This window comes from Polyodon spathula, chromosome 10 (assembly GCF_017654505.1).
Source record: "Polyodon spathula isolate WHYD16114869_AA chromosome 10, ASM1765450v1, whole genome shotgun sequence".
Taxonomy (NCBI): domain Eukaryota; kingdom Metazoa; phylum Chordata; class Actinopteri; order Acipenseriformes; family Polyodontidae; genus Polyodon; species Polyodon spathula.
Window position 1 is genome coordinate 39,142,598 of NC_054543.1, and position 72,089 is coordinate 39,214,686.

General features: G+C 34.7%; 2 protein-coding genes across 7 annotated transcripts; one reads left to right on the forward strand and one right to left on the reverse strand.

The window, feature by feature from the left end:
* Positions 1-625: 625 nt before the first annotated feature.
* On the reverse strand, positions 626-37,186 carry LOC121322287 (glycerol-3-phosphate dehydrogenase, mitochondrial-like). Of its 6 annotated transcripts, XM_041262053.1 has the most exons (20): positions 35,990-36,156; positions 35,776-35,827; positions 34,124-34,257; positions 31,653-31,759; positions 26,855-26,860; positions 24,430-24,601; positions 22,996-23,120; positions 21,363-21,460; positions 20,388-20,551; positions 14,446-14,610; positions 12,660-12,804; positions 12,034-12,227; positions 10,103-10,237; positions 9,605-9,780; positions 8,420-8,551; positions 6,985-7,143; positions 6,427-6,536; positions 6,267-6,345; positions 4,185-4,283; positions 626-2,120 (listed from the first exon to the last, which is right to left on the reverse strand). In XM_041262053.1, the coding sequence occupies exons 4-20, from the start codon at positions 31,749-31,751 to the stop codon at positions 1,995-1,997; spliced, it is 2,184 nt and encodes a 727-aa protein (XP_041117987.1). In that variant the 5' UTR covers positions 31,752-31,759; positions 34,124-34,257; positions 35,776-35,827; positions 35,990-36,156; the 3' UTR covers positions 626-1,994. The 6 variants fall into 6 exon arrangements, with proteins under 6 accessions (XP_041117987.1, XP_041117988.1, XP_041117985.1 ...); XM_041262054.1 differs by lacking the exon at positions 35,776-35,827; XM_041262051.1 differs by lacking the exon at positions 34,124-34,257.
* Positions 37,187-46,410: 9,224 nt separating this feature from the next.
* On the forward strand, positions 46,411-52,622 carry LOC121322288 (nuclear receptor subfamily 4 group A member 2-like). The gene is made up of 8 exons (XM_041262057.1): positions 46,411-46,590; positions 47,669-47,800; positions 48,193-49,061; positions 49,706-49,835; positions 50,118-50,281; positions 50,814-51,016; positions 51,177-51,355; positions 51,485-52,622. The coding sequence occupies exons 3-8, from the start codon at positions 48,195-48,197 to the stop codon at positions 51,739-51,741; spliced, it is 1,800 nt and encodes a 599-aa protein (XP_041117991.1). The 5' UTR covers positions 46,411-46,590; positions 47,669-47,800; positions 48,193-48,194; the 3' UTR covers positions 51,742-52,622.
* Positions 52,623-72,089: the final 19,467 nt, after the last annotated feature.

The following is a 72,089-nucleotide window of genomic DNA, read 5'->3' on the forward strand; positions in this document are numbered from 1 at the left end:
AAATTTGATTATGCACATTTCTCTCCAGAGACATGTTCTGCAGAACAAGACAACCATGTATTTAACCGTTAATCTGGTGCACATTAACGTAGTGTAGTAGACATTTAGCGAAATCTCTGGACAATGGTAAACTGGATTCATCGGTGCCATGTCTTCAATAAACTCGTCAAGATACACTACAGATTCATCTGTCACTAAAGCAGGTTAAGTTGACAGTAAATGAAGAGATTTTGAGTCTGACACGCCTTTATCTGTGTGACGGCTTTCAACAGCCCAACACAGAAATCACACTTGACTGTTTAAGAATGTGATAAGAGACAGATGGAGAATAGGATGTTGTTTGACTGTCTCACTGGCTCATGCTGTAGAACAGACCTCTACTTAACATGGTAACACTATTATTAGTAGTAGTATTATTTTTGGACTTTTAATTAATAAACTACTACACATTTTGAATATAGATAAAAGACAGATAAAATACAAACATTTGATGAGTGGATACATTTATACCAATAAGACAGGGTGAAGCAAATGTATGAAAACTTTATTCTAAAAGTCTGCATGAGACCATAATTATATTATTTATAGAGACGGTGAAATTAAGCATGCTAAAAGACAGTGAGTGTATAGTTTAATCAGTTATATTGATTCATGCTCTTAATTCATACAGAGTTTGTAAGCAAGGCACATTAAATACATTCCCTTATTACTCTATAAATGCAAGCAGCTCACTCGGCTTACCACAAGTAATAAATTAATAGTAATAAAAACACCAAGTGCAAAGACAGATACAGAAATTAAAACCCAGACACAGACACAATTTTTAATCCCATTCAGCATAATAAAATAAAGTTAGATTAAAAAAAAAAAAAAAACACTTCACATAAGCGTTCATAATATTCCAATATGCATTCTGTTGGTGTGCTGCTCATTTTACTTGCCTTTAGTAGTGTTTTTTTTTTTTTATATCAAGAAAATCTAGACAAAAATGACTATGAATAAAAATCGACTAATATTTTAAGATGCTGACAAAGTATGAAAAAAATTACTGTAATTTAAATGCAGACCTACTTGTCTGAAAATACATTTGATTTACCAAAAGAGTACACAAATTCCAATATAAAAATAATTACTTACTGTGTTAAATTGGTATAAAATGGCACAGCAGTACGGTATACAAGACTGAACACAACACCGCAAAGGGCAGTTCAAAAGTAAATACAAAAGAATAAATATGAATACGCAGACCATCATTTTAAGACAACCACATACACATCTGTGAACTTTAATTGTCCCAAATGTACATATGTAGGAGGTGCACAGCATATATTTTAAGTTGGAATAAAAATGTGCAAATAAAAGGAGGTAAAACAAAAACAAACAAACAAAAAAGGTCCATTAAAGGATTAAATATTAAAAATGTTTACAGCATGCTCTGCCTGAACACTGACACAACAGACACTCATAAACCAAATCATAAATTCTGAATTAAAACTATAAGAGACTAAGGTGTCTAATCAATGATCTCAACTGAAGTGGATCTTAATATAGATGCTTACTAACTACACTAAAACTGCTGTTTTCCCTTGACAATTACTGACCGCAAATAAAATACAGCAGAAACTGGTCCACAATACAGCAGGGTTGTGACTTTTAGCACTAAGACTTAGCGCTGTTTCAGTCATTACTATACGTCAAGCCTGACATCCATTTTGACAAATAAACAACAATTTATTTTTCCTTTATAGTTTTACTTCAGAATAATTTATTTTAAAGAGAAGCAAAAAAAAATAAAAAAAAAATAGTAAAGTAGTACATTCTGTTGTAGTGAATGCCTGTAAGAAAATTCATTGCAGAAAAAGTTTATTGGATGTGTTTTTTTAATTTTTTTTTAAGTAAAGCCCCCATTCCACTCAGTAAGTTTACTGGCAGTAAACAGGAGCAGCAGCTGCAGATTTGCATTTTTTGGACCTCATGGGCTCAGTTGGCACAAGTTAAACTCCTCCACCACTGCGGTCCACAGACACAGCTTCTCTCTCATCCAGGTTCTCCTCAGCTGTTTTCATCAGCATAGCGAATCTGCTACCAGAAACACGACCTTTCTGGACAGCACTCATAAGCTGGAAAACAAAACAAGACAAAGGAAAAGAAACAAAATCAATGAAAACTGATTCAATATCAGTACCACCTGAATGATGCTATAGTGTGCTCTTTCAGGTCACAGGATATGACTGTAAACACTTATCTGGGGAGCACACAGATTACATCCATGTGGAATAGGGAGAGAACTACAAACCAATCTTCAAGAAAAGCCTACCTCACTTGTTTTCAATGTATTTAACTGGTTTATATAAATTGCCCTGCCTTTAATTCATTGTTGGTACATCAACAGCTGAGTGCTATAGACCTCTAAATACAGCCACTATTTTTATTAAGCCACTCTTAGACTTGCTTTTCAGCCAAACAAAATCAACAATGTGTTTTAACATTTGGTGTAAGTGCAAGTCACTGTGCTGGAATTGTGATCACTTCAGGACACTCGTACCATCCTGGCCACTGGACCGAGTTGTGATCCTCTTCTTGTTCAAGAAGTTCTTCCCTAAAACACACCCTCACGTATGTAGGGGTCATTATCATGCTGCAGCATGTTCTGCTTTCTCAGCACCCTGGTTAGAAGTCAAATCATGCTCTTCTTGAGGAAGACCATGTCTGCCCATAATACTCTCATAGAAATTGATGTTCGAACGCCACAACACGCACTCTTTCTTCATATTACTATAAAGTTTAAGCTGAAATCCACTGCAGGATTATATCTGTTTTGTATACAGTAACTTCTGCATTTGATTTCATTTTGGCTGAAAAAAGCAGTTTCTTTTGCTACTTTAAACAGGCAGAATGTTCTGTTAAAATGTTCATTAATAAAAGACCTAACTGAAGATTTTCCCTGCAATAAGCCAAACTTTCAATACAAAGCTTTGAAAATGCATTTGGCAGAAGTGTGACTTTCACATTAGTTTCTCACTCAAGTGTTAAAGTCCATTAGTATTTTTTCATGCAAAAGAGGATCATCTTGCCAACTGTTTGCCTTTTTGTGCTAGCATCATATTAGTTTAGTATGTCTTCTGTTATTTTTTATAGCGAATATACAATTTGTTTTTCTTTTTTTCGAGAGATTATTCAGAGATATCTGTTAGGAAATTTCTAAGAGTGAAGGACTGATTTCGTTGATGATTCTTCTGGAATTTGATGCTTTTTGACCTATGAAACAATGTTAACTGTACCAAATTGCTATTGGCCTAACCCATCCAGATGTTCCACACTTGGAACGTGCATTTCCAAAATCTAGAAAACTATAGTACGGTTGTGATATGACTCTGGGTGCCAAAAGTTGTTGTAAACATAGCCATAGCGATACATTATATAACATTTGCCAATAACATATTTGATAGCATGGGCATGCCTGAAGTTAATTTAATAGCTAGACTCATTCATATTAAGGAAAACATTTTCTTAAAAATGTATGATGTATAAATAAATTAAAAAAAGGATCTTTCTTCCAATGGTGAAAACCTTAATTTACTGTCATATGGACTATTAATAATTAATAATAATAATAATAAATAATAATAATAATAATAATAATAATAATAGGAATGTTATGGTATTGCATTCAATTGACCATATTAAATACAGTTTCAGAAGCTATGCTTGACCAGAATTTCTGCATTCAGCTTCTACAATGCGGTTATATGGGGCTTATCTCAGGCAGGACAATTACCATTTTCTTTGCCTTGATCTTGTTTGTTTAACTTGACACGGTGAAGAAAGGGCTGACATTGACCAAAATCCCCAGCATTAATTTATCTCATGTTCAGCATTCATCACTGTCACAATGCAGGAAAGACCTGGCAGTCATTTGAAATACCTGCCTAGACCAGAATCTACAATAAACAAACTTAGCTTTTATAGACAAACAGGGTAAAGTGGGTTGCTTAATTCTACCTTCATTAAAGTTACATTTCAATTAAGCCCCCCCAGTAGTACCACCAATATCTTTATAATTATAATCCTGGTCCATAACATTAAACACATTTATAGCCGAACTGAGCCGAACAGAAACGCCAGTAGTAAGCTGTACAAATAAATAAAGAAGTGTCCAAACTATTATTTTGTTTTTTCCTCACCTGTAAGAATTCATTGAATTCAACCTGTCCATTTTTGTTCAGGTCAACTTCATTAAGGATATCATGGAGTGTGTTTTCATCAATCTGGACACTTATGCTCTGGAAGTGAAAAAAAACAACAAAAAACCCCAAAGAAACAAGCATTGATATACAGTATATATTTATTTATTTATGTTTTAACTAGACATATACTAGTTTAAATGACCAAACCTTGACCAACTGCACACAGTCCTCCACAAAAGCATAGCTTGCTGTGTAAGGATTTCCTTTAGACATCAAATTTAAAACAATAGGTTGCAGATAGAATGACTCCATAACAAACAGTCATAGACAAAATTATTGAACCCAATACTTATGATAAGATAATTCAAGAAAACACATTAAATAAAGGCATTTGGTGAACATTAGCAAGTAATTAATATGACAAAGACCAAAACACACACATTTCTAGTAGTTTACCAAATAAAAAACAACTTAAATAATTTCAAACATCTGTACATGACAAAAGTATTGGCACCTTTACATTAAAATTGTAAAACTTTAAAAAATGTTGTGTACAGCAGGTAGGGGAATCGTCCAAGCAGTTAAATTCAAGATTAAAAGCCAAGGACTGAAAAGAAAAATTTAGAAGCATCTAGCATAATAGTGCATATATACAAAGGCACCAAAACACAAAAGAGTTGTATGCATGTAGACCTCAATAGAAACCGCTTTTAAAGAAAATTCAAACAAACCGTCTTAAGCCAAGAAATACAAACAGGAATCTGAAGTATTCTTCAACAAAATGTGCTGGTCCAATGAGACTAAAATATAACTTTTCCAAAAATGGACCATAGTATGTTTGGAGAAAAAAGGGGAAAGCCTTCAAATGAAGACAACCCTGCATGTGCAGTTAAACAACAATACCATCTGCTCGTAAGCAGATTGGCAGACAGTTTATTTTCCAACAAGACAAAGACCCAAAGCATACAGCTAAGTCCACTCTGGAGTTCTTGAATAAAACGAAGATCAGCTTTGGACTGACCTGAAAAAAGATGTCGCCAAGCATTGTGCATCCAATCAGTCTGAGCTGAAGGACATATGCAAGACAGAATGGGCCCAGATTTCACCAAGATGTAATAAAAGCAAAACTTGGACACACAAAATACAAAAGCAGGCTTGCCAATACTTTTGTAATGAACGGATACTTTAAATGAAATAAGTTTCTCGTTTTTTTTATGAAGATTATTTGTTAAATAACAAGAAATAGTTTAAATTGCATTTTTTTTTGTTTTAAATAGGTTAAAGTTTACTAAATACTTGTCCTTAATGTGTTGCCTTGAATTATATAGTATAATACGTATAGGGTGTCAATACTTTTGTTTCTGACTTCAGCTAATAGAGCCTTCTCAAGTTAACCAGTCATTGTATTCATTAGCCAGCAGGGGGAGTTAACCAAAGCCTATCCTTGAATGCAATCACGCACACACGTCAAACATGTCCTGCCAGAATGTTACTTTCTGGGGTAAGCAAGAAGAGTTAATGATGCCGACAAACATATGTTTCCAATTATACACTATAAGGATCAACTGGCATGATCTGCTTAAAATAGGAGATGGGTACCTATTGGCTCATTGAATGATGCTCTTCTAGCCAGTAGCAATCTACACGTCAAGTATTTGCACATATTCTTCAAGTTTTGCTGATTCAAGCCACTACAGCATGGAATGCTACAGCAACAGGGACATATACAGCATGGGAAGAACACTGTGGATCTGTAATCGATTACCCATCTACTAGGTATTGTAATGTTTGTAGATCATCAGTGTAGTATGAGATGCAATTTCTGGGCACACCATACAAATAAAGTGATTGTACATTTGAATGGCAGTGAAGCTCAAACCCATGCAGCAAAACAAACTCTGGTATCTATTTTCAAACTGAAAGTAGAAGCAGTTTTATACCCAGATGTGCAAACTTGAAATGAACGACAGTAAAAAGCTAATGGATATTTTAAACAAACGTATATATGTACACAACTAGCAATTATGTCTGTGTATATATATTAAAAAAACACAACAAATATTACATCTTACAGCTTACCTCTAATACATGTTTAACATCCACAACTGTAATGAATCCCTTCTTTTGTTTGTCAAATTTGTGAAATCTGTTTTTATACCTAAAAAAAAAAATACATATAAAAATTAGATAGTAATGGAAATTATCTGTATAACCAGAACTAGGATATAAAAGTGTCTACCTGTCTACATCAGCAGGTGTAAGGTTGATTTCAGTGTTAGTAAGTTGCTCTGAACGTGTCTTAGATCCCATTTCATAATAAAGAAACTGTTTAGCTGCTTCAAGTTCTTCCTAATATTTTGAGAAGAAAAAAAAAAGTCAATTGACAGTTATGAGTATAACATAAAACCATCCTAATGAATAGTGGTAGTCACTCTTGGATTTTCCAACCCTTTCCAGTCCAGGACCTTGTTCCAACCGTGTCCTTAATTACTGAACTGAGCAGGCTAGAGCCTTGTTCCAACCCAGGTGTTCAAATGAGTAATTAAGGAACTGTAAGGAACAAGATCTGTATTGGAATGGACTGAAAGAATACCACTGCAAGTCTTCTTATAGTTTTATTTCAGGATTTTCTTTAACGTGTGTCACAATCCATACTGCAATCAAACATTCTTCAAGCAAGTAAGTATTGTGTGCTCCAATATTTTTTAATGTATGACTAAGCATGACTACTCTCACTCTCTCGCTTTCTCTCTCATTTTACAGATGCTTTTTATCTTTAATATACATAAAGCTGTACCTTTTTCTTTTGCTCACTCCACTTCAGTTCCTTGCCCATTATTTCCACGATTCTTGGTAGTGCTTCTTCAGCGGCTTGAACATTTAGGAAACCAAGCCGAGTACGCCGTGCAATAATATCTATGGCAGTGCAGGCATATTCTTTGATTGCATATTGAACCTGAAATCAATTTAGCAATTTATTTATTAATTGCGTAGAGAAACATATTAGCAGATCTGCTTACACTTTCTGTTTTGTGAGATACAGTATTCCAGGAGCATGGTCTACCATGAAAACTTTTTTTTAAAGTATTTTTTTCACTTTCTTTTCTAAGCATCACAGGTATATATATAGCTGTATCCTAGACTTTAAAACCAAATAATTTCTAAATACAAGGCTCATTAAGGCGTGGTCATAAGCAACAGTCTTTTTTGAATGCATTTTTGCGCATTAAAAAAAAAAAAACTAAATAAGCACAAACTTTAAATTTAAATGAATAAAAATATACATAGCAATTTTGCTGCGCAGCTTGTCTGCCTCCCCTAAAACTTCCACTAACTACATCTCCTGGAATACAATGTCTTCAGTTAGTAGAAAACTGTACACAAGAAAAACCAACCCAACAAACATTATCCACTCTATGGCTAGCCCTGTTGTCTTTGCAGCCGAGCACAGTAAAAATAAGAATTCACCAGTAGACTACACAGGTTGAAGCGCAAACACCCCAGCTACAAACCCAACTGGAACCTTCGTCAGAGGCAACCACTAAAAAAGGTTCCTATAATATTAAACAAACTGTTTTATAACTTATGAATGCATTTCCTTATTGTATTTATCTATATGGTTTATATTAAAGTTTTAATGTGTTCACTGAGTTTAAGAATTTATTGTTAAAATATAAGTAGCGTAATTAATTTGCAGAATCAGTGTGATACCTCAAAAAATGCGCTAAGCTGATAAAGAACATTGTAGAACACACACGTGTTGTACAGTAGTTCAAAGTAACACTGCAGTTAAAATTAAAGGCTCTTTAATGCCTACTCCACTACCATTAAAGACTGCACATTATTTATCGAGATTACTCATGACTTCAATGTAATGTTGCATTTTACCCCCTGAAAATACATTTTGCTCTGTCATTGTTAATTAGTGGGTAAGTTACTCCCAGACCTACAACCTTATCTGGAGTGCTGGTCAGAAAACCATGAAATAGAAGCATCTCGCATTCAATGCTACAGTACTGCATTTCCAAAATTAAATGTTACAAGCAATAGGACTGTTCTTGCTTAATATTACCTTAAAGAGCTGACATAACAACTAGTATATATTCACAGGTTTCGTTGTTGTTGATTTTGTGCACTTTAACATAATAAACTGGTTAGAAACAATATCAGAAACTGGTAAGAAAAAAGGATGAGCTGGAGCTCAATTGTGGTAAATTGCCCTCTATACCCACCTCACTTTCAATGTAAGGGAACTCTGACACCAATCGTTTTCCAACTACAGGCCACCTCTTTCCAGTAACCTTAGCCAGTTTGGCTACATCAAAGGCCTTATCACCATACGTCGAAGCAAGGTGCTGAGCAACCTAGGGATTCAAATAAAAAAAATGGCAAGCTGAACAAAGAAACAGGGTTCCCTTTTATATTCTAGTAATTTAATGGAGATACATGGACTCTGAAGTTTGATTATAATACAAAAACAGTAAGAACTAAACAAACAGGAAATAATTTAATTTGTTGCTATTGTTAGTTCTTATTAAAGTTCAAGTGCTATCAAATTCTCTGCATACTGACCTTTTTATACATTCTGAAACATCAGAATTACAGATTAAACTTTTTTGCACATTCTTCCTAAAAAAGTCCTGCGTTTTAAGTGTCAAAATTATTTCTGAGCAGGATTTTCACTTTATTTATTATATTTGTCAGGGCTCCTCAATTAGCATCATGTAAAACACAATTCCATAACAAACATTTAACAAAACATATTATTCGCTTTGAATATATATATATATATATATATATATATATATATATATATATATATATATATATATATATAACAACAACAAAAAAAAAAAAAAAAATGTTACAGTCTATATATACGTATTGCTTTCCTTGTTAGCTTGATTTAAAAAAACCAAAAAACAAAACAAAACACACACCATGTTGGCTACTGCAGTTCTGTCAGGATTTGTAGAGTCTTACACTTTGTTAGCTGCGTAAACACAGCAGAGCCTCGCTGTACTGTACACTGGGCAATGCTTGCATAACGACACTTTAAAAAAAACTGCAGTAGCCGAATGTGATAATGATATATATATACTGTATATATATATATATATATATATATATATATATATATATATATATATATATATATATATATATATATATATATATATAAACAACACACTTACAAATAAAATATATAAAAGTATAAAATAAACTATAAAGACAAACTGCCTTACACTACATTTTGTAATTAGACATTTATTTCTGCTACGGGTTACTGACTTGTGGCTTTACGACATAAGAAGCTCCTAGAATGTTATTGCATGCTAAACCACATACACATGTATAAATATTCATTTACAATTTTTTAAATATAAAAAGTAAAACACTTTTCTGACACTACTAACCTCCATCTCCAGGCCGTAGTCCTGCACCAAACGGATGTACAAAGTAGGGGTCCAATCTTTTCCTCCCTCAAGCACCAGGCCAACTGTGTTACATTTACTGGACTTCATTTTGTGTGCCTTCATGGCTGAATCTAATGTTTCCTCTGCCATTGCCCTATATGTTGTCCATTTTCCACCTTGGGGGGGGGGGGGGGGGGGGAACCAGATCAAACATAGCCAACATACAAGATGTTATAAAAAATAACAGTTTCTTGGATGCATTTTCAATATTTGTGCTGCTCTGTACTATGGATAAAGAAAACATTTAGCATTTAAAACAAACAAACAAAAAAATCTAACTTGTCATGGTATAGACATTCAATGATTTGTAAGATTCCCAATTGTTTTCACAAGGTTATTATGCATTTATAGCATATATTATAGTATTACAGTATAATACATAAAAATTATAGATTTATGCAACATGCTTAGTGAATCTTGAAGTTGATCTTCAATTACCAGCTATTGTAACGAGTCCACTTTCACTGATATTCACTATGTGATTACGACAAATGGACTGGGTATCCTTTGAGTTTGGATCAGTGACAAGAGGACGAATGCCACTCCATGCTGCCAAGACATCCCCTCTTCTCACTAGATGCAACAGAAGATACAAAAGAAAGTCAGTTCATACTAATACTATATAATTTAATACCATTTCTGTTTGGCTTGTCATCAAACATGTCTGTAGTACTTGTGCAGACATTTGAAGAACTGACAGACAGTCAGGCTGACAGATACATGAATCAGTCACTTCTATTACCCCTCAAAGACTCATACTCTTGGTAGAGCAGTCTGATGGTCTGAAACCTTGATCCCACATCAAAGCTACTGCCAAACCTTTCATAACAAATAGTGGATCAGTGGGGAATAAATAAAGGTTTAAAACCATTCCTCAGTATATTCAAGACGTTACTTAGCTCATGACTTTGTTTTCATATAGCAGTGACTTATAGATAATTAAACATTTATTTGATGTTGTGTATTGATTAAAACATGTTTTCCACCATAACGGGAGTGATGGTATTTCTGAATAAAGCACAGAAGATCTCATTATGAAAAGGGCATTTTTAAAACATTCATAACGAGGTAAGTGCCCATGCTCCAGAGTGGCTTGCATGAGAAACAAAACCCATTCAAGTGAAAATGCAGTTTTTTTGGTAGTAGGTGATAAACTAATAAATATACAAACGTATGCGTGACTCCAGCATGTCTGCAAAAAATCTATACAAACCTAGGGGATAATAACTGTTGAAGACATACGAGAACCCTTCCACCATTCATATATGTATATGAAGCATATCACACAATGAAATATAAAACAGGCAGACAGATATTGACAATCAATCAAATAATTAGTCTATGACTGGCACGTTAAAAACTATTTGACTTTTGCTCCAAAATCAATAGTACTGCGTTTTGTTTAGATATCTACCTGCCATTCTTTTAATAAATTATTCCTGTAGTTTGACAAACTTGTCTGTAGTTTTACTACCTCGTTCATGCTCTTAGCAAAGAAGTCTCTAGTGGCACCCCTTGAAACCACTAATCGACAAGACTATAATATAATATTTGGTTCAGTTTTATGTGTGTACGGAGACTTGTCATAAATTAACAGACACTCCCATATTATTTTCTTTGTGACAAATCTCTCTGTATACTAGTTCATGTATTCATGTCTTTATTATTCAGAATATAAAAAAACTTACTCATTTGCAGACATGACTACTAGAATGTAAAGATAACATTTACTTTCATGTTCGATCAGTTTTCAGTAAACTTAATAGAAAATTGCACTACAAATCCATGCATTTCAGAAGATTCCAATATATTCTAGGAAGTGTGTTTATTATAATATTATAATGATGGTGTATACAAGTGAAAAAAAAACAGCTAATAGACAAAGATGATTTTTGGCTTGTCTTAAATAAAACACTAATATTGGAACTGGTATTCTGTTACGTGTATAGAAGAAGGTTTCCAGAAATACAGGCCCTCTGACTCTATAATTAAACTGCTGGAATGTTTCCAAGACTGTGCAAGTCGATACAGCTGGTACTATTGTTGGCAGAAAAACACAGGTCTGTAGCAAGTTGATATGGCCACAACAGTTGTTGGTTCAACAACATGTGCTATTTATAATCAGTGCTAATTGCATAACTCAAAAGGCCCTGGAATTGGTGAACGCATATACCATGAATCCTGCATGGTGTAACTGATATCTTTTATTTACTGATATTTAATTAATACTATATATAATTTAATACTATATAAGTTAGTGTATATTTGAGCCACTAGTATCATCATCAAAGATTATAGGAAATATGGGTTTTGCTTTACGACCCGTGACTTTAACCAGTGCATAAAAATAACATTCTCTGTCAACATACCTTCAACATCAGGGCTCAGGTAATTGCGGATTTCATTCAGAATAAAATTAACATCCTCTTCTCTAGGCAATGGATGTGGAGTAACATCAGTAGGAGAGTCGGTGGTCCCAGCAATGGTCATTTTCTCCCACGGTAGGAAGAAGATAACACGTCCATCACTAGTGGATGGGTCCAACAGTCCCATGTTGTCAGGGCTGCGAGAATAAACATGTTGACTGCATTAACCTTTCACCTATTGGGGGTGTTCTTTGCAACAAGGAGGCACCTAATAATCATGTTCCTATCAACAATCTACAGAGGAGATTCATTTCTGTGGTTTAAAATTCAAATCAGAACCAAGACCTGTATTACCTTTTGTCTTACTGTCATGTGTTGTTTTTCCATCATTAACAAACAGCTCACACATCCAGAAAGTTGTTATAATTCATTGCATTCAAATGTATAGCCAATAATTTCTATTGAATATCTTCAAAAACATTCTGCTCATTTAATTCAAGGTTTTCTAATTAATTAGATGTTTAGATGTGCTTATTGAATGAGGTATATTAATGAGATTGGTAGATCCTTGTCATGACAGAGATTTTCTTGAATGTGAGTAAGCAGTGCTCCTGGAGACCATTTGTTACCTGTAATAACCAGGAATGACGATGTGCACACCAGCGCTGGGCTGACAGATGTTAGAAATTTTCTCATCATCCATTTTCCGCACCGAGTCTGTGAAAGGTCCTGTGGCATTGATAACACATTTTGCTCTGACATCAAATTCCTTCCCTATGAAAGAAAACAGCATCAATCATACAGCCCCATTGGTCTCTGTTCACTGATACTTCAGGATTATTAATTTATTAGTGAAAACATCTCTATAATAGAGTACTTCTTATTGGTCTATACGTGACTCCACAAGCCTGTAATTAATAAGAACTGGATAAACCCAATTTTACTTTATACTTTGTGTCAAAGTATTAAGTGAGATCTTGATCTGTCAAAATTAATTTTAGAAATGATTTTCAAAACACTGCTCTGTGATCACTTTCATCAGACCTTGTTTGCAAACTGAAATATCTGTTTAACACGTCTGTCCCACAAACAAGGAGAAAATCATACAATGATAATGTACTGAATTTAATTCAGCTCCTCATAATAAATGTAATTTTTGAAGTGTGTATATATATATATATATATATATATATATATATATATATATATATATATATATATATATATATATATATATATACCAACGATCACAGCCTGGTTTATGTAATTTAGTCGTCACCAATGTTTTTTTACCCTGGTTTTCTCCCCAATTTGGAATGCCCAATTGTTATTTGTATCCCGGTTCACCGCTGCAACCTCTTGGCGACTCGACAAACGGAGGCTGGAACACGAGGAGTCCTCCAAAACGTGCTCCTGCCAATCCATCATTTTTTGCACAGTGGATCCACAGCGAGGCCATCAGACCTATAGTGCCGGAGTACAACACAGATCTGATGGTTCCACTGCAGAACCGCAGGCGCCCCATCGGCCACAGGGGTCGCTGGTGAGCGGAGAACTGTGGAATCCCCAGCCGACCTAAGCCCTCCCTACCAGGGCGGCACTCGGCCAATTGTGCTCCGCTCCCTAGGAACCCCCGGTCACCATCGTCAGTGACACAGCCTGGATTCGAACCTGCGATCTCCAGGCTATAGGGCGCATCCTGCACTCCACGCGGAGGGCCTTTACTGGATTCACCACTCAGGAATTGGTTTTAATACTATTAATAATACTTTTGTAACGCTTTATATTATTAGAAGAGCACAGAAGTAAATATAATTGTAATTGGTAAAACAAGTTATTTGGATACTTATACCTGTGTTGGTATTACTTACAATGAATAAAAAGCCAAATATATTGTATATAAATAAATAAATACATAAATAAAACATTTAGCAGATAACAATTAAATAAACACATGACAGTACCATGATAATTTAACAAATTTATGTTGGAAAATAAGGATTTTTATTTATTGGGGAGTAATTCTACATTTTTACCTTTCAAATTCTCACAGTAATCTTTACAATATTTTAAAAACTATACGTATGAACATCAGAGGGCACTCATATACAGATATCATAGAATCATGCTTATATGTGCAATTTTTTAAAACAATTCATTTTAGAGTTGTCTTTTCTTTTCCAGCCATTAATGCACATGACATTTAAAAGGTGAGGCTATTTTCTGTACGCTAATCTAGTAATACACCGCTACAAGATCTAGTCAACTGCAACATACCACAAAGCCCGTAAAACATACAAAACTATAACAACATTCTGATGCTGTGACCGACTGGGTGACAGTTGCCCCCCCCAAAAGTTTTTATTAAAAGGAACGGCAAGTACTAAAACTGTGGAATGAACGGTGAGTGTTTACCTGTTATAACATCTTTGCACCGGGCTCCACAGACCCGCTCTGTTCCAGTTTGAGGATCTGTCTTCTTTAGTAGTCGCACTACTTCAGTGTAATTGGCTGTGGCAGCACCATACCTGGCAGCGGTGAGGGCGATGGCGAGGTTCATTCGTGCATCATTGTGTTGTCCTGCAGCAGGGGACAAAACCAAAGAGGACATGAGTCACCTCCAGCCAGTGACTGGTGGTATGGAAGTGTGTCGGAACCTATATGTCACATCTGGCCCTGTCACACTGAATATACATGATGGCTGGTCTGGTCGAACAACAACATTACTTAAAGACTTACTTAAAGACTTACTTAAAAAAAAAAATATGAGGTTTTACTTTGTATAATTTTAATTGTCAAAAATACATTTAAAAATAATGATGATTAAACCATTCATTAACATACACATAATCTGACTGTAAATGTGGAAAAGGTAAATATATACAATTATTTACTTCCCATTCATCTTTAGCTTACACCATGTAAAGTTATGACAAATAGTAAATATTTAAACTCTGAAATATTTGCTGTATTTTTGTGGAGGTGAAATCTCTGAATATGCTTATGGGCATATTAAAAAAAATAAGAGAATACCTAAGCATCACTACTGATTAAAACATGATATTGAAATCTGACATACTGAAGCAGAGTGTACCATTCAAAAAAACATTTATGATAATTAATATTACCACTACTTAAGATACTTGACATGAAACCATTTTAATAAAAGAAAAGTTATTTAAAAAAAAAAAGCCTGGTTTCATTAGGAAGTGATTCTTATGTACATCATTAAAGATTTATTGCTGGAAAATCCCTGGTTAAAGAGAATTGAGAATAGAGATGATTAATCACTTTTAATGTTTGTGTCTTGAGAGACTTCTATTTATTATTGCCAGAGAAGTTCAAATCCTGAATGTTGGCTGGGAGGGAAATGGTTCTGCATTGCAGGCGAACATATTCCATGTGCCCTGAATTTGTAACAGCTAGGGGCTAGGTAACGGGTGGTCTGGTTAATGCTACAACATGCTGCAAGCAATTCTCCAAGCCAAAGAAACCATTGTAAAGGCCACATTTTTAAATTAATTATTATTTTATTAAATTATAACTTCTGCCATTATTTGTTATCCTGGAAAAATATTCATAATTTTAAAACTAATATGTGTATTATTAAACATAATGTTCTTGGTCGAGAAACAAACATGTTAGCTTCTCATAGAACTTATGTCTGCATTGGTGGAAAACAAACCCCTTATCATATCAGCATAGTAGACTTATTGTAAAATCAAAGTAATCTAGACAGTAAATTGATACAACCAGCCTTGTGTGACGTTACAATAGTCAAGTATAATTACTCACACTTCCTGACATTATTATGGCATTATGTAATGAGTCTTTTTTTGTACCTTCTTCTCAAAGCGTAATACAAAATTGTTCAAAATTCCACTGTTGTTCTTTTTCAATGGATACTATGATTTCCTGCTACAAGTCAAAAAATAATCAAATGCTGCGGGAAACGTATACATTGCATGCAACACTTTAAATGGAAAATACATACATTATTATTATTATTATTAACAATAACAACAACAATGTACTAAAACACATATCCTCAGAGTCATTGAGCAAAGCCAATTTAATATATGGCTCCCTGGAGGTGAATGCAGTTCATAGTATTGCCTCCACCCCAACCTCAAACATAATCTCTGGTTCCTGGAGGTAAAAAATGCACTGAAGTGAGAAAAATTCTGCAGCGGGACAAAACGCTCCAAGATGACAGGGACAATAATGACAATCAATTTCATGTCTCCCAGTCATGAGCTGGAAATGCCTGACTGGGCTGACTTTTCCAATTAAATTGTTGCAGGTATAGCGGGAGAAGCAGTTATCATCTGTGTGCTTCTGGGAATTAGTCCTCTGGGTAAAGAAGAGTTGCACAACACAAAACACTTGCATTTTCTCACAACTTGTGTTCCTTCAAGGATCTATAGAATGGTACTGAAGATGTACGAACTTTATAGCCATAACATCCTTATTGTGTGAATGAACTGTAATAACCTGTAGGTAAAAATCTGAAGATTATATGAAGATCGTCCCATTCAGTTAAAGTAAACATTTAAAACAGAAAATTATATTTTGACAAGTACATAATCTCTGGATATGAATCCAGCCATGTCAAGTAATTGAAATCATTCCAACATGATGGCTGGAAAAGTCCTAAGAGAAATGAACTCATGCAGTCGAAGCCCAATTTCTAATAAGGTCACATCCTAAAATGTCATAGCAATGAATTGTTCTTGATTGAATAAATGGAGAGTAAAGAAATGACAGCTTAAGTGCATGTTACATTTTTTTTTTAAATAAAATAATACTGTTAATTTAATAGTCTTGGGATTTCTTTTTTTTTTTTTTTTTTTTTTTTTAAACCACAAATATTTGGATATTGCTTTTATTGCGGGCCCTTGACAAAAGGTTGCAGAAAAAAAAAAAAAAACCCCACACCTTTAAAAAAGTATTTTTCAAAGATCACAGATTCTTCTTTTAGCTCCAGTATAATGCCCCTTATCCAGTGTTACTTCAGCTACATGAGTAAACTTGACAGATCACTGCTCATATAGCAGCCGCATTCCCTTAAAAAAAAAATATGTTGCCTTTTTGCTGTACAACAGAATCCAGATATCAACAAATGCTAAATGAAGTCTGACATATACCCCGAAGAAACAAAGTTGAAGGTTTGAGGCTACAAAGGAAACCTTGAGTTAACAGGACATGCTAAGTACACCCAGGCTAACAACCAACATATGCTTTGTTTTTCTGATGCCAAGACAGAGCACAATTAGCCCGTAGTACGGAAGACTGTAGGACTAGTTCAGATAAAATACCCAGCAGCTATTTTCTGTTTTAAATCAACAGAAATTATGTTGTTTGTTATTTGGTTGCACTGACATAGGCAGTGAATTCAATCTACTGTACAAGAACCAAAAAAGGCATTTTAATAAGCAGGGGAACTTTTAAAGGGAACATACCTTTTTATTATTTATTTATTTATTTACTTTTAATACATAGACACACAAACATGAATAAATAATTAATAAACACATTTGTTTATTAAAGTGTTAATAATATTAAGGTTTTTTGAGGAGAATTAGAAAATGCTTGTTGAAATATTTTTACATACTAATGGTGATATTTTGTAATGAAAAGGCTTTGAACGTGAAAAAGTAGAATTAGATCAGTAAGTGTTTGAATAACATTTAGGTCTAGAGATACCTTTTGAATGTAGGAAAGCATCAACCTACAAGTTCTTGACATTTGGTCAATTTTTGAGCCTTATTAGATTTACACCTGAAATTAAACTGTAATTTGCGGGAGCAAAATGTACAGCCAATCTCTGCCTATGTTATAATAACACATGGCTCCATTTAAAAAAGAAAATGGATTAGATTTGAAAAAAAAGAAAAAAAAGCTGCTTTGCTGACATCAAATGAGGTATTGGAATGAGTGTATTCCAAATACAGCTACTGTATATCTGATGAATTTGATTTTGAATGTAATTGTGCATGTACTCTGCTGGCCAATTGATGTTTGGCTAGTAGATCGGGTCTTGTAATCTACAACAGCCACCCACAGGTCTTAAACTGCGAATGGCCATGCAACACCAATGGATAACTAATCTCTCAAAGGTATTTTAAGTATCGTCAGTCAAGGAATAGCATCCTCAATAGCCAACTATATTTTTGTTAACTATGGTCGAATTATTTGTTGTTTCCCACAAGCAAAGTTTCTTTAAAAATGATTATTATTTGCTCAAAGTGTGAATAACTAACAGGATACTAAAATTGCATCTACACTTACACTAAGGACTCTTTATACTATTCTTAAATATTAAACAAAAGCAGGCAACATTAAGCAATTGGGCATTTTTAAACCATCTCTAATTAGGATACCTGCACAATCCCTGGAACGTCAATTTTAAAAGCTACTAGTACACATTCAATAAAGTTAAATCATCACTGTTGTAATATATACACACACAACGTATTAATTTTATAAATCAAAAAATCATACTCAGGGACTGCTATGAAAATGTTGTTATTTTTCTTTTACCTTCATACTGTGTTCTATGCATGGAATTTGTCACACGTGACCCTGTGACTGTGATTGCCCTGTCACTGGTTGCTGCACAAACGCGTGCAGCTGGGAGTTGGAACATGAGATGCGTTGCTGGGCAACCACAGTTAGGCTCACCGGCACTGAGCCTGTCAGGAGGTCTGGATTGGCTGGGGGGCGTGCCCGGGGAGGCTACCCAGAGCTCAAAAAGCCTCTGCGCCACAGCTCGAGGGGACTGTACCCCGTGCAACACAGGCAGGTGCTGTGTTTACATCGAGGAGGACAGCGTCTGCTCCAATAAGAGGACTACTACACGAAACCCTTCCACTCCAAGACGGTGCTTGTGAAGGCACCGCCCAGCCAAGGCCACGTGAAAAGGCTGTTTGAAGAGGCCGAAGTTGCCGCGATAAATGCCAGGACTCTGGGAACCCAGAAGTACATCATTTTAGGGGATGTTGATCCCAAACAGTGTAGAGAGAATTTGCGTTCCTTTTAGTGGGACTAGCGCCAGCCTTGTGTGGCAAACTTTTATTTTTAGCTTGGTTTTGTTTTGTTTTCTATATTAAATGTGACACTAAGGTACCACTGCTGGTACCCTAGTGTCAGCACTTTTGTAAATTAAATATGCAAGTCTGTCAGACGTGTCAACAACTAATGCTCTGTGTCTGCCTCAGTACTGTTCAGTGATGACCCACATATGTAACAAATCCCTTCTCTCTTGTATAAGGTATTGGTTTCTTTTTGAATGGAAGGCCTATGCAGCAAAAGTAACTGGTCTTTCGATCAAACCAACTTAATTTCTCGGGGTTTGCCCACTGATTAATTAATTTTAGAGACAAAGGCGATCTAACAAACCAGATATTTAGGTTTAATTAAGGGAGAGAAAAAGTCCTATAAACATGGGAGCAAAATTACAATTAGTTATCAGCCAAGCATGGTAACAAATGCTGTCTAGTCCATCATCTCTGCGAAGCTGACTGCTGGTGTTGTATTCAGAGCCTCTGGTTTGGACAACTGTCGTTTCTTTATTCTGTTTTATATTTGAAGACATACACCTCTACGGAGGGGAAGCATAATCTTGAATTTTTATCTCGCCTATATTGAAGCAAGAGGCTATAGGATAGGACCATTGTTAGCTTTAGGAGATGTTGTTAGACTGTATGCATTAGTGTAAATGGGTGCCTTAGACTGCCTGAAGTGCGTAATGTAACCATATTGCTTTATATATTATTAATGCTGTTAGTTTGCAGAGACCAGACTGCCTGGATTGTCTATGAGCTAGGATTCAAAGTAGATCTACAATCACTTGATCCATTTAGGCATTAATAAACCAAAGGAATAAATATATACTGTGATTCATTAAACTTTGAATAACTGAGTCTGTGTGACTGTTGTCTGGGTATTGGAAAATTTGTAAGCCAGTACACAAACAACGCACTATAGGAGTTTATGCAATCGATTTGTCCTCCTGTTTGCCTCTCCTTATTCTATTAGAGAATTAAAGAAATGCACGAACGTGACAGATGATTTTATATGTACACAAAATACGGTTTTTGAAGAATTTTGATGAATATGTAATTCATTGGTTGATTTCTAATTTGTTATTTATAATAACCTAACCCAACCCAATACTGGCAACTTAATTATTATACATTTTAGGAATCACAGAAAGACACCACTTTTTTTTTTTTTTAAATAGATATTAATATACCACTAAAAAGGTACTCTAACTACAGTAAAGCAGGTCAGGTAAACAGACTGATTAAAAAATACCATGAATGCAAACAGAATAGCAGAAGGCAAGAACTTACCATCATAATAGACAATAGCTCCCACAAGCTTGTCTTTCTTTAGCATGGGGAAGAGTTCAAGGGCTTTTGCTTTACTGAGGACATAGCTACTCTTCAAACACTGCCCTCCTGCCACAAGATCATACATCTTTATACCAGCCCAGTAGTATGGTAACTGCCACCACCTATAAAATATACAGGATACAATGACTTTACCAGCTAAAACTGTTTTAACACTCTATAGATATAAATATCGTATTTTATTTTGATACAACAGGTAGAGGAGCTCCAGCGTCGCTGAACAGGTATACTCTCTTTGGCGCACACATTCCTGCTGAATGCCACCACCAACTTAGACCAGCCATTTTATTACATGAATACAAATTTTAAAAATCCCTTATTTTTACTAGAAATCTACAGGCCCCGGGGAAGGCTGGCATAAGCAGATTTGGCCATGGGACATTAATTCAGTATTTTTCCAATATTACATATTAAATACTCCCATAATATGTACTGGTAATTGTAGGATGAATAGTTTCTAAACAGTGTGGCAAAGCTAAGTGACATAAAATATTAAAAACTACTTATTTTAAAATAAGTGCACAATTCAATAATTTAAATGTTATAAATCTAGCAAACTACAAACAATACTTTAAAAGGCCTCTTCTTGCAACTTACAAAAGGATTATATTTTAAATATGGAGCCGACATAATTTTAAAAAGTACAAAATAACAAAAAACATGACACTGTGTTACACAGTAGAACTGCATAAAACAACACACACTATTAGTTACCAGTCAGTTACAGTTTTTTTTTTTTTTTTTTTTTTTTAAAAAGCCACTATAGTTTTATTCCTCTTTTTCTTCGCACTAGAGTCAAAAATGTCAATGGCTTTTACAATTTGCTACACACTGTGTATGTTTTTGCCAAATAAATATGAGATCTTATAATGCTTAAAGCTTTACCTATGCTAAATAAATTAAGAGTATCCTTACTTGTAAACAGGAAGCATGATGGGTAACGGTGCTGACAAATGAGGAGCTATATCCAGAAGATTAGAACGTTCATGAAGGGCTTCTTTTACCATCATGTACTGAAAGAAAAACAAAGTTTAGTTTCAATGCTAAAGGAAAGCAGGCGATTTTATTTTACTTAAAAGCAACAATCTGTATGAAATAGGCATTTTTTTAATTCCCCAAATTAAATGTCTAGGCCCACAATGCTGCTATTCACTTTGTAGTTTTAAAGACACTGTAGAATATTTAGATTTGGGCATATATTAAGTCAAACGCAAAACACAAGCAAACTACATTGAAGGCCAGGCTGACATGGAAATTACTTCTGCCATTTGTTCCAGATTCTGATTTACATCAGATTTCATTTTTCTGACAGCTGCTGTTTCGAAAGCAGACACAAAGGCTTGGCAATTGTGATATTTTCTGCACTTGCTAACTTAGTTTAATCTGGCCCAACCATGGAAAGTTATCTAGGGTGCAGAACAAAGTTATTTTCCAAGTGCAGAAACTGGCACAAAAAAAAAAAAAGTCCTTTCATTTATTTTTGATTTTCATTTAATATATACATCTTGTATGTTTTAGTATTCAGCTAAAATATTTTTCTCTTTTAAAATAAATGAACGCAATACTATTTTTTGTTTACAGTAACCTAGATTCCTCTGCATCATGCAAGGCATTTATTATTTTTTTTTTTTTAACTATGATCATATATCTCACGCATAATGTCCTTGTGAAATACATAATGTAATCAAATATGACTTCTGACACCTCCACCTTATACAACTTCACACAGCAACCATTTACTTTACATTATGTATTCAGACAGTAGATGTACAAAACATGTAATTTATTACAAATCTGCTGAATTTGCAGAAGTTGTAAATCATGTAATCACACTAATTGGTTCTCTCAAAATCTAACCCTGAAGACCCATGCATCTTTATACTGGCAGGAATTAGACTGAAAAGGGGAAACTTGATACATGAAGTAATGAGATTCTTATAAAAACTTGAAACATGCTCTAAATTATACCATTTTATTTTGAACCCAAGTGACTTCTTCTGAAATCATTAGGAAAGGAGTCTAATGTTCTAGTGTTATATTTTTAACATACATATACTGTTCTTCAACCACTGTAGATCTGCCATCTCTCAAAACAATAATAAAAATAACATTATTTTTTTGTAAATCCATAAGCATAACATTATTTTATCTAAATACTTTGTCATATTTTACATATTTTAAATAATGTAGTACTCTTTATAAAAATGTTTACTACAGCTTCTGAAATTAAATATAAGTAGTAAACAACCAATTACTATACACATAAAAAATATGATGTTAAAATCTTGTGTGTATTTTAAAATATAAAATTGTAATGACATGTCTGAGTGTTTACGTTACCCCCCAAAAATGAACACCTTCACGATTAACTGCACCGCAGTATTTGCAATTCTAGACTATTGTGGTCGTGCTATAGCATAAGGCACTATAGTTGGGGAAAAATGAAGACTAAAAATGAATGAAAAATGAATGCAAAAGGAAATAAAAACAATATGGATCTGGAATTTAAATGATAACTGTCAACTATGCAGAAAAATGAAGCATTTACCTGTTCGTAATCTAATTTCATAATGGCTTTCTGTAGATATCTTACTCCTCCGTGAATGAGTTTGGTACTTCTGCTGCTTGTACCTGATGAGAAATCATCCCTCTCCACCAGGGCTGTTTTAAGATCTAATTGGAACCAAAAAGAAAAGAAAAGAAAAGCCTACTGCTAAGTACCTTGAGACCACAGTATTCAATAGACAACTATATGGTTTGCATGGCTTCACATGTAAAGTAGTGAACATTATTAAACTTCACATACAGTACCTTTTCAATTACAAAATATCTATCCAATGAAATAATACAGGCCTTTCTTATAACAGTTAAGGTACATTTAAAGGACTCGTCATGTTGCAAAAATCTTATTGGAGGTGCACCATTTTGTGCAATTGGAAATCCTTTTTCAGTGTTCAGGGTTGAAGTTATTATTAACTGGATTAGAATCAGTGGGAGAGGGGATCTAACTCCCTACTGCTGCACCATTAGACAGCTGAACTGGATAAAAGAAAAAGATTAAAGAAACCCCTAACCAGTAGCATAGATAATTGATTTATAATGTATTAGCAGCAGCAGAAAGAAGCACACGTTGGGGAATAAGAGTGTCATCTCTCCGATGCAGTGACTCTGCTCCACCTCCTTGTTCTTTTCATTCACCACATCCTTGAAACTAAAACTAATTTCCCTTAAGATTGCTTCTTTCAACTGCTTCTGTGATACAGACCCAAAAGGACACGTTTAAAAGCCATTTCAATACAATGATGCAAGGTTATGCAACACCAACTGGTAAATATTGGTTAAGAGAGCCTGTAAAGGGACTGGAACATGAATTAACAAAATTATAATCCTAACTCAATTTAGCTGACACTAAGAAAAAAAAAAATCACAAGTAAAATAAAAGGCTTTATTAACAAAAAAAAAAAAAAAAAAAAGATTTACCATCATTAAAATGCATATAATATAACATAAGCGTTATTTAAAAAAAAAAAAAAAAGTGTCTTTAAATCCCTATGTACATGCATGGCATGTACAGCTGCCCAGTCAAAAACTAATCTGAGATATATCCTGGAGCTATAACAGCTTGGTCATCCCTGGATAGGGAGATTTTGGAAGGTCATCTGAGGTATCAGCAGCATTGGAGACATTTGTTAAGTTACCCTGACTGAAAGGAGATCCAATGTTTGAGAAAGTCATGGGGCACTCATGTTTAAAAATGCAAAACTTTTCTGCATGTAATGAAATATTCTTTCCTGAGTACTACCAAGATGACCATATCTAACCAGATCACTAGATCCAATCCAGTTCAGGCATTACAGGATTACCTTGGGAAAGGCAAACCACATTTATTTTTTGCCATATGTATTTTTAGGCACAAGAGACCACAAACACACAGTTACTGGTGTTAGTTCCAAGAATGCATACTGGAAAATACTTTACTTACTTCTTGTGACTGCGTCCAAGGCACAACCTGAGCCTGTTGCCCCGCCTCCAACTACAAGCACATCAAATTCCTTTGTATTCTGAAGAGCACACAACTGAGATTCTCTTGAAGGAAGCTCATCGGGATGAAGTAATTTTAATGGTTCTGCAGCGTCCACAAACATATGCTGTGTCTATACAACAAAAGCAAAAAAGCCATTCCTTTGTTCTATTATAAAATAACTGATGAACTGAACATATTCATAAATCTATGCAATATATAGGAGTTGTGTAAATCTGATTAAGTAAGTATTTGGAAGTTAGAAAAGTATCAAATATACATTTTTTTTGGTCATTTTATAACACACTTAAAGACAACAAATACATTTATAACAATGCATAAAATAAAACACTTATTGGTCTGGTATAGCTATGTACAAAGACTTATTAAGACTAGCTAATTATTTTTCACTTAATCTTAATATAAATGTACAAACCTTCATACTAATTAGCTGTATTAACACCACACTGTCAAATCAGGGCAATGTGTGCATTTTGATTAAGTGACCCTTAAAAAGGTGGATTGATTTACAGAAATATTCAATACAAAGTATGTTGTATAAGAGTTTTAGTAATGATTAAATGTTGTATTCATGCTGTATTTAGCATTCATTCTAAATGATTACATCAATCTTCTTCATGCTCATGATCCATTAGACTTGCAAATCTGTGAATGAACCTAGACATTTGCAATTTAGACTGTAACAGCAAACAAGATCTAATAATTAGTGTCTAGTTCTAAAGATGTGCATATTTAAACACCACAGACAATTAACAACCAGGTTGTCCTGTAATCATGCAAAATATATAAGTGTGACGCCGAATTGCATGCAAATTATTCTTCTGGGCAGAAAACTTTTTTCATGGTTTGTTTGTGTGCATAAACACTGTTAAAAGCAAACCGGATTAAATATAAATATAACTATCTGTAGTAGGTACGCTACAGATTTGACATTTTTTCCATATATTTGAAAAACTGGTTTTCCAATTGTGATGTAACTTGCAGAGGTCGCGCTGGACAGAAAAAATATTTTGCCATGCATTCACTGGACGCACAGAATGGAAAGGGACGCAGACATGCATATTCGTCCGTAAAATAGTTGCTTGTTTAAAAACTGTTCTACAATTTAACAGCACTGTAAGGTACACTCCATTCCTGCAGCAATAAGCCTCATATTTGGCTCTGCCAGCAGTATTAAGGATATTTACTTTTAGGCCCTGTCCACACAACATAACCGATCTCGAGAACCGTACTCAAAAATGTTTAAATTAATCCAGCTCAAACTTTAGCGTCCACACTGATGTACCGTTTCAAGTTTAGTCGGGCGTAATGCGTACACACATTGCTATTAGAATAGTTTGGTTACAGTTCCTAGCAGTGCAATGAACATTGAAAATTAATATGATAGTATCCCACCATGCACTGTATTTTATTTTAAAATAATGTGTTATGCCTCACATTAACAGAGGTCCATATTGCTAAAAGATAAAACAAGTATTTTGGAAAAAGTAAATGCGAACACACAAACACAAGTAGGGCTTGAAGTTTTCTGGTTTTATTTTTAATCAGGTGACAAACTTAGTTGATTCAGTTTCATAATTAAACTCAGAAAAAGCTATTAACTGCAAAACAATCTTTGCTTTTGCCTTAACATGCTTGAGCCTAATTTTGGTCTCTTTAATTTATCTCAAACAGAGCTGACAAATTACATGATTGTTCACCCCCGATCCTACTTTAAACTTGCATTTCATTTGTGCAGTCGCCTAATTTAATGTTGCGCTTTTGTTATTTTCTGCACTAGAACAAAAAAGTGTCTGTGTTTACATGTATATCTTACATGTATATGTCTGTGTTTATATGCATATATTTTTTTAAACTACTACATTTCATTTAAACATTCATAAAAATGTACCCTGATGCACATCCCTGGAGTTTCTTAGCCTTTGTGTTAAAATGTATATTTGATGGATGGGACGTAACATTTTGGACATGTGTGTTTCAGGAATGCATGAACAGAAAAGCCAGCGCGACCTCTGAACTTGATATTAACATTATTTAGCATAGTGCAATATGTAAAATATCATGGGAGTGTACATATTTCCATTTGCAGGTCATACTGCATTTATCTAGAAAACCACACATCAACTTGTGATGAAACTTGGTATTAACAGTATTTATCATACGTTATTGAGGCATCAGATTGTGGGCATGTATGGCGGTGTCTCTGTCTATACCCATCGGTCTGTATGTCTAATGCATATTCAGTTATTCATTTTAAAGAAATCAGAAGCACTGGTGAAATTATTATTCCAGTCATTACATTGGTTATAATAACACAACAAATATTAGACATCACTTTTTTTCAAAGGAGGTATATTTTGCTTACTTTAGGCTTCAGCAAGAGGACCCAGAAAATCCATCCAATAACAAACATAGAAAGATAACCATTAGCAAAAACTTTGCAATGTCAAATTTTCAACTGTGAAGCTGTAGAATAAGCAACAGCAACATAAACCTGGATGACCTGTTTTAATGCAATAATCAATTAATCGCAATAAACAGTTGATGCCAGCCATACTTATCCTAAACTTTGGATTTTAGGCTTCCATGTACACAACATGCTGGAAAAAGGACTGTACCACCTCCAATGTAGAGCACCTAACGCACAGACTATATCAGGCATTGCTTCTTTGTAAATTATTGGTTGAAGTAGGTATAAAGGTTTGAGCCACAGCTGATATAGGTCAATCTGACCCCATTTCTCAATCTTTGAATAAGGTGTGATAGCTGGATGCCATATTAGTGGGATGAGCAACAGGGAGACCAGTGTAACAAAAACCACCATGTGGATTACTGAGCTGCGTGAATAATGAACATATAATCTGCTCAGGATATTCTACAATCTTGTAGAAGCACTACCTCAATGGCTTTCAAGTGCCATCCACACCAATGGTGGTCACAAAAATAATAAATGTGAATTGATGGGTAGGGGTACAACACTTTTCCATAACGCTGTATGACCCAACATTTTCACAGGAAACTGGGAAAGTAGTATTATTATTTACTTACATTATTGTTTATACTCATCACATACTCTTGGGACTTTTACAGTTATGAGAATAAATATATACAATCGAGCAATACCATAGTTTACAATAACATCCATACACAAGCAACAAACATTTTTGCATTAGGCTGTTTAACTTGAAACAAATGGAACATTTTGTATTCACATTTACAGACACTGCAGTAATGGGTAGTGAATATAGTGGCTAAATTATTTCAGGTAGTATTCATGAAACAACATTGCAGAACCCTGCAGCAATTTAATGAATTAGAAACATGCTTATAAAATTGGGTGCATATTGTTTTTTTCTTGCCTAATATGTAAGCACATTAACATTATTACAGTAACAAAAGCACTTTTAAAGGCTGTCCACAGTAATGTTAATTTATGCTGGTCTAAAAAAAAAAAAAAAAAAAAAAATTCTTTCTAATTAATTAATAATCAACAACCGCATTGCCACAGCAACTGCATCCTACAATGTTATTATTTATAGATTCCCTGGGGTTACTTTGAAATACCGCTCCTACAGTGGCAGGCACATTTTATTAATGTAGGAAACAAGAGCTTTTACAAGCCTTGAACTAAAGCTAGAAACAGGGAACCCCACTGCAATCCATGTGTTGTTTTTCTTACATTTGATTTATATCTTAAAATACACCCTACTCAGTTTTTTTTTTTTTTTTTAACAATACACTTTTACTGTGCTCAGGAAAAACAATACCAACCAACCCCCCCATAAAAAAATAAATAAATTGGTGGATAGCCAATAAACACCGTAGAACACCGTAAAAACTGTGGAAATGGTTAATCCAAGTTGACGTTACCCTTTTCCCACTAATAAATAAAACCTACTACCAAACTATTAATAAATACATTTCCCAGTGCTGCTGGGCAATGTCCCACCTTCCTGACTTGTCACTGATTTGTTCTAAATACTTTATACCCACCCCAACTACTGAGTGACAGCACATTTCTATTGGACACTCCACTTGCGAGATTTAAAACGATCAGGATTTAAATCTGTATTAGAGAGTTAAGACACAGAGGGCCTCATGCACTAACCAGTTTACCACGCAGTATGTGTTACTGCGTGCTTTGTACACCTGCTATATTCACTAACCAGCACAAATGACTTTGCACGCAAAATGAATCGCGTGGAAAAAGATACCATGTGCGATTAATAATGGTAATCTATGGAAATGTATTCAAATTCTCTCCCCTAATACCACCAGGACTTGATATAAATGCCATATTTACTTAAAGGTGCTAACTTTCCTAAGTCTTTCAGCGCATGTTAAGTTTACCACTTATTGAAACCAGGCGGTGTCTGTTTAAATCACAATATAAATAGAGCAGACCTGTGAGTAGTGCTGTGCTGTAGTGGAAAACATGATAAACACCTTTATCTGCTTTCAGGTACTGTATAAAATTTTTTCCAGGATAAATGAGTGCCCGTGTTCCACAGAACACTACAAATGTCAAAATAGGCTACACAGGATGTATTTCGTTGGTTTTGTGGATTAAGAGGGCAATATTTTAACAGTGTTGTAATATTGTACATAATGATATGATTCTGAAAATGCAACTTACCAAAAGATGACTGCACGAGAACTATATTACATAGCGCAACAATTTCCTTTATTCCAATTCCAAACGGTATTCCTTTCTCAATTCAAGATACATTGTAGGACTAGACAGCGTTGTATAAAATCCCATGATGGACTGTATTTTTTTCATTATAACATTATACTGCCGAAACAGCTAAGAGACAGTTGTGCTCTTTTAACACATGAATTACTACACTGAATTATTTCAGCCCTGCAAGCATTAGCATTTTGTCATGGAAGAAAACTGTGAATACTGCACAAATTGTGACTAGCCTGTGCAGCACGTCGAAATCGCTGGATAAGCAGCTGGAAGGTTAAAGTTTCTTAAAAGAAAAAAAGAAAGAAATAAACCGCACACTTGCAATCCTTTAAAATAAACACATTTATATATAGCCAATGTTTCGGTACCCGAATAGCTTCAAAATAAACCAGAGGGGGATAAAGGTGAACAAACAAATATTTGTTTTCAGTTAATAATTTTCTATTTCTCCACTTTGACCGTCTCAAAGCAATACATTCCTGGTGTTACGCAGAATTCTGTATCCCTGCATGATTCCATGCCTGTGCAGATGTAGTTTTTCAAAGCTGGACATGGATGTGCGATATTCCTGTGCCTGAGTCCCACTGTGTTCTTAAGCACTGCCATTGAGTTCTGCTGCAGTTTGCAACAAATATTGAGAACAAGACCAAACTAATTCTGTAGCAAAATAAAACAGCACATTTAACACCACTGATTTTCTACAGTACGCTCAGCCTCCTGTTTTGCTTAATACACAAAACCCTTGATTAAAAGTAACCTTATAAAACTATTTTTCTTTTAAAACACATTTGAATTTTATTAAATATATAGCAATCTTGATCTACGCAGGCGTCAAATCTAACGAGATACAGAATTCTATGGAGATACAGAAATCTGTACACCAGGCCGCCTCCCCTCATCCAACAGAGACCCACTGAAGATGTAGCTGGTGCCAGCTGCTGCCTCTTTGGTCACTGTCACTCTGACAAAGTGAGAGCTGCTGTGGAAGACAGCAAAGGAAAGGAGGTACAACTTAAGTGTGCAAGTAAACTGCTTAGTTACTACGATACATATTTTGACAGAAAAAAAAAAACGCTCAAGCACTTTCAGAAAGTAACCGAAAACACTAATTTCATACCATATATCAAAAATGAAAGCCCTGAAAAAACAATTTACAAAAAACTTGAAGAGAGCTAAAAATAATCACTGAAAAATACAATTAATAAAAACCCTACCTATAGTACGTCTTAGGTTTCTTTATTTCTTTATTAGATTTTTTTTTAACTATAAATCTCATATAGCTCCAAGACAGTGGGCTACAGTTTGGCCAAATACATAATTTTAGTTTTTTTTCCTTTTATTTCTTCAAACTATAATCAATTAACAAGCCTTTGTATTAAAGAAGATTACTTGTAATTACTCCAATTTACCAATCCAGTTATCCAATCCACTCAGTAATATGGTTTGCCTTTACATTCTAATGTATGTGATAGCCTGTGACAGGTGTTACAAGGTTGACACTGGTATGCCTGTTTTCCATATATAGTGCTAGTGCAGGTTGCATTATATATACCAAAATGTTTCCGTCATTTGGAAAGTAAAAATATCACTGGTTCTAAAAATCTTGTTAGGCAATCATTACCCTCATGCACCATCTATGCAGAAATACTTTGTCAAATATGGATATTTATGGAAAACAAAAAGGTTTTGAAAAAACAGTTCACCTATTGTCCTTCATAAAGTATTGTAAATTTCTTCAGTTCCATTGAGCCCCTAGTAATGGCAGGGCAAGGGTATTCAAAACTGCTGCTGTTTGTCTGAAAAGCTATGAGGACAATGGGGCAATTAGTAAATTAGAGTTAAAAACAGTACTGGACCCCAGTTCCAAGCACAGCAGAGACCAGTAATAAACCGTTTGGCAACAGAACTACAATATATCATTTAACAAAAGTGTTGACAATAAACTGGGTAATGAAGTATTGAGGCAATGTCAAGTAGCTACAAGCGTCACAAACCCAAGGAAATTATTAAAGACATAAATACACACACATGTTTGCATTTCTATATTTGTTGGGACTTTTCATTGACTTTCACTATATTTGTATTTACTATTTCTAACTTCAGTCAAACAAAACTAAACAGAGGGTGAAAGTCTACAACAAACTAAATATTTTGGCAGTTTTTTGGAAGGTATATTTAGTTCTTTACACAGTGGGGGTGTCCCCACAACGTTGTTTTTTCAGAAGTACTATCTTTGTGGGGTCATTTTCTCAAATTGTGTCTGCACATTGATAGTAATACATATAAAAGCACTGTTCACAAATTCAAGGACACCCAGAATGTAGGAAGAAAAAAAAATATGGGTATGGTAACTGTACTGTAGATAAGGTTGAATTCCGGTGTTATTCTACAAGCACCACCACTGGATCTCCAGTGTCCACACAGTTCCTTTCCTAAGGATATCAAAACACAGTTTTAGATTAAAGCATACCTGTTTCTTGTACGCAGAAAGCTGGGAGAGGCCATAAATTGCAGCAACTGCGCCACCTCCAAGAAAAATGGTTCTCTTTGCTGCCCTGCGGAATGCCATGTCTTCCTCTGTGGAAATATAATGTTGCACTTAATCTACTACAGCTTTGAAATAACAGATGAGTTTAAATGGTAGGTCTTGCTATTATTAGCAAAAGAACATCAATCAAGGTTTTTTTTTTTTTTTTTTTTTTTTTTTACTGATAATCTGTTCATTAATTACATTCATTTTTAGACAGAAACAGATGCACAGTACATTCCCAGCAGATAATGGCTGATACAATCACTGTTTATTAAGAGGTAATTATCAATTAAATTCCTATTTAGATGCTGTTCAGGTGTATTTATGAATAACTAATTGCAATTTTCAAGGATAAAGTGTACTGTGCCTTCCAATTTACAAGGAAAAAAAAAATTGAAATCGCATACAAAGATACTGGTTTTATGGTGTGAAACTAATTTTTGAACAAATGCTAGAAAAGGCAATATTTTTGCTTCTTATTTCAGCTTTTTTATATATACATAATTTACATCTGTAAATTAATGTGTCACCTGTCAGACTCTACAATAAACACCAATAACAATTTTTGTATGACACTTTAGTCAACACAAAGCAGTACACCATTTTATAGTTTAAAGTCCATTTTAAAGCATACATTTCCTCTCTGCAGTTTAAGGAAGTCACTTGTACATTGTTTCTACACCTTCTACATGTAGGCTACTTTATATTCTTGAAACTATGTGGTAAATAGCAGCAATAAAAACCTGAATTAACTGATAGTGGCCTTCTCTCTGTTCCAAGGGTTAGGCTCAGAAGGAAAGGAGAGGTTGCTTTCTGTGTTCAGGCTCCGCAACTGTGGAATTCTCTGCCTAATCATGTTAGAAGTTCACCCACAGTGGCTATTTTTAAGTCAAGACTTAAGACCTATTTTTATAATTTAGCCTACTGAATTATATATATATCTTTTTATACCACATTGTCTTATTTCCTTATTCTTTTTACAACGTTTTGTAATTACTGCTTTTTGTAAGTCTGTGTGAAGTGCCTTAAACCTCTTGGTATGAAAGGCGCTCAACAATAAAGTTTATTATTATTATTATTATTATTATTATCTGTTTTTTATGCAAGAAGCATTCCTTTTGAAAATACATGGTTATTTTCGTTCTGTTAATGGCAACAGCTTTCAAAATGAGTCCCTGTTCAAGACTTCATTGTTAGAAAATACCCCCAAAAAATTAAAGGGATATATTTTTGGAATATTTCTTTCTTAACTGTTTAAAATCCTATGACGAGTAGCCTATTTCTTAAAAATTGTTGCGATAATATATTTAAAATTAAAGTTTGTTATCAGCTGTAATTTTTAAAAAAGCACACAGCAAATAGTGACCATTTCTACTTGGCACAGTGCCTGTTTGAAAAATTACAGTCAGACCTAATCCATAATGACATATCAACCCAATCATGCCTATCGCAAGTCAACTGACAGTTGCTTCATCTCATGTTAAATCCTGATCTTCTCTTTATCAGTAATCAGAAGACATGGTTTGGGAATTTGCCATTAATGTGTTAGTCTACAAGAGTCTGCTTTCAAACAAATATCCGGAAGGTCACCCTTCAACTGAAAATTGGCAATGATGAACAAAATACTGAAATATATGACAGCAACAAATAAATAAACAGCATGTCAGCGACATTCACCTCCCACCATGGTTGTAAATACAACATAAGATCTGTCAGTAACATGAAAAAGTAGATCACCATGACCTACATCCACTAGTGTATAGTGTATGTACGTGTTGACATGCAGCTAGACGGACACAGAAGACGCCTTCGTACACGTGCAGGTTCTGATAAGAATGCATTTTTAAAGTTTCAACAAAATTGTACAAGAGGTTTTAAAAGCCTCCATATACCCAAAGATTATTATTCTTTGATAATACAGCATATGGATATGATTTCTCACTCATAATACATTGAGAAGACGGTGTTACATATGATATGCAATAACTCAGCGATTCTTTAAAATGTTGTTCTATTTAATTACCATAATATGATAAACAGCGTTGTTCAGGTTGGTTGGTTACACTGTGTATATTTAAAATGTACAATCTTGTTTATTTTACACTGCATCTTTGATTCAGTAAAAATGCCTTTAATAAAATAATATTTCCTTCTTTAAAAGCAGTGGGTAGGAAATACAGTAGCATGGAGTAGATATTCACAGGAAGAGAATCCTGCCATCTTTCTTTCTAAACAAATACAGGAAGCTTTACAGCTTAAGCTAAGCTGCTGTTAATTCCACCATCCACTCTGGGATGCTTCTACACCAATTACAAAGACTGTAGGAATCTGTGCAAATAAATAAAAATATAGAACAATAATAAAAAAAGAATCTTGGAAGTAAATGTGTTTACAGAAAATGGATTTTCTACCAGTGAAATGGGAATCCAAAATTGTTGCTCATCAGTCAAGCTCATTAAGTTAGTGCAGGGCTAGGTTGAAAAGTTGCGAGGTTGATGGTCTCAACTTGGTCCCCAGTGAATATTAGTCCACATCACAAAGCCACCTAACAAATTAACACAATTACACTACTATGGCAACACCTAATATTCACAAACAACACCAATTAAACAGCTTAGTTTCAAAACAATTCACATGGTCATGACAATTATTAGTAGGTGTTTTACAAACAATTTCGACCTGTGAGTGACATCAAGTTGTTTTGTAGGATAGCAAGTCCAGGTGATCTGGATACCTTAAATAGAGTATATGCCCCCAACTTCCTCTCCCTGAATGACAGGCAACCCTCAGAGAGAGAATGAAACGTGAGTTTTATTAGTTTGCTGAATTTTCAAACTACACCAGGGCAATTGATTGCATCTACATGGCACATAGGCCACCTGCAGCTTCAGAATACATTTCTAGAAATATGGAAATATTTAAATGCCATGAATATGCAGGGAGGCTGAGATGCCAATGGAGTCATTACTACTGTTGTGCCAATTACAGTACAAGTCATGATGACAAAATGACTCATGAATATTCAACCATTACTGATATACAGGTCACTGCAGTACAGGATTCATTTGTGTCTGTACTGGGAAAAGGCTTCTCCGTTAGCCCAAGAACTATGAATGAAAGGACTTTTGGATACCATCATTTGTGAGCCCAATTATTGCAGTAACATTGCACACACTATCCTGTAGTTTTTCTTTCTTGCTTACTGTCCAATATCTAGTATGTCCAAGTAGAACTAAAAAAGGAAACATCATCGATCACAAAATGATACAACGGTTGAAACTCAACTATCATTTTTTATTTATTTGTGAAAGTCAAATTTCACAATAACAATCCTATTAATCAGCACCACATTTGGTAATAAAGCATTTCAGAATCATGCCCATAGGCTTATGTTATCTACTTAATTCCATGCTGCATAACCAAAATTCAACGCATTTCAGGGTTCCACATTTACTGTATATTGACAAACTGCCAGTTATGTGGAGTTTCATGCCCAAATATATTAAAGGAAATAGGTTGAATGTCACTCATTTCTGTAAGTGATTTTGTAAATGATAACAAATAAAATGGCAGTTTGTCGTGGAATTTAGAATGTAGTAGCGCGTAGTGATTATTCAGTGTGAAGCGGCCCATAGTATGCAAGCCGCGCTCTACCTAAAAATATGCACAGTCAAATCATTTCCTACACAGTATAAAACGCTTTTTATTTATTTTTTTCTTTTCACACAATTAGGTAAGAAACCCCATTGGAAAGGACTATTCTACAAGCTTTACACGGTATCAGTATTTCAGTGTACACAGTTATATCTCAACAGACTTAACACACACACAAAAAAGAAACACTGTGGAGACAGGAAACCAGAGCAAGCACAGTACTCCGGCTTTGGCATACGGGTACTTAATGAATCTACACTACCAAAATAAGGGAAATAATGATGTTTTTGCTAGTATGGTTCAGTGAAACTGAACAACAATACTATGTTTTTGTAGTTGATTGATTGTCATTTTATTTAACCAAAATATATTTGTATAAATTAAAAGTGTGTAATAAGACAATATTTACATCTAAGTCGGTTTCCAGATCCAACAGCTTTCTTCTTCTTCTTCTTGTCTCACTTCGTAACAAAAACAAAAGTAGAATCGCAGGTTACCTTCATAACTTTGGCCTACCTATATATCACAAACATACAATCACAACACAGCCCTTCAAAATGTGTAATAAACGCCCATTCAACTGAATCTAAATTACAATAATTAAAAAAAAATCAACTACTTACAATAACATCCAGACAGGGTTTGTCAAAAGAAATACCCTAAACCCTATATCAGCCACTTTTTCGATATTTATTTACTGCCGTCAATTTTTTATTTTTTTTCCCCCACAAGATCATGCATGAATCTAACTGAATTATTTTCTTGAAAGTAACAGGATACAATAAGTTCCGCAACGTCAACCTAACACGGAAGTACCTCTGTGCTTCTGACACTTCACACAACCAATAGAATTGTAAGAAATTGACCCACAGCCAATAATATTATTAACAGAGGCGGTGCGTTCTCCCGAGGTTAGATTGCAGAACATCACTTTCAATTGCAGCATCTCGTATGTAACTGTTTTGTTTTTGTTTTTTACACAGAAATAACCGGCACAAGGTCTAAAATACTATTGCGTGAATATATTAAGTAATATAATTATTAGACACTGTACTTCTTGATGCTGTGTTAAGGAAGGGCTGTTTAATAACTGGTTTCCCAATAACGTAACAGACGTACAGTATTTATTCCCTCATAATAGGAGTATCGTTGAAACTCACCCACATAGTATACATTTATTTGTGACAGTTTAAAAATAAAATGAGAAATGTGCCTTAATTAATGTTCTATTAGGGTCCATATTATATTATCTATATTATATATTATAATATATATATCTATATATATATATATAATATATATAAATAAAATAAATACATGTTTATTTAACACAAAGCTAGACCACAGGATAACAAATCATTAGTATTTACTCCTAAAAATAAATAAATAAATAAATAAATAAATAACCGTACTTAACAATAATGTAGGCCTATGATAATGTTGTTTAAACTAGTTTTGAACGTTGTGTATTCAATACACACAACACTGTTATTTTGTATTAATATTATTGTTACACACCTTTTCATAACGTCCAACGGCTCCTACTTGTCAAGTGTTATTTCTAGTGAAAATGCAATGCCATCGCAGAACAGGTGCAAAGCGCCAGTTAACTTGAGAGCCAGTTGGAATGTAAACACCGTCCTCGAATTAGAACTGCAGCCAATGGCAACCCAGCAGAAGAATGTCTGACTCCGTGTCTCGGGGGTCTCCCAAAGAACGAGGACACTTGATCAGGAACCGGGCAAGCCCCGAGCACGTGGTCTTAGCAATTATAGGTTAATACTGCATTGACCAGGGTAACCTTCAATCACGGGGCTATGTAACTTACATGTATCTTCAAGAAATTGTCATAAACTATTTATTTTCTGCAACAGCCAAATAAAGAATCCAAAATGCAACTTTATCGCACACTTTCATATGCAGAGAATGCTTGCTAGATTCCAAGCAGAATTGTTTCTTAAATAGGTGTGGGTTTTTCCAAGGTCTCCCTAGTTTTAATGTTTAATATTTTACCCAATATGTTAAAATATCTGACAATAGATTGATGCACAACTATAAAACTGCTACTGACTGAAATAGGTGAAAAGGTTTTGTGTGCCATTTGAATTTATGTCAATCCATAGAACAAAGATTATGAGATACTATCTTAGAGAATGCTGTTTTTCTAGTGAAATGTTAGAAAATATTTTTAAAACCTTGGATTTTACTCCTGTTTCAAACCCTAGTCCAAGCTCTAAATGAGTTGTGTTCATTGTTATAGTGTTAATAGATAAAAGCAATGAAAATTACCACTACTGCTACTTATCGGCCAGTCGGCTCTAAATGGAGTACTCTGAACCACTTCTTTTGGTTCCCTTTTACACATGTGAAGGTTAGGCGGAAGTGATCAGGCAAAAAGGCAGTGATTCTACTATGCTACTAAGCACTTTTATTTAAAGAAAAAAAAATCATATATTAATAAGAACAATATACAGTCACATTTTCCCATGCTTTTGTCAGCAACCCACTAGCACCCCTCAGTGAGAGCTCCTCTCCCAGGCCACAGTTAACCAGCAGTCTAGAGCACTTTTCAGGTCAATATTACGTCTCATTTGGTTTTCCAATTTCAGATTCAACTAGGCGGTTCCATTGGATTTTAGTCCTCCCAGACAAGGCAATGGAAAATAATCATGTTGTATGTCACTTTCAACAAACAGCATAGTTCTGTTACTTGGGTCTGAGGCTCTGCTCTGTTTTTTTTTACACGAACAATATTTTAATGACCTCTAATCAAATACCCTGTCTGCTACAGTGAGCATCCTGTCCAGTCTTTGCTTCAATACTTTTTGAGTAATAGGATGAAAAGAAGAATCTTGCTGGGGCGTGAAATAAGATTAATAGTTAGAGAGTACCCACACTATGCCTGCTCACCTTTCTTAAAAATGTAAACTAGCCAAGTGCTCCAGTTCTCTAGGTTGTTGCCCTTTATTCACACTGTTAATATGAAGCCTGTACAACTGGTTGTCACTCACTGTCTTCAAGACCTATCTTGCTCTGCAGGTTACAGTCAGTTTAAAATTACTTCTTTCTCTTTCAGTCTCAACAGACTGTTTCACTGTCAACCGTACTGAGAAAGCCAGAGCACATTATTTCCTACAGCTGGTCTTTAGGTGATGCTCTTTGCCTTTTAGTAAGTGCATTGCATCCACAGGATTACAATTACAGAGATGTCCATGAAGTTTTACTTGACTGAACAGTGAAATACATCATTAAGCTGTCTTTGTGTTCTTTTCTATTTTTTATTCTGTCTTTGTGTCTTTTTTCTATTTGTACCTCTATTGCAATACAGTACAATCTTGATGTGCAATACACGGTATAAATGTTAGTGCAATTTTGCTAGTTGTAATTTATAATTTTCTTTTCTGACTCTGTACATTTCATAAAACATCTTACATTTCTCTTTAGGGTTTCCAAGGCTGCTGATATAGCAACATGTTATTTGTTTCCTTTGATGGGGACAATTATGAGAACTATTCATTTTTAAGAGTTATATTAAATTTAATACTTAAGGTGTTTTATGCAAACAACCACTGTGATTTTCACATTTTATGTGGAGGTTTAACAAAGGAACCCTTAAGATCATACATATGAGTTAGCTAAAAGGATATTCCATTTACTACTGTGGAGTACTGAAAATGGTCCAGAGCCTTCCCTGGTACACCACTTCTGAGAGGAGCTCCAAAACCTTGCAAGGTCCTGCAGCCACTGGCTGGCCAGTCCTTTTCGGCACTGGGGAGCAATAAACCCACACTTGCTCCCCCGACTGGAAGTCCCGCCCCCAGGCACTGAGTGTCACATGACCGCTTTTGTCGTTGACCAGCCCCAGTGATGTGTGTCCGGGCAAATTCGTGGGTGACATCCAGTCTACCTGGTCACTGTGAAGCTCCTCAGGCACCACAAACCGGCTGAACATTGCAGTGGTGGCAGAAGGTCTCAACTTCCCGCCAGCACCGCCCCCAGTAGAAATGCTGCCGCTGGCACACTACTAAAGTGACAGACGCCAGGTCCTCTGTGCACAGCCTGTAGCACAGGCTCCTTGAAAGTATGCAGAATCACCCTCTGCCAGTACTTCCATCCGCTTGCAGGATCTGTCCTGTAGCTGCTACTGCCCAGCCCTCGAAAAACCCTCCCGACTCCGACACTACAGTTCCTCCACCGCCTGCTCAGCTGTCCCACTGGTTGATGGTTTCGTGGCCACCGAATCGTGGTTGGCGGCCTACACTATAGTTCTAGCATTGGAACAAGGGTCCCGATCAAAGCCAGCCATGGAATGGTGGTGGTAGTCAGTAGGCAGTGGTGCGGTTGGATGTGGAGTCCGGGGAGGTGGAGGCCCTGGCAGTGTGCTGCGTTTTCCTCTTCCTCTGTTACCCTGACAAGGACACTCCTGGCGTATGTTCTGGTAAAGTTTGTGGTTTTGTCTTTTTATTTAATTTTTTTTACAAAATGAATATGTCTATGGCTTCATTTTGTAATCAGGTTATTTATTTTACAGTTTTACTTTGTGAGATGTTTGTTCGAAATAAAAGTTAATTCTCAAAATACAATTTTAACGTATTCCTGAAAACCGTTCCATATTAATTTATTTTTTTTATGAAAACGCTTGGTAGATTTCACCTGCGAGTCAATAAACAAACATTAATATTAGAACTTGCAGTCCATCTAGTTCTTTATGTATTTAAAAAAAATAAATAGATTTCATGCAAATAGAGATCATTAACAGAGCAGTTAGTGTTGTGTTCTCTTCTATTATAAACGGGTGCAGTGAATGATGATAGGGATGTACTTCAGTGGTAGAGCGCGCGCTTCGCATGTGTGATGTCACGGTTTCATCCATGGCATCTCCAGTAAATTGAGGCTTTTCATAAAATTCGAACTTTAAGTTTTTCTCTTGAAAATTCAGGATTATAAAATAATCCTTTGGCATTTTGTTTTTATGAGTGTAGTACTGCGAAGTTACTTTTCATTAATTTCCCTAAGGCCACTGACAATAATGAAATGGGAAAGTATTATTATTATTATTATTATTATTATTATTATTATTATTATTATTATTATTATTATTACGTGAAAACACGCACAAATACAGTAATTCACTATTTTTTCTTTCACTTAAGCAGTGGTTGTATTGTACAGTACGATGACTATATTGTGTATGGGGGTGGGAGGTGTTATACAGTATTTATGTCACTACATCATTCATCTGCAAGTAACTCACCACAGCTAAGTAAACTGGAATGTTCAGTGGATGAAAACAAATGAATTAGTTCAGTGTATCATGATTGAGCTACTTTTGATACCTCGAATATTATAGTATGAATAATTGTGCTCTCTATTTTTGTACAAAATCTGTCACATTTCTTGCAATGATATCTGATCTAGTTTAGACATGTAATATATTTATTTTTACCATGCGGTTTTTCAACGGATAAGGCACATCATATCTATCTAACCCCACACGCCGTCAATGGAAAGTTGTTCTTGCGTGCCTGGGTTAACTGAGCACATGTAATCTGAACTACTGGAACTGACGTAATGGAGACTTGGTGCTGTGACATGAACATTGACGCTCTGCTCTTGGCTCCTGCGTTGAACAATAGTGTCGCTGCCCTGGACTGCGTGTTTCTGCCACACGGAGACTTTTTTTATATGCTGATCATCTGTCCCGTTTCAGAAGTGACATTGGGGAAAGAAACACTGACTTCCACACTAAGAAAAATACATATTTCTTTAGAGGACCAACATTCTTTCTAACAACAACTGGAAAGAGGGGAAATATGACGTTATTTTTTGGCCCTTGCCTGCAAGTTAACGTGTTATTAAAAATAACAATACCTCACTGAAGAAATGTATTCATTTTTGCTGAGGGATATGCGATAAACAGTAAGTACTACCTATTGAATCTAAGTTTAAACGTGTTTTATGTGAGCTATAAAGTTCAATTATCTGTATAAATTGGCACAGAATGCTTAAGCCTAGCTTTTAATCATACCTCAAATATTGTAAACAAAATAACTCATTTATTTTAACTGAGAAACACTAGTGATCTTGAATAAATGTATAGATAGATGAGTGTACCGAATACTGTAGAGTAGCCTATCGGTACTAAACATTAGTCTGTACTTTAACTTTGTTTTAATGTAATATGTCAAGATATCTAATTGAACAACAAACATGTTTTTATGTTTCTTTTTGATACAGCGGAACCGCTAATGTGGATCTAATTTTACCCAGAGGCTTACAGAAAGTAGCGAACGACATGGACTGTAACAGCAACACACTTCATGCATGTAAAATGTTCTGTTAGTGTAAATATTTATCTGTTTAGTATAGCACCCTTGACAGGTTTATTTCTCTCCGTTCAATATGGTCAATAATGGTTAGAAAGGCGTGAATCCGTAGGCGCAGCTGGATGGTGTTCCAGATGTTACATAACGGTTCCTGGGCATGGATGTTCGAATAACATATGGGAAGCCATATGGTTTATTTAGCCTTTTGCCTTCCAGTGAATCAATCACTCACGTTCTGAATGACGTTACCGTGACACTACACTGGCAATGATAGATTTTCTAGAGCGATTTAAACAGCTGTATATTAAGTTAACGTGATACATGATACTATATCCTGTACTGTGTAAAAAAGGCACACATTCTTATAGTTCAAGTATACTCTACTGTTCGACATATACTCCTCTAGCAAATACTGCAAGGGTATAAGACATTTCAGCGGCGGTTAGTTGCTTCCTATACAGTATAGCGCATATCTGCGTCTGTCTCCTTGTCTGCCCTGACATGCAATATGTGCATAACACAATATAACTGTAGTTCAGGTCTTTTTTTTTAATGGCTGCTGGGTTTGAACCCTTTTTGTCAGTTGTGGAAGTGTCTGTCTCGCCGATTCTTGATTTGTCACATCTGCATGATATAGCTTTCATTGGCTATTGGAAATTAAAAATACTTTCTTAAGTTACACACTCGAGTACACACACTCACGCACGCACGCAGGACGTACATTACACACGCAGCATGCACGCGCGCACGCACACACACACACACACACACACACACACACACACACACACACACACACACAGAGTAAGTTGTGAAATAAATGTTTTGCAAAAAAGATATCCGTTATTAAAGTTATATCCTTACAATCCGTATTCATTTAAGGACAAATATTTATATTTATATATATATATATAATATATATATAATATAGATATATATATATATCATATTTATATATAAGAGATAATATCCGACGTCAGTTATAATATTTATGTATAATCATAGGAAAAAATGACCCAAGGATATGAGGTCATGGCCCAAGACCCAAGGATACCTCGCCAAAATATTAAACATTCTGTATTTTGCAGGTTTTGACACTAAGTTGTTTTTTTAAATTTTATTACAAAGGGTTAAAAAATGTCTTGTTGGATTGTTTTGTACTTTTTTTAAAATAAGCTACAACTGCACTAATACAAAACTGTTGCATCTCATCCAAAATATGCACATAATTTGTGTCTTGTTCTTACTAATTGTGTCATGCTAATGACAAACGTTTTGACTAAAAGTATAAAAGTAAAACACCTCCAGTCAAAACGATTTGTCAGTATTAGATATTTTTTGTTTCTGTTAGTATTTCTAAATTCAAAGCTGTTGAGTGTTTAATCGTTATGGATGTTGTAATACTAATAAAATGTTTTTATTAGAGTAACGTCTAATGTCAGTTTTTCCAATTGCCTGTCATGTTTGATTATGCTTCAATCAAACCCTGTGCTGTAGACATGTTTACTGTTTCTTTTTAATCCCACCTGTTCTTGTAACTGAATGATTTTACACACTATTTTCTGTCAGTTCAACATTCTGAAATAACTTTAAACTACTGATTTGATTGCACTTGATAATCTCCCTCCCCAGTAATGACTGGCAATTAAAATATGCATATAAATAAGGTACTTAGTAATTCAGCTCTTCAATGGACAATTACATTTCTTAATTGCAATTTAAACCCTTAATTGTAAATAGCAAATGAATAACTGCATATTTAGGATATTATATATAAATACTTTAATAAATCCATTATTCAGAATTAATCAGTCAATTAATTAATTGTTAGACTGATAATCGTCCAAGGCAAGACGCAGGTGGTTGCGTTTACACGTGTTTATAAATTGTCTTCAGCAAAGCAAAGCGGTTACTTGCACTTATGAGTAGTTTTCAGAAAAGGCAGTTTCCAGAAAACAATTATGGTTTCAAAAGATTTGTGATAAAAAGCTTCCCCTCCAGCAAACTTAACTGAATTGGTCCCATTGTTTGTATCCCACAGGGGAGGGCTTCTATATTTTAAAACGGGTTGTTCTGTTTGTGCTATTGTGTTTTATTTTAGGTAGTGATACATTTGAAATCACCGTGATGCTTAATCACTAACTAGTTTAAAATGAGTCTAATAATAGTTGCCCCTTGATTTCAAAGTTCTATTTTTGTATTAATTGTTTTTTTTTTTTTACTTCATGTAGTTGTAGGTCTTTTTAAATCAATGTTACTTATGAATCATGAATTACTATTTTAAAAGCAGTGAACTACGCATTGTAATATTGTCAATAAATAAATCCATATATATTGTACACGCTTCATTGTGACTGATGGGTTATGAAAACCAGCACCACCTGCAGGAAAGAGCTAATTCTTTCGGATACAAAGGACATCATGTATTTTGCAGCAAGAAAGTATATAAATGAAACTGAAATCTGCTTTTATTACTGTTTGTTTTATTTTGATTGTATAATAACAAAGAAACCAAACCACATCTGTTTCCAAATTGCACTTACTCTGTTTTACATATAATACGAGTTTGAAGAATCCATAGCCTATAACAAAATTTAAACTGTTATAAAAGTCCTTATGTAAATATGACTATATATGTAGCACCACTGTAAATAATAATAATAATAATAATAATAATAATAATAATAATAATAATAATAATAATAATAATAACAAAAACAAGTTGGTAGATCAGGTGATAATTTACTTAGGAAGGTAAAACCACAAACTAGAAACAAACAGTAACGTTTTCAAACGCCTCTCATGCACCCTGGGTTATTCTCAGTTTTGTAACATTAGCATGGAATTTCCTGCTTTCAAGAACTACGAGTTGACTGGAGAAAACACTTTGAGAATATGGACATGCAACTCAAGTAGACACACGCAGACTATGAGGAACTGCAATTGTACTTTATGCTGTGGGTATTGCACATACTATTAACATTTTGATATGTGCAAATACATGCATCTGAAATACATCTGTTTTATTTCTTACATTCTCTTTCTCTGTATATAACAACAAAGATAAAGATTTGTTTTCCATATGTTCTAAGCTTAAGTGGCAAAGTTAAGCACTATGTAAAAGGGACAATGCCTTAGGTAAAGTTATAGTGAACAAAATTTGAAGCTGTACCATTCAGTGTATAAAAGTACAGCTATGTAAAACTTTTGGTCATAGCTGTAGGCTACAATTCAAAACGTTAAAATTCACTGTATACCAGAATCTTTTTCTTAAAGATGACGATACAATATACATACAAACTACAACTGCGCTCTGGAGCAATGATCTGTACAAATGTAACTCAGAATGTGTGAAACAAACTAGACTATTGTTTCTGCTAGGGATAGGCACTAAAGTACTTCTATATTAATCTCTAATACTGATCAACAAGTTGCTTTGTTCCCAAGTACCGAGACATTGCTCCTGATTTCCTTGCGGTTTAAATAAATACAGTATGCCTATGCTTTCACTTTTAGAAAAACGCCCTGGATTCTTCGTTAACAATAATCCCCTTTGGTACTCGTGTTTCCGATGGCTGTTAAAATAGTCGGTGAAACCCCAACCCATTATAAGATCATAACACAGATCTGCTGTAATAATAATAATACAACGCTGGAGAGAAGAAAAGACTCGAGCTGCTATTTTTGGCACGGTCTGTTGGTTGCGTCAATGACGGCTTTCCCCGCGTCACCTTTCATTCGGCCGTCCTTTATCACTTTTTCCCTTTCGCTTGAGTAAAACGGTTCGCCCACGACTCGTGACGCCGCTCTGCTGTTAATGAGCTCCCTCTGTCTGTTCCCACAACACAAGCAGCTGGGCAAATTAAGGTAGTCGTGTAAAAAGTTACACACCCACTCGTTTTTAACTTTCTAAATTCGGAAAACAAACATACATCAGTTAACTGTCAATGTATGTAAATAAATAAGACTTATACTCGGCATTAAAGTATGTTAAAATGAACAGATATAGTAATTGGTCTAGTGAGGCTATGGCAAATGTTCAATAGGCTGCATGTGCGTGTGGGGTATTCTGACAAATAACTAAAGGCCTGTATGTTTTGAGTCAAATCGCTACTCAGTTATGAACAGGTGCAGAACCTCTCAATTACACCCCCCCAAAAAAACAAAAACAAAAAACAAACAAGCACACACATAAAACAGATATCCTTGTTTTTAAAGTCAGTACCTGATCAAAATACACCCATTTAAAGGGAATGGTTATACACTGGTTGTTAGCCGGTTATTTTAGTTAAATCAACTTAACATTGCATAAAGAAATACAACAATGACACACAAATGAACGAGATCGCATCGGTTGATGCTACCAACACGATCCACTTACTGCTTTGATGTCTTGAACAGAAAACAAAAAAAAAAAAAAAAAAAAAAACACCATACAATGATTCTAGGAAACCAACAGTGCAGGCTATTTGTCTTCTTTACATTTGTTTACATACTGATATTATAGTTTTCTAATATGTGCCACATTTGTGATGGGGTGAGGTGAACAGAAGCTGTGTCTTCCTACCTTAAAAAAACGCCACCGAGAATTACGTCACGTCGGAAATTTACCAAAGCCAAGAGAAGGGAGAAGGCGGGCAAAACGCCGATTGGCTTGCATCTGCGATGACGTTGTGAGGGAGGATGGGGGAGACTTTAGGCACACGCTGACAGAGATTCAGAGCTCACATCAACAAAGCCACATTGGAGGGAAGGGCCAGTCTTAGCTGAGCGGTCGTAGGGAGCTTTGCATTAGCAGCGGCACTGTCCTTTCTATTACCACTTACTGACACTGCTTCAGAACACTGTGAACAGTACGTCTGCATGGATAGAATAGGACAGCACAACTAAGCGAGGAGGTAAATATCGTATTTAATTAATTTTGCTATTGCGGTGTGGGTAATGATGCTATTTTCTCAGCAATACACATGTGCATATGCTGGTTCTTGATATGACAAGCACGTACTTTAAGATCCTGCTTTGTAAACATCAGTGTCATAGATTTTTATTTTATTTTAAAGGATGTTCTTACTTGTTTGGTTACTGATATATGATCTCTACTTTGACTAGTATTACTGCTATTAACAATAATAGAAATATACAGGTTGTAGATGCATGTGTGTGTGTGAATGGTAAGTGGGAATGCTTGAGAAAGTTGCTTAAAACTGATCATACGCTCACGAGGGTTACTATTTAAGTCAATATATGAATATAGTGCATTGCACCTGCAGACCTAGTATATTCCGATAACTTAAAAATACAGTAAAGGACTTTAAACTGTGTTTAACAGATGTTGCAATAGCTAATGCATCCGCTACTCTACCTTGTTCACCTGTCCACCTGCAGGGTTTGGGCTGTGTTTTCGCAATTTTCAGACACATGCACTATTTGTTGGCCATGGTTATTTTTAGGTGAATACAGAATATACAGAATATATTCAGTATGCCTTAGAAACTCAGATAATTAAATAATTCATGTTTGTTCTGCTGCTTGTGATGACACAAGTTTATATATATAACTCATAGCTTTAAATAAGTCACATATGGTAATATAATGCGTCGCTGTTCAATCTGTTATATCAAATTGCATTTTTTTTCTTTTAAACAACATTGTCTACAGTGCCATTTTGTCTTGTATTAGGCTGTTAATCAGGCAATATCAGGTAATATTTATATATAATATATATATATATATATATATATATATATATATATATATATATATATATATATATATATATTATGATGGACTACCTGATATTTCCACTTTTGACTACTCTGATGAACAAACGTGACTTGTATTGGATATGAGTCGTATTGTACAAATGTACTATCAGCTAGATGCCACTTGTGTTTTTATATACATTTACAAATAATTTAGATAGACAAATAAATATATAGAATCTAAAGAGCGTAACGCCTTTTTTTAATATTGCAGGAATAAATCACGTCGCGTCAATTCAGGTTCCCGAGTGAGGAGCACTTCATTCTTGAAACCTGAACTCTGAAGGAGAAATCCCGACACTGTCCACTTCACGTTCCTTCATCAAACACAGTCAGTCGACTGAAGGTATGCAGACTGGACTAATTGTGACATTTGTAGGATGTTTAATGTATCTTATTTACAACAGATTGTTCCTGAATTAATTTAGTCAAACTCAGTTCTAAATTAAATGTTTTACATTGACAATTTAAAGCGTAATCAATATATAAAATAGTACAAATAAAATACAACCAGAAAATAATTTGCCTGTTTTTAAAAATGTCTGCGTGAAGATGTATTACATCTTTTTTTTTAACTGAACTAGCCTAGTGTAGATTTTGATTTTATTTTTTTACATCTGATTAATTTGTTCAAAATGTAACGTTGTAAGTAATTTCCACATTTAAGCATACCAAATGAAACATGCAGGGTGTTCACTTTTTGCAGTATGAGCATATGTGAAACTGTTTCGTTTACAGCCATGCCCTGTGTTCAGGCTCAGTATGGGTCTTCACCTCAAGGAGCCAGTCCAGCTTCGCAGAGCTACAGCTACCACACTACTGGAGAGTACAGCTCCGATTTCCTAACTCCAGAGTTTGTTAAGTTTAGCATGGACCTGACCAACACTGAGATCACAGCCACCACTTCTCTCCCCAGTTTCAGCACCTTCATGGACAACTACAACACCAGTTACGACGTAAAGCCCCCTTGCTTATACCAAATGTCCCTCTCAGGACAACAGTCGTCCATCAAGGTAGAAGACGTTCAGATGCACAGCTACCATCAGCAAAGCCACCTGCCACCACAATCAGACGAGATGATGGCACATTCTGGCGCTATGTACTACAAGCCATCTTCGCCCCCCACTCCCACGACAACAAGCTTCCAAGTTCAGCCCAGCCCAATGTGGGATGACCCTGGTTCTCTTCACAGCTTTCATCAAAATTACGTGGCCACCACCCACATGATAGATCAACGCAAAAATCCAGTGTCAAGGCTGTCATTGTTTTCCTTTAAGCAGTCTCCTCCTGGTACCCCGGTGTCAAGTTGTCAGATGAGATTTGATGGTCCTCTTCACGTTTCCATGAACCCTGAAACATCCGGAGCACATCATGTGATAGACAGCCAGAGTTTCGCTGTCCCAAATGCTATGAGAAAGCAGACACCCCTTGGCTTCCCCCACAGTCTTCATCTCGGCCATGGGCCACAGCTGATGGATAACCAAGTTCATTCACCTCCATCAAGGGGATCTCCGTCCAACGAGGGTCTGTGTGCGGTCTGTGGGGACAACGCCGCCTGCCAGCATTACGGAGTGCGCACTTGTGAAGGATGTAAAGGTTTTTTTAAGGTACGTGCTTTTCATTTTAGCTAAGGCAAACTGAATGCAATTTTACAGTTTAAATATATATATTTTTTTTTAATAACTAGAACTATTACTCGTGACTAGCACATTACACAGAAATAAAAAAAAAATGCAATTAGCCGCAAATTATATAACTGTTTTTCCTCAAAGAAAACGCTTTCACAAAATCTTGTACATTGGAAATCTCTGTTTAATTGTGGACACTTCTGTGCATTTTTGACACAGCCTTTTCCTTTAGAAATAAATTAGTTGGGACAGAGAACCGTGTCTAAGCTAACCAAGTGGAACAGAATTCCCAATGGTAAAATTAAGTGGTCTCTTTATTTCACCATCCTGATTGAATAATCTTATCACTTTAAATAGAGGGGGTCTCGGAGGGATGTAAAAATATGAATGCCCACGGATTTGTATTTACTGAATGTCTACTCCTTCTGCTCCTTGCATATAAAACACAGCTATAAACTGGAGGGTTAGCTGTAGTGTTAACATTATGCGTTTTCCTCTATTACTGCTCTGCAAAAACCCCAGCTGCGAGACCATTCGTTTTCGGATTGTTTTGATGTTGCGTTTCCCGGAAATGATACATATCTTTATTGTCTAATCATTCTTCTCTCCTGTTTTGTTTTCAGCGCACTGTTCAGAAAAATGCTAAATACGTTTGTTTAGCAAACAAAAACTGTCCAGTTGATAAACGCCGCAGAAACAGATGCCAATACTGCCGTTTCCAAAAGTGCCTTGTTGTTGGCATGGTCAAAGAAGGTAAATATTTGTTTTCATTTATTTATTTAATTTTTCTATAACCAATAGTTCAGCACGAGTATTGTATTGTAAGTTTACTATTTAATTATCTTAAATTGGCTGTAAATTTATAGGAAACTATTATTATTATTATTATTATTATTATTATTATTATTATTATTATTATTATTATTATTATTATTATTATTATTAGATACATACAATACTGCAGTTTGCGTCACAGCTCTGTCGGATTAAATACGATAGCGAATGAATGATTTATTGTTTGCCTTTTTATTTCAGTTGTTCGTACAGCAAGTTTAAAAGGTCGAAGAGGTAGGCTACCTTCTAAACCTAAAAGCCCCCAAGATCCTTCACCTCCTTCACCACCAGTCAGTCTAATCAGTGCCCTGGTACGAGCGCATATAGACTCAAACCCTTCAATGTCCGGCCTGGACTACTCCCGAGTAAGTGAGATTAATTACGTCATTAGCAATGCATGTAGAATCATGCAACTGAAATAGCGCTTATACATTGTATGTTTTTATCTTACCATATATTTAAACATTGAAGAATATATATATATATATATATATATATATATATATATATATATATATATATATATATATATATATTTTTTAACACAATTGTTTAATTATGATGATGAATTTTGATGATGAACTACTACTAAAAATTTACTGTACATATTCATTTTAACGAAAATTATCAACATACAATCGTTATAAAATATTTTTCACCTTTTTTATTTATATTTAGTATATTTAATAAATAATATTACAGCATTGACTGTATGTTACATTATTATACTGTCTTCCTTACTTTACTTGATTGCTTTAGAATAGCTAATTCTGTAATGGCCAGAGAGGGGTTTAATTGTTATAAAAACCTGACTCCCTTGCTAGAAATGGTCTTTGCAATTTCACGGGTTATATATTTTACAGGACCTCATTAAGCACTTTTTAAATTAAATTCCAGTTTCAAGCTAACCCTGACTACCAAATGACTGGAGACGACACTCAACATATTCAGCAGTTCTATGATCTCTTGACCGGCTCCATGGAGATCATCCGAGGTTGGGCAGAGAAGATCCCGGGGTTCGCTGATCTTGCTAAACAGGATCAAGATCTCCTCTTTGAATCTGCCTTTTTGGAACTTTTCGTCCTGCGACTGGCGTACAGGTACATAATTACCAAATTACTTCGACTAGACTAATATAAAGATCAAACCCCTTCAAGCTCGACTAATTTGGATTTTATTAGCTCTCCAATAATTAGATGTCTCTAAAATCCCTATTTATTACTCTCAGAGTAATTAATTGCGCTTTGTTATTAATTGCAGGTCCAACCCTGCGGAAGGCAAACTCATTTTTTGCAATGGGGCGGTCTTCCACAGACTGCAGTGCGTCCGTGGGTTTGGAGAATGGATAGACTCCATAGCTGAGTTTTCATCTAACCTCCAGAGCATGAATATAGACATATCTTCATTCTCCTGCATAGCTGCCCTTGCCATGGTAACAGGTCAGTTCAAATGCATTACCTTTTCCTTATAAATTATGACATGGAGTTGTTTATTTCTTTTGTCGTCCGCTATACCGATGGTATCCCACTGACTTGTCTAATAACACGCATTATCTATTATTGTTACAGAGAGGCACGGGCTAAAGGAACCCAAGAGGGTAGAAGAACTTCAAAACAAGATTGTAAATTGTCTTAAAGACCACGTGACTTTTAATAGCGGTGGCGTGAGCCGTCCGAACTACATTTCTAAACTGTTGGGAAAACTTCCAGAACTTCGCACACTCTGTACGCAAGGTCTGCAGCGCATCTTCTATCTAAAACTTGAAGACTTGGTCCCTCCCCCAGCAATAATTGATAAACTCTTCTTAGACACACTACCCTTTTAAAGACATGACTGGCATTTGATGCGATCCTGAAGAAATTCCCCAGACTATACCCAGAATAATGTCTGCTAACAATGGGACATGTGTGCACGGCGTAGATCCAAAACTATTTCCAAGCGCTTGGCTGGCCTGTGTGAAAGACACTTTAGCTTGTGGACAAGGATTCAAAACTCGACTGCACATCTACAGTGGTACACACATTTTAATATATTCAAAGATTTTACTGACAAATAACGACCTCATTTTGAGGTGAAAGTGTCCGCCAAGGCTTTGCTCAACTGTTAACGAGACTGTTCTAAACTAAGAACATTACATTATTCTGCTATTGTCGTCCTTCTTTTTAAATGGAAATCTCTGCTTTATGGGAAATATGTGCTATAATGTAATATATTTAATGTGTATATAATAATAATAATAATAATAATAATAATAATAATAATAATAATAATAATAATAATACATTAATGTGATGCGTCCAATGCGTCAGTTTATAAAAGATGCATAACGCTTGTAAATGATCAGATTCAGTTTTACTTTTTATATTTTGTGCCTATATGTTTCTGTCGGGATTACTGAACGATAAGAACAATCTGAAAGTATTTCAAAAAGGGAACGCATGTTGTAGGATGTAGGAATACTATAGGCACTTGCTATTAAGGCAATGTCTATAATATAAATATCGTATCGGACACTATGTAGTCTATTAGATTTTATAATGATTGGTAATATGGGACACATTTTACGTAAGAGATTGTGTGAGCAACAAAACATCTCAAACTGTATATATTAAAAGGGACTCATTGTGTTTGTAAAACTGTCGAACATTTATTGTTTGTATGTGTTATATGTACTGTTGATGTTAAATATAAAAGTTTATATCTTTATTATTTTGCTGTCTAGAGCTGCATTTTGCACGCTACAGCTTCAAAACACTGGGAATACTGAGCACTTTGACTTTTTGTTTTTTAAGACTAAAACAAAGACAGTTATCATAGTTATTTTACATGTGTAGCTGACACTTTTTGATATTTCCATATCAGTTTTAATTTGTATAATTCAGACTAATGTGTGCGGTACATTACACGTCACTGCCTTTTTCTATGGTGTATTTAAGTACAGTATTACGATGCATTAAGTACGGTTTTGGTCTAATCTTTCTTTGAGAAAAATATTTAATGTTTATAAATAAAATTAATATTAAAATATTCTGCTTGTTTAACTATTTCCTGTTGAGTTAAGACAGATGATCTAATCTGCGGACAAAACAAAATCCTATGGAAAAAAGTCGTGATTAAAAACGATAGGGTAAAGTAATTATTTTATGAAAATGTTTGAAACTTACTTTTTTTAATTCGATTCCCATCTTATGTTTTATGTTCTTCAATATACACAGTGTAATTCGCCTGATTTAAGTACCTACATTGTATTTGTATTTGCTGTTTCACAAACAAAAGAAAGAAAGAAAGAAAGAAAGAAAGAAAGAAAGAAAGAAAGAAAGACCTTTTTGTTATTCAGCAGTGTTTTTTTTGAGTGACACGCGGCTTTGTTTCAAAATGTTATGAAAAAATGTTTTTTTTTTTTTTTTTTTTAACATACAGACTAGACAAAATGCATGAGTTTATGTGTGTATGTACGTATGTGTAAGTCTTGAAGACATGGTGGTACAAAATATAAAACATGTCAAGTTGTCAAGGGTTTTTTTTTTCTTTATTATTATTTCCGATTAATTACAAACGCTGTGGGCCATATAATACTAAAGTTTACTAAAATATAAATGTATACTGGATAATGGTTTTAATGATAATACTAATAAAAACACACACACACACACACACACACACACACACACACACACACACACACACACACACACACACACACACACATATATATATATATATATATATATATATATATAGATATATTGTTCACATTGCGGCATGTATAGGAAATATACTAAAACATAATATTAAACTTAAAATGCTAGTGCGCAACCATTTACCAAAACGTATATAAGTATATTCTTAAATGTTATGACAAGGAAACGTAATTTGTTTATTGAAATAGTTTATTTTATTTATTTATTTTAATATAACGTGTGCTTTTATTATATATATAATTTTGTTTTTTGTTATGACTAAACTTATTTCAGGTTGGGCATCAGTTCGCATGTTTTCGTTCTAAAAAATATAATTTTGGGGAACATTATTCTGGCATCCATATACATTAGAAACTTCTATTTTAAAAGTACATGGTACTTTCTTGAATGGGTTAAAATAAAAATAAAAATTTTAAACTAGGCATCACAAAGAAAATGCATCCAACTTGTAAATCCAACGTCGCTTGCATTTGTATATTGCGAAAACCAGCTGAAAAGGATTGAATTGTGAAGCACTTTTGAAATTAAGCTGCTGTATTCAAGTCAAGTTTTTTTCAGTAGCCTACATAGTTTGGTTTTATGGCACTGGATATGCTTATTAACGCTTTCTACCGTTTCCATAACAACAACAACAACAACAACAACAACAACAATAATAATAATAATAATAATAATAATAATAATAATAATAATAAAATAATAATAATAAATAATAATAATACCGTTTAAAAAAGCTGTTTCATTAAATTCAAACTGTAAATCAGTTGCTATGCGTAAAACTGCAAACGACTATGTGTTTTGTTATTATCAGATATGTAAATAGGAATTTTTATTCTTAGCAACAGAAGAATGTAACTGGAGCTAGGTGTTATTTTCGGACTGTCAGGGTGCAGAGACGGAAAGTGATGGACAGCTGGGGACACTGCTGAGCAACACACATCTTAGAAAATAAGTGTACAAGGGGAAGAAAAGTGAAAGCAGCAACAGGATAGTTCGTTTTTACTAACGAAGTTATATATGACTGACAATTGATGAGGAATGTAGATAGATAGGAAATTGTGTCTTAAGTGAATTTATATTATACGTGGAATATATAGAAAAAAGAACATTTTCTTTTTTGGTAAGAATTTCCATAAAGGCAAACTTTTTCGACTCAATGCAAGTGAAAGGTTTGTAAGAACTCTCTTTATTAAACTACAAGTGTTTACACATCTCTAAGAGTATTTGATCTTCCGCTTACCAGGATTTGACCGGTAATTTGGTTAATTAAAAAGTTTGTACTACGTTCAATACAAGCCATGCTGCCTTTAATCAAACACCTTCCAGACTCTTTTAGGGATATGCTACTGTAATTTTGTTAAAACAAATTTAAAAAAAGGAAAGGAGAAGTCCAAGTTTTAGTTACACTGTAAAACAAATAATTAGAATAAATCAAACATACATTTTATGCAACAGATTTTAAACACCTTTTAGTATATACGTATACGTATACACTGTTATGTTCATTTTGGCAACATGTTTTATGTATATTCTTGAAGAAACAAAATTAATACTGTAAGGATGTGTTTATAATCTTTTTCATACCATTTATTTTTTAATTGTACACATCTGGTTTTACACAGTCGTTTCTTGCTGGTAGTACTGATAAGAAGACTGTATTCTTCTTTGCAAATTTGCGTTTCCACTTGCTTAAGCAAATACGGCACTCTGTGTTAATTGGAGCTCCTGATTTCTAGAGTGTACTTGGCTTTACAACTTTAACTGCAGTGACAATACGATTTATAGTAGCTGAACTGAACTCCTAACTACACCCTCCTCTTCATTGCTCTCTTTAATTTCACTGTCACTTGCTCTTAGCTGTAGCCTATCCTTGTGTGAAAGTATGTGGAAAGTTCATGCATTAGTTTCAGTAATGACGATCAGGTTCATAATAAGTGATTGGAAGTCATCCTTTCTGCACCCTCCCACATCATTAAACAAGAAACAACAACAATATTTACTGAAATTTCATAGAACCAAAAGTATGGAGAAGAGCTTTGTTTGATTCTTAAAAAGAAGCCTCTACACTTACTGGCCCAATATGGTTCCTTTAGCTCTAGTCTTCAATATCTTGGCAAGTACAAAGATCCATAACTCAATTAATTGAAGCACTGTTGTATAAGATCTTATAGTCCCTAATAGTTGGGTCTGTTCACGTCTGCAGGCTTAAGTCTAAAAGTGTGCATGCTAGTAGGGATCTATATGACCTTTTGTTTTTAAAACTATACCTAATATTGACTTGTGCTGAAAGCACAGTGAAGTTAGACCTGGGGACAGCACGGCAGGAAATCCTGGGTTCAAATTCCAGCACAGCCTCTCGCTCACTGGGTGGACTTGTCAAGAAACATTAACCCTTGGTTAACCCTGTTTAAATCCAAAAACAAGAATTCAATCTGCTCCCCTTGAAAGAAATGAGCGAAGCCCTGGTCTGGGTTGTTTTTATTTTTTATACTCTGGTTTTGTGTATTTCTGTTCTTGAGCTTGTCTAGGGCTTTTATTTTATTATTTTTATACAGGAATTGTTTTCCATGGATATCTTCTAAAATAATATTTACAAAACCTTATAGAACTGTTATGTTTACTTGAAAGAACAATTCCCTTCCAAATAATTAGATGTACTGTTTTTCCAAGGTACAACAAGATCCGTTAGTTTGTCTATAGAGGATAAAACTATCCCTTAATATATCATTAAGGATTCCTACTCATTATTGCATTTAATGCACTGTACTGCATTGATCCCAAATAACATGGAATTAAGAAACACATAACATCAACATTTCCCAAGGGTGAGCTTGACAATATTTCTGGTTAACCAGTAGATACTTGTTACCTTACTACACACTATCTCAAGGGAGGCAGACATCTACTGTATTTGGATTATTACTTATGTGTGTTGAGTAGTTCAATCAAAATACACGTTTAATATAAAAAAAGGCTATAAAATACCCAATATGCTGTAGGGCAAATCTAACTCAGTAGAAATAATAATAATATAATAATAATAATAATAATAATAATAATAATAATAATAATAATAATAATAATAATAGAAAGGCAGGCCTTACAGCTATGATACATATTTACTACCTTACCATTTATACATTTGACATTTTCAATTGAGTATTTTTCAGCTTTCCTATGCAATTGTAAATGCTTGTAATCTAGATGTATTTTTCACATTTGTTATTAATAAAATAATTCATAAGGTGCTCATCTTCAATATTTAAAAATAAGGGGCTTGTATGTACATAGGCTACTTTATTCACAAAACATCCTCTGTTCTAAACATTTTTGTCTTGAAAACGATGTTCTTTCTATTGTTGTATATTTCATATTATTTTAATCTGAGAGTGGATATCACCTTATACAGGATGAATTTCTACTTGTCATTCATTGTTGATTTCATGCATTCCTGTAAAAGACCCCCCCCCCCCCCCCCCCCCCCCCCCCCCCCCCCCCCCCCAACAAAAAAACACACACAGTGTGCAACTGTGGTGATACCGATGTGACACCACTATCAGCTAACTATTGGTAGTTTCGGGACATAAGTCGTATTCGTTATTTATAGTAAGTATTATATATATCATATATATATATATATAATATTATATATATATTATATATATATATATCATTTAATACTATAGAGAGGAGGGCTATACTAGAACAATACTGACCTGAGAAAAGACTGTTGTTACCGACAGGGGGCTATAATGCTCAAAGCAAAGGTGCATTTAATTTTACACTACAGCTGAGTCTAAAGTACATACTTAATATATGAAATCAGTCAAGAAACTTTATATATTTTGTTTAAATATAGCTGATACAGCATATGTAAATGCATAGTGAGTTATATATTTTGTATAGGTATAGCTGATACAGCATAAGGTCATACCATATAGTTAGCAAAGTTTTTCTCTGTCTCCCTCTGATTTGCAGACTGCTGAATAATCCAGTTTATATCCCTCCCGTCATATTTGTTTACATCGTCGAGTTGAATTTGTTTGAATTTCAGAAAGTCAGAAAACATTGACAGTGATGTTTTAACCACCATTTTACTGTTTGGAGCATCTTTCTTTTGTAGTATGTTTTGACAATTCATTTTCTGTTAACAGAGAATCTGTGTTCAGCCATTTTCTCTTGTGAAGAGTGCAGGGGACAGAGGTGTCCTTTGAAAAGTGGCAGGACTGACAGTGAGGTGAACTAATCACATGACAAACTGAGACTATTGACCGGTGGTGTAAGGATGTTAGAGTAATAGTTCAATCTATTGTACCTCCAATGATGAGGTTTTAACCAATCATAGGCTAGGATTTCCAATCACTGATTCATATGTATATGATACCAAACACACACAATATTTATTGTATGTGTATTTGGTATCATTTTCTATTGCTGAGCATTATTTATTAGGGTTACTAATGGATGTCCTTTTTCAACTACAGGGGCTGGTTTTGTAAAGGCCTAAAAGTGACATGCTTTTAGAAACCACTACGGGTGTGCAAGTGCAACTGTAATTTCTGTCTTCTCTGCAACAGTGAGTTAGGGGACAGCAATTACTGCTGCACTTCATGAAGTCAATTATTTAAGAAGCAGACACAGGCCAAATGATGGTGGCGTTAAAGCCATAATAAAGTATAGTTATGACTTAAACTGATTTAATTCCGGCCCCAGTGTTTGAAAATTGACATTTTAGCTGGAATATTAATGGTATTGGTACATGTTAATTAATGAGCTATATAGAAATCACCATGAAAAATGACAGGCAACAATATAATAGGATATTGACCATATCGCGAATGATATATCGCGAATGATCCCGCTGTAAAAATGTAAAAATCTAATCTGTTGTTTTCAAAATGATAACACTTGACAATAGATTCAATTGATTTGAATACATTGGAGAACCCGTTTATAATAACATGTGTGGAATTCCTTTGTAGTGCTACATGCTATTATTCAAGGGGGGATTTTTTAAATGTTGGTTCTTGTCCATAAAATGTGCATATATTCAATATAAATACTGTAGACAAATAGACTCCATTGCCTAAAGGCCATATGAACCAACTTGGTCAAAAATATTATTGATTGATTTTTTTATATTAATTGGTAGATTAATGATTGAGGGGCTTACTTAAAATAGGTTAAGTTTGTGTGTAAGACTCCATTACGTTAGGACTCAGCTACAGTGTACCCTTATAAACGTTTTGCCACTGTACATTTTCATGGCAATTTTGCAGTTTTCCCATGCTTTTCCCATGGGTATACTATGCATTTACTATAGTTCACCATGGTTTGCCATGTTTTTAAAAAGCTTAACTTAACCATAACTTCCTGTTGCTTACCTGTGATTTAACATCCTTTAATCATGCTTTTATTACGCTAGACTCTTAGAAGGGTAAATCTAATAAAAGTCATTTGAATCTTCTTATGTGCCAAAAAATAATATGTACTATACAATCTTATTGATTGAAAAGGTAATTAATTTATTTTCTACACACAATTATGTTAAATTTATGTTAAAATAGGTACCAATGTAAATAGTGACAGAGCCTCTTGAAATGAGGCATTCACTTCATTAACTAAATGTTATAACATTTAACACTGTTATTTATGTAATTATTTGTGTTCATGATATTGGCACACTAAATTAACACATTTGCATTTTTTTGTTTATTTTCGACAGTTAGGGCAAATCATGTAATTCATTTGTGTCATTATGTTGAAACATTCATTTAGTTTAGTTAAAAAATATAAGTCATTTTAGTTTAATTAGAACTATTAGGACTGATAATTGATAACAGAGTGTTAGTTAACAGCATAGTGTGTTTGTGCGTGTGTGTGTGTGTGTGCGTGTGTGTACGTGTGCATGTTTTTGCCATTGCTGAGTTTCTAATAGCGAAAGAGGTGCCATTGCAGTAGTGTTCTGACATTTCAGTGTTCCAAGCCAAAAATACTTGCACAAGCGTACTCACACCATGCTGGTTCAAGCAAGTCAAGATTACATAACAGCACAGAACATTCTGTTAGAGACAGGAAGGTGTGTGGATGCTAAACTAGTGTTTAAGTTGTTTCAGATCAGTTGTCATTATAGAAAAGATGAAATGCTTTTATTTCTTTTGTGTAGTCTTGTCAGTTTTACGATCTGTTACATTTAGATTATCTCTACATGTTTTACAGTCAGTCACAATTGCTTTTGGGAGACATTGGGTTTGCAACAATAAATTACAATAATGAAGGAAGATGAAGCTTGTCACTTTTATAACCAAGAAAATGTTAAACTAGACTTTTTTTTTTTTTTAGTTGTTAAGATCTTTAAAAAGTACATTTGTATTATTAAAAGTGGAACATGATTTAAGCTTAATCATAAAACAAATCAGTATTATTGCATATAGACATACTTATAACAGGGTTGTTGCCTAAATCATACATAACATCATGCAAAAATATACACACTTAGTTCTTCTAACTCCTGTTATATAAAATGCTGCACAATGTTAGGAGTTATTTGCCTAAAGAGGGCAAAACAATACTAAATGCAGTTCAATACCCACAAGTTCAAATTTTGTCTAATCTAAACACCCTATGAAGTATTTAACATGTTACCAATTGAAATCATTAATACTTATAAATTGACAATATAAAAATACACACATTAAAAAAAAAAAAAAAGTTACATTTAGTTAATATGTAAATGAATCATTTTTGTTCAGTAGTTTGTGAATGACCTTGCCGACCCAAACTACCCAGTGGTATGGCCCAGGATAGCAGTATGATAAGGTAATACCTTTGTTTCAAATCAATGGTCCTTGTGATGGAATAAAGAACAGCTACATTGCCAAGGGGTGAATTTGTGGGGGATTTAATAAATATTTATTGAACAATAACGGCAATTTCAATAAGGATGGCTTTTTTTTTTCCAAGTGCTTTTTTTTAAAACCTCCAGGGGCAACAGAATTCATTACTTAGAAAATACTGCATGCAACTTGTAATTGTCCAATAACACTTTGAATCAATTTAATATGAGTATTCCCATTGTTTATATTATTGCATGTAATGTCAAAAGGTGAATCTCTTAATATAAGGAACTTTTTTTTTCATCGATGAAATTATATTCTCATATTATGCTCCTTGAGGGAGTACCGCCATAGATGCCCAAATACAAAGCTGACAAGACTACAATGCATCTGCAACTCATTTTGTTTTTTTATATTCAAATGTTCAAAGGCATTAAGATGACTGAAGGCAAATTGTTTTTTTTTTTTTTTTTTTTAACCAAGCTGTTTAATGTTTTTTTTTTCTTTACAAAGTTATCAACAATAGGAATGGCTTCTGTTAAGCAATGGAACAGTTTTGTCTCAATCACTTTCCTACTATGCACAGTTTAACTTGTATTCAGGATAATGCTTACTTTGTTATGTTGTCAAATCTAGCATGTTACTGGCAAATGTAAAGGAGGGCTAAGCAAAAGTTAAAAATTAATTTATTAACTAACTATTTTTATTGCCCCCCCCCCCCCCCCAATTATTTTGGTTGTTTGTTTGTATTTAATACTTCATTTGGTGTACTCATTTGGATAGTCTAACAAAAGATGCTTCTTGTAGCTTCCTGGTAGCTATAGTAATTGTTTCAGTTCAAAATCACACCAGTGGTTTGAAAGAAAATGTATAGGATGCACAAGTTTTGTAGCGCTAAAAGATTCTTAGAGCAATGAACAGTAATACTGCCAGTAAGGAATGGGTTTTTACAGCATTGGTTTGAGCCACTTCTTTAAAATGGGGATGTTCAAATGATTATTTGTTTTCCCATTAACAGTAAATAACAAATGTTTGGTTTAATACCATCGAGTAGTTTGACATGAAGTTAAATAATCAAATGTAATTAAAACAAAATAAAACAAAACACAAACCAGTGATATATCTGATATATGGTTATGGCTATATTATATATATATATATATATATATATATATATATATATATATATATATATATATATATATATATATATATACACAGTTGCCTTTTTAAATTTCCTACGTGTCTTAGCAAACAGGATTTTTTTCACATTTTGTTGTGTCAGTGCCTCAGAGTTTCATACATTTAAATGAGGATGTTTTCCCGTTTATCTACACACCATACTCCACACTGTTAAGGGGAAAAAAGTTTTTATTGAGAAAAAAAATATATATTTAAAACACAAAACTGAAAGCTCATAATTGGATAAGTCTCCTCCCCAGTTAATACTTAGTGGAAGCGCCTTTGGGAGCAATTACAGCTGTAAGTCTGTTGGGATAGGTCTCTACCAAATTTGCACACCTAGATTTGACAATATTTGACCTTTCTTCTTTACATAACTGTTCAAGCTCTGTCAAGTTCCTTGGGGAGAGTTGATGGACATCAATCTTCAAGTCATGCCACAAATATTTGATTGGACTTAGGTTGGGGATCTGACTGGCCCACTCAAGGACATTTACCTTTTTGTTCCTTAGCCACTCCAGTGTAGCTTTGGCTGTGTGCTTTGAGTCGTTGTCATGCTGAAAGGTGAACTTCCGTCCCAGTTTCAGCTTCCTCCATTAATTTTTCCTTCTATCCTGGCCCAGTCCCTGCCGACGAGACTCATCCCCATAACATGATGCTACCAATACCATGCTTCACAGTAGGGATGGTGTTCTTTGGGTGAACACAATACAGGCTAGATTTTGGAATGCTTGGGATATTGTTGACACAAGCACACTTTGACCAGTCTTGGCCATAAAAGCCTGTAGCTCTTGTAAATTTGCCATAGGCCTCTTGGTAGCCTCTCAGTCATCCAGCTTGGAGGGAGGTCCTAATCTATGTAGGGTCTTGGTTGTCCCACACACCTTCCACTTCTTAATAATCGTCTTGACCATGCTCCAAGAGAGCTTAAAGGCCTTTGATTTTTTTTTATACGCATCCCCTGATCTATGCCTTCCAACAGGTTCCCTCTGCTGGGTAGTGCATTTCAAAGCAAAGACTCAACCATGAGCACCAAGGCGCTTTCAAAAGAAAGAAAATGAAAAAAGAAAAAAAAAAAGCATTTTAAGTCTAATGTAAACAAATTAATATACTTTACAATGCACTGAACTGTGAAATGGGTACGATAATAAATAAGCAAATATTTAATAAAAAGAAAAACATTCATGCAATATCAATAATTAACTAATTGATCCATCAATTTGCATTATATTGTAGTACAAAAATAAATATGGTTATACATTTGAATCCATTTTCTAATAATATAAATTATTTTCTATTAAGTGCACACCAACACTCTGTTCTTGTTCCAGCTTGAACAATATAAAACACATGAGGTTATGATTTGAATACTAAATGCTTCTATGCGTTTATACTTTTAAGTACCAAATAAAAGCATTTAAGTTATTCATGACAACCAAAAGCATACACCAACATTTCTGGTAGTTTTCAAAGATTTCTATCAATTAAGTTATAAGCAAAAAAACAAACAATACAAATGAACCAGAACCAAGTAATTGCATGTTTAACTTGTCAGTATACTGTGAATACTTTGGGGTACATGCATTGATCCCCATAGATTTCCCATGTAGGAAATTACAAAAGAGCAGTGAGAGGTAACTCCATATTCTTTTACATACTACATATTAAAAGTAACTGTTTGCATTCTGGTTCTTTTTGTGTAGCTTTTCTTAAAAAAACTAAACTAAAAACAGAACAGGCAGAAGATACCTGAATCTCCTGTGTTAAAAAAAAAAAAAAAACATAAGAAAAACAAAAAACGAACCTGAAGACACACCTGCATATTCATCCTCATTTTATGCATATCTGAGGTTTTGCAGGTGTATTATCACAAAACAGTCCACTTCAACTATACTTTTGCTAAAATGTATAATAGGTCAAGGTAAAACACTGTAAATTAATTCTAACATTGCCAGTGTTAAAACAGGACACATGTGGTTATAACAGTTTGTTAAGAAGAATCTAATTATTTGGTGGATATTCGGTATTTTTAAAGAGGGAAAGATTACTTGCATTGCTGTGGAACTGTGAGGTGATTTTGAGACGATGGAAGCATTCACACTGAAATCTATTCAATTGATCTAAACAAATGTTCGAATCTGTATGCAGATTAACTCCTACACAATATGTAGCATTGGCCTAAACTGAGTTATTAAAATATATGCATTACTTTTAAGTCCAAATGTTATTTCATTTCGTCTTCAGTTTTGACTAACAACTGAAGCCCAATCATCCCATTGCTTGTTATTTGCACATCATGAGTAAATGTGGGCATTGTCAAAGAAACGGCACAAAAGAGTCCAATTTTAGGCTGTGGCTGAATTAGTGAAACCCACCTTCTGAAATGAATGGATGCTTTCAATCCTGGTGGCAGAACTACTTTATCATTCGTATGACTAAACAGACAATCAATTCAGCAACCATGTAGATGGAATAAAGGGAATGAACAACTAAGCTATAAATGATGAGACCAGAAAAATCAAACCCCCCACTCCCTTATTCTCTACTAATGGCTATTACCAACTGGGACAAGACCAGTAAAGACAGGTTAATGACTTGCAAAGACCCTTTAAACGTGATTGACTGGTATTGAAGCTCAGTCAAATCAGTCATAAATATTTACTTTTTATTAGCAGCAGTGGACTGTTTGTTGTTTTACATTGATTACTCAAAGCTAGCCAATCACATTTTTTTTTTAAAGCAGAAAGATTATTTCAGGTATTGGGGCAAATGGAGAAAACAACTTTTTATATCATTTTATATTTTATAGTGTATGTTTTTTTTTTAAGTCTAATGCTCGCACACTGTGTATCACAAAATGACATGAAGATCAAAAAAAGTCCAAAGCAGAAATATATTTAATCTTATTCACACTCACAGGTGCAAAAAAAAAAAATGTGAATAAAATGCTCAAATGTGCTAAAATGCAAATGTTTCAGCCCGCACTGCTAGCATAAGCACAGCGTATGTGTTTAAACCATGTAAAACCTGACAGTATTAAAATAGGATTTTGAAACTCCTAAAGGATTTCAAAAGGTGTGCCGTCTGAAAGAGAGGTTGGGCTGTAGTTTGCTTTATCAAGTTGCAAGAGAAAGACACTACACAATTTAAAAAAGACATTACTTGAAAAACAAAATGCTGTTTTAAATAAAGTAGACCTAAATATCCCATAATGTTGCAGCACTTAAGCAATTATATTTCAATGCTGGGGTGTATGCAATTTGGAGCTTTATGGCCTAATATTAGGCACTGGCTTTATACTTTGACCTTATGTTCTGCAGAATAGAATAAGAGATTTCCTTGCAAGGAGCAACAAAGAGTTAACATTTCCCTGGGCAGACATGTTTCCAATTCAATTAGTTTTAATGAACCTTCTGCTCACTGGTTTCTGAACTAGAAAGAACAGCAATAAATGCCCAGCGGATAAAGGGGGGATATTAAAGGAGGGTTTAGTATACAGTGTATACATTTCTAAGTGGTAAAAAAAAAAAAATAATTGTCTTGAGTTAGTTCTTAGGAAATAAAAGCATAGAAGCATTCAGTTGTATATATAGCATAGGTTCTGGGATTGTTCAAACAGGGCCTAGAACAGACCAGCAATTACATTGCTACCATGAATTAAAATATACACACACACACACACACACACACACACACACACACAGACACATTATTACATCTGTCATTGTAACTTGAATATGTCTGTCCTTGTAACTGTAAAGTATCCCTCTTTCCTAAGTATAAAACTTCACCTCTCACCCCCACAATTATTTCCTAGCATTTTGGCGGAACTAAGGTCCAACCTACACTATAGCCAACTCTCACACACACACACGCTCATGGTCTTATTCCTTGTGTTACAACTTTTAATGTATTGACTTCCAGCTGTCAGTACACTAGGAGGGCCAGGGTGTTTCATTTCTGCTCTGTAATCATCCCCTTAACATTTACATCAATGCATTTCATTGTATTGATGCTGTGGGTTCATCAAGGGGTTCGGGTATGGTCAAGTGTATCTTAATCTTATTTCACAGTGGTGTTTTCTACTCTTCCGTACTTTATTGCTTCAGCTTTGCCACCCATTTAGGCTTTCAGTTCAGTCTAGATAAAATCAAAGTACTCTATGTTTGATGAATTGTTAACAAATGATTTTGTTGAAACTAATCCACTAATACATCTATTAGGACTTGCTTTGCACATTGGAAGAATAGACCCCCATGAGATGATATGTCTACGATCAATTATGTAAGATACGGAAAAATAAGTATTTATGCTTGTTTAAATTCATAGGCTAAATGTAACGGAATAATGGTGGATTACAGTGACATTTTGCACAAAAAGGATGCAATGCACCACAGTAAATGTGATGGTTTTGTATACAACGTGAAATCAAGAAGAGGAATAATGGAGAGTTTAACATGACCATAGAAAATGAATGAAAATGCTCATAATTATTTGTTGATGGTCATTGCATTTTAAGCAGAGAAAGCAAGAGAGGCTGTGCTTTATCATGTACAAAATTTCTCACAATGAATCATCTAAGAATAGAAACACAGATTAGGGTGATAATCAGTTGTCAAGATGCAAATTTAGTTTGTGGTCCTTAATACAAAGTCAAATGTACAAATTGCCCCTAAGTTATTGCAGCAAGTTTGTCAAGTGGCACATAAGAATATGGGGCCAATGGCTAAATTAAAAAAACAAAATCCTGTTTGAGTTTTGACATGACAGTTTTTGAAAGTTCAAGCAGAAAACCAATTATAATGAGCACTGGGAAGCCTGAAGCCCCTCTCTTCAATAAATACTATATATAACAAAACTATTTCCACAGCCAGAGAGTTACTACCTGTCCCACTACTTACTGTATGATTACATAAATAGTCTCTATTTGCTGTTGAATTTTTCAGGAAGCTGCATTAAAGTACAATTCAAATCAAGTCAGGATTACAAAGTAAAAGAGCACGGTTTAAGGTAATCTATCCCCAAGGAACTGTGCTCAGATTCATCAAACAGAGCTTAAACTACAGTATATCTTATGCCCATGTGTTCCCAAGCTTTATAGCTGAAAAAACAGCAGTTTTTATTTTTTTCTCTTATATATCCAATGAATTATGCTAGCAGACTTAAGAGGCTCTCTTGCTTGCTTACATGAACCTGCCTGCAGTGAACACTACCTCTTATTATTTATATTTGTATTACTATTCATGGAGAGTAAAATAACCTGTGTTACACACAGGACTGTTCATAATCTGTTCCTTTGTTTCTGACCTGTAAAAATACATCACGAAAAGCATTACATTCATACTGCCAGGATTTCAATATGACTTTTAAATAAATAATTCCTTGAGCCTTTCACTGACATGGTGTATTCTTCAAAATATGTGTTCACATAGAGCTATAGTTTCATCCATCTTTGTTACATGGCTATGGCAGGTTACATCTTGCAGCAACATACAAGAAAAAAAGGAATCATCACCTTCACCCAAATTTAACAATGTGTTCAAATAATTAAGGTCAATTATTGTAGTTATAACACAGTTTAAACAGTAGTAATATATATATATATATATATATATATATATATTATTATATATAGATATATATATATAGTATCATAGTATATATGTATAGGTATCAATTATATAATAGTTGCATCGTAATGTTCTAGGTTAGTTTTGCACACTAAATTGTCTAACGGCTTCTACAGTCACAGCGATTTAAAAGTCAAAATACAGTAGCTGCATACATATATCGTCCTTTTTGGGGCTCATCAGTACAGCACAACTGTATTTTGACTTCAGAAAGGCTCAGGAGAGTAAATAAAAACAAGTAGCTTTCGAGTTAAGTTGAACTTTATTTTCAGGAACTATTTGATTGGCTCTTGTAATGCTTTATTTGCATATTTCCCTATAACCCATGTTATTTGATTGGCTCTTGTAATGCTTTATTTGCATATTTCCCTATAACCCATTGTTTTTAAAATGTATTACTTTAATATATATATTATATATATATATATATATATAATATATATATATATATATATATATATATATATATATATATATATATACACACACACTGAGTGTACAAAACATTAGGAACACCTTCCTAATATTGAGTTGCACCCCCTTTTGCCCTCAGAACAGCCTCAATTCATCGGGGCATGGATTCTACAAGGTGTTGAAAGCGTTCCACAGGGATGCTGGCCCATGTTGACTCCAATGCTTCCCACAGTTGTGTCAAGTTGGCTGGTAGTGGATCTCTACTCCGAATAGCTCGTTCCATCTCATCCCATAGATGCTCAATTGGATTGAGATCTGGTGACTGGGCAGGCCACTGCAGTAAGCTGAATTCACTGTCATGTTCGTGGAACCATTCCTGGACAATCCTAGCCTTGTGGCATGGGGCATTACCCTGCTGAAAAAACCATTAGCAGATGGCTACACTGCTGCCATAAAGGGATGTACCTGGTTGGCAATGATGTTCAGATATCCCGTGGCATTCAAACGTTGCTCCACTTTTATCAAGGGGCCCAATGTGTGCCATGAAAACACACCCCACACCATTACATCACCACCACCAGCCTGCAATGTTGACACACGGCATGATGGATGCATGTACTTATGTGGTTTTCTGCATACCCTAGTCCTCCCATCAGCATGAAACAGCATGAACCAGGATTCATCAGACCAGGCAATGTTTTTCCAATCCTCCAATGTCCAGTGTTTTCATTCCTTAGCCCACTGCAACTGCAGTTTCTTGTGTTTTGCTGAAAGTAGTGGAACTCTGTTAGGTCATCAGCTGCCATACCCCATTCGTGTCAAGGTACGACAAGTTGTACATTCTTTTATGGGTCTTTCGGCACCAATGTTGTACTGAACTGTATCCCGTCTGTTGCTCTGCACAATTCATGTCAGCCTCCTTTGGCCTCTTTCATCAATGAACCATTTTCAACCACTGGCCTGTCGTTGGTTGGATGTGAAAAACCCAGCAGCATTGCAGTTCTTGACACACTCAAACCGGCGCGCCTGGCACCTACTACCATATCCCGTTCAAAGGCACTTAAATCTTTTGTCTTGCCCATTTACCCTCTGAATGGCACCCATACACAATCCATGTCTCAACTGTGTCAAGGCTTAAAAATCCTTCTTTAACCTGTCTCCCCTTCACCTACACTGATTGAAGTGGATTTAACAGGTTACATCAATAAGGGATCATAGCTTTCACCTGGATTCACCTCGTCAGTCTATTTCATGGAAAGAGCAGGTGTTCGTAATGTTTTGTACACTCAGCGTGTGTGTGTGTGTGTGTGTGTGTGTGAATATAGATATTTTCCATAATGCTTTTGAAGGGTTATAAACCTAGAGGACTTAACTTTTGAATTAAGTGGTTGATTCTATCAAAGTTTTAGGTTACGGTTATATACTGCAAATGTCCTCACACAACAAATGTGTTTAAACTATAATTCTAAGGTTACAGTCTATAAATTGTTAGATTAGTTTGCAGTTGGCAATCTCTTTGAAACGTTGTATGAGCGTGTGCATAGTTGATAAGATTCTGTTGGTCACTGAGCAGATAGCTAGCTCAGTATTTATGAAGGAGCAGACTCAGAGCATTAAGAAACACCTATAGCAGCACAGTGGATAGTGTGCAGGGGCACCATAGGCAAACAGGTTGGCAGTGATTTGATGTGATAAGTCTGCATTTTCTCAATTATTTCCACCTTCTTTAAGGACTATGTCACTCATATCTTTTGTCCCACCTCATTGCATAGTACAGCAGATTACAATACATGTCAGGGACGTCATTTGCACAAACTAACCTGCCAAACATGTGTTTTTTTTTTGTAAAACCCTTGTATAGAAAGCAAACTGTCATTTCAATAGTGATTCGATAGTGTCTTTTCACTAAATGTACACCCATCCATCTGTCCTTTAAAGGGTACATGAGGACTTTTTCATTTTATTGTGTTACATGTTCCCATGTGTTGCTACAACGGTTTGTGTAAGGTGTGTGCACTGTTTTAATTTTTTTTACATTTTTACCACTTTGACCACATATGTAACTGAGATGGATTTACCAGTGAGCAGGAGGACGATGGGAAATGTAGTTCTGAGAGGTCCATGCAGGTACATGGGAAGCCATCTTGAGGCAGGGAATGCAATTTAAAATTTTTAAAAAGTGGTCAAAATGTAATAAATAAATAAATAAATAAAACAATGCACACACTGTACGTAAACAGTTGTAGCAACACATGGGAACATGTAACACAATTAAATAAAAAGGTCCTTAAGTGCCCTTTAATATATACCTATGGTGTGTGTGTGTACCTATTCAACTTTACTATGAATTCATTCTTACTTCATGTATTTCTTCTTTCTAAATGTGCAGGATTTGGATACAGTTGCTTAGTGTATGTTCACACATTCTGTGGCTTGCCTAGTCGATATACCCATTTATCACAAGGTCAATTAACTATATATTTTACAATCACTTGGTGGTACAGTGATACTGAATGAATGAGCTGACCCATAGTAAATTAGCTATGTGATATGCACATATGGGTTTCAAAAGTGACTCCTGTTTAGAATTCTTTACGGCATCATTGTGATACCCACAACTTTTTCTGAGCCATTAAGAAAATTCTGCACTCTGCACTGGCTAGAAAAGCTACATTTTATGCAAGCCCTATACATTAAGCCATGTTCATTTTTTTTTTTTTGCTTAAGACTTACAGCAGATAAAAAATATTCTAAAGAAGCATGTCCACGTAAGATATTTGCGATACAAATATATATAATATATAATATTTCAGTGCAACATTTTCAATTATTTAAAACAGAGTAATCAAATAATAAAAAAAGAAAAGAAGAAATCTTGTTGAGGACATACATAAAAAAATGCTTCTAAAGGACATTCATTAAGTATATGACACTTACTGTTACACATTCTATTTCTTATGATACTTTTATTTTGGTTTTTTGCTTGGTGGTTTAAGTCTGGAGTTTTCCAAATGTAATAAATCATTTACAGTATTGAAGGATGTTTGAGATGGGTCTATATGGAAAACATGTCCTTTTACTACACATGCACACGTGCACAAGTTCCTTTATACTTTGACCTTCAGACCAGCCAGAAAAGAACTTTGATCTGACTGGATGGTTCACAGGGTTTAAATTAAAAGGCTAGAGCAGCTTCCAAGGGATATGGGGATAGCAACTATGGAGTTCATTCAACCTTTCCCTTGGTCTTTTGGTCGCAGCACTAAGAGCATCCAACATCCACACAGTCATCCCTGGTCCTGGAACGCTTTCTAAACATTATATGAGGAAGATGTTGACATTGTAGAAGATGGGTTGAGAGCCCCATGTTTGTTTGGATCCAATGTCAGGATTTAAAGGGAGAGGGGATAGTGCAATACAGGCTATTTTAAATAACCTATTCATACTACAAAATGTTTTAACTATTCCAGTTTGGATCTTGCTGGTTCCATGTTGATATCTGGATCAGCAATTGCCCAAAATTAGTGTCCAAGTCTTTTAAATTGCTCTGGTGCAGGTGCTCTTTGGTGGCATGGACCTTATATGTTGTAATGGTTCGCATAGGTGGGAAAGACTAAGAAGGAGAAAACAGTCTAGATCTTACATGGATGGTTATCAAAACTATTCAGTTGCTGCGGCTTGCTATTTTTGATAGCATAGTTAAACATACTTTTAATACAATTTGGGTTTGAAACTCACTGAACGCTGAACAATATTAAAATAATACTGAATCTGCTTGTTTAGGTGTTGTAAAATCAAGACAGACTTTATGGGAATTGTTGGTAAAATATGATCCTTTAATGTACTGTTTTACTTTATTTACTTTTAATGTGTAGCTTTATTAAAATCAATAAAAGGATTCAAATATTGTGACACTCAATTATTTTATTTGTAGAGAAAGCAGAAAAAAACAAGAATGCAAATTGCTTTTTACAAAATACAGTATCTGGTGTAGAACTAGGCTCCATAAAGGAAATGACAGTAATGAATATTGTTGTATCTATAGTTAGAGATTTGGTGATGTTAAATAAATATGAGTCAGAGAGTAACTAAATAAAAAAAAAATGCAAAAAATGCACTTACATGCTTTAATCAAATCCAAAACTTCTATACAATAAAATACATTTAAAGATTCCCCAAGTTACAAAATATCACATTAAAACCAAAACAAAAAAAAAAAAAAACGAAAACAAATCAATTGTATAAAAAAAGTCTACAACACCAATGAAATTGCCCTTCCTATAGCCTGTACAGAGAAATGAAAGATCAGTGTTAATTTTAAGCTTCCCTTTGATTGGGTGAACCTGTCTCCGTTTTGTGCGACATTGCTGCCACAGGTCACTGCCTGGTGCAGTGTACCATGAAACAAAC

Excerpts from the sequence above, each read along its gene's own strand:
- LOC121322287 (XM_041262055.1), bottom strand. The coding sequence starts at position 31,751 with ATGGCATTCCGCAGGGCAGCAAAGAGAACCATTTTTCTTGGAGGTGGC. Across the intron at positions 23,121-24,429 it reads CTTGGACGCAGTCACAAGAA|ATCTTAAAACAGCCCTGGTG; the intron begins GTAAGTAAAGTA and ends GGTTCCAATTAG. Across the intron at positions 2,121-4,184 it reads AATTCAATGAATTCTTACAG|CTTATGAGTGCTGTCCAGAA; the intron begins GTGAGGAAAAAA and ends TTTGTTTTCCAG.
- LOC121322288 (XM_041262057.1), top strand. The coding sequence starts at position 48,195 with ATGCCCTGTGTTCAGGCTCAGTATGGGTCTTCACCTCAAGGAGCCAGT. Across the intron at positions 49,062-49,705 it reads GATGTAAAGGTTTTTTTAAG|CGCACTGTTCAGAAAAATGC; the intron begins GTACGTGCTTTT and ends TTTTGTTTTCAG. Across the intron at positions 50,282-50,813 it reads CCGGCCTGGACTACTCCCGA|TTTCAAGCTAACCCTGACTA; the intron begins GTAAGTGAGATT and ends ATTAAATTCCAG.